The sequence below is a fragment of the Vicugna pacos genome, chromosome 35 (assembly GCF_048564905.1).
Source record: "Vicugna pacos chromosome 35, VicPac4, whole genome shotgun sequence".
Classification (NCBI taxonomy): domain Eukaryota; kingdom Metazoa; phylum Chordata; class Mammalia; order Artiodactyla; family Camelidae; genus Vicugna; species Vicugna pacos.
In genome coordinates this window covers 5,648,762-5,720,850 of record NC_133021.1, presented here as the reverse complement: position 1 = coordinate 5,720,850, position 72,089 = coordinate 5,648,762, and the positions used below count along the sequence as shown (strand labels likewise).

Here is a 72,089-nt window from a genome sequence, read left to right as displayed (position 1 = left end):
GAAAAACAATGCCACGTGTAATTGGCTGATGAGAGCGTAAGGACAGCCTGAAATAAAGATATAAATCAAAGACTATTAAAAAGGTTTTCATTTATCCAGGTCACCCTTCATGGGACTCCACATTTTTGTCACTAGCCTCTCTCTTTCGTATTAGATAAGGTCTGCTAATTATGGACCATGGTCCAAATCTAGCCCACCGCCTGTTTTTAATAGCCTGCAATTTAAGCATGTTATTCAAAAGGTTGGAAAGAAACTAAAAGACTAATATTATGTGACACATAAATTTTCATAAAATCCAAACTTCAGCATCTATAACGTTTTTGAAACGTACTGGCCACAACAGCAGATTTGGTAGCCGTAATAGAAATTTTATGACTCACATAATAGAAAATAATTTCTATCTGACCCTTTGCAGAAGATGTATGTGGGCCTCCAGGCTGGAGGATTGGTTTGGGGAGGTCACAGCAGAAGTGCTGACTGGACAGGTACCAAGACAGAGGGGTGAGGACCACACTGGACCATGCAAGCGGCTTCCCGGATCAGGCGGGAGGGGAGTACAAGCCCTCTCCCCAGCTCTCTTTAGCCCTGCTTGTCATGCAGGTTCAAAGTCAAAGGTATTGGAACCAATTTCTGATCAGATCAAAATCCCCATTCTCTTTCCACTGTTTTAGGGCTGAGCCCTGACAAACCTCATCTGGTCAAAAGTCTTCCAACTTCCTAGATTTCTTCTGGGACCTCCCTTGACTGTTGCCCCTTTTTGGAAAATTTCCCTCTCCTCCAACTTTCTGTGCTCTGAATATGCTGAGAAAGGTTAAAACATGAAAACCGCAGACCAGAGTTTCTCAGCATCTGGTCCATGGGCCCCTGGGCATCTCTGTGAACCTTGCAAGAGGTTCATGATATGGTGATATTGTGATGTTAACATGAAAGTCCTCAGGTTCTGTGTCTTTCCCTCTGTGCATCTTTGCCGTCACAGTGACCATGCAACGGCGGGAAGACTGCAGGCGGCTGAATCAGCCGAGCGGCACTTTGGGCTACCAGCCTCTGCTTGTCTCCACCACACACCCTCAGCAGGAAAAAAATGCAGCTCCTCTTGAGAATTTCCTGGGTGAAGCAGTGCAAAGTCTTACTTTTACTAAGTCTCAGCCATTGAGCGGATGTGGCAATACTCTGTGGGCTGAGGTGGGCTGTCGACATAAAGCACTTCTGTGCCACCTCCAAGTGCAGGGGGTCTCCAGGGAAGCGCTGATGAGGTTGTCCGAATTGGGCAACTGTCCGCCCTTGGTGCTTGGACCACCTTCTTCCTTGAGAGAGTAAATACGGCTGTTTATACATGGATATGTGGCAGACGTTTTCTCAAAAATGAACAAATGAGGCTGTCGCTTCCAGGAAAACAACTGATGATGTTTGTTGCCTGTGATAAAATTTGAGCTTTTCAAGTGAAAATTGGAACTTTGAAACACTTACATCTGCTGCCACGATCTTGACAGCTTTCCAATACCTCAAGACTTTTCTAACATGATCCGTGAGGATATTAATGAACGTGATTTTTAATATTACATTATGAAATGTGTTAGCATTCAGAAGAGAGGCAGAGTTTAGTGAATTGATGTATTCCATATGACCAAGACTACAAATAATGCTGAGTCAACTATTCTTTTAAGACTCAAGACGAGTGGATTTTGGTGCAAGAGATACAAAAAATTCATCAACATGCTTTTGAATTACATATTGCAACTAACCTTTAAGAAACTATTTGTCAAGATTTGCTGTGTTGCCATAATTACCTGAAAACTATTAAAATATTACTCACTTTCCAATTACATATCTCTGTGAGACCAGGTTTTTGTTTTTTTTTCTTTTTGAGGGGGAGGTAATTAGGTTGATTGATTTCTTTATTTACTGGAGGTATTGGGGATTGAACCCGGGACCTTGTGCATGCTAAGCACATGCTCTACCAGTGGGCTCCACCCTCCCCTGTGAGGTCATATCTCAATGTATTTCAACCAAAACTACATGTCACAACAGATGGGGTGCAGAAGAAGATGTGAGAATTCAGTTGTTTCCTATTAAGCCAGATAATAAAGAGCAAAAACATAAAACCATGCTACTTTTTAATTTCTCTCTTTTTTGTTTTTTTAGAAAATGTAGCTATTTTTAGAGTGTTACTTACACTAATATGTTTATTATTGGGAGTTTTTTATAGTTATTTCTAAACAAAGTAATAAATAAATAATAAAAACATTTTCTGTTTCAATTGTGACAACGTGATAAATACCGACAGACACAACCCACATCTACAAAAGCTCTTGGAGGTCCTCAGTCATATTTAAGATTGTAGAGAGGTCCCAAAGTTTGAGAACCACTGTCCAAGGGGCCGGAGAGGGGAACTGGAACAAGAGGAAATTACAGTCACCTTGTTTAGAGCCACGGTGGAGACAGCTCAGTGGAGGTGGCGCGGGCGGGCTCGGACTGGGCTCACCTTGCAGGACACAGAGCAACACGGGATGGAGGGGAGAGAGATTCGGGGAGCCTGCCAGAGGGCTGCAGACCAGGTCCAGGTAGGCCAGTCTCTGCATCCTTGTGCTGCTGGCTGTGGTCATTTTTTATTGAGATATAATTGACACACAACATTATATTACCTTCAGGTAGACCACAGATTGTTTCACAATTTATGTATGTGGAGAAATGATCACAATAGGTCTGGTTAATATTCACACCATAGTCATAAAATTTATTTTTCTGGTGATGAGAATTTTTAAGACCTACTTTCATAGCAATTTTCAAATGTATAATACAGTTTCATTAACTACGGTCACCATGCTGTACGTCACATCCCTACAACTTAATTTATTTTATAATCGGAAGTTCATGCCTCTTGACCCCCTTCACCCATTTCCCCCGCCCTCCAACCTCCCTCCCCTCCGGCCCCCACAGTGCATTCTCTGCATGTGTGAATCTGGGTTTGGATTGGTTTTGATTTGTCTTTTGTGTTTTAGATCCCACATATAAGTGAAGTCGTGTAGTATTTGTCTTTCTCTGACTTACTTCATGTGCACGATGCCCTCAGCCAGGGAAAGATGGACAAGCCAGGAGAGGAGCAAGGTTGTGCGAAACAGGACACAGAGGAGTGGGTGTGCGCGGTCCCGACCTTTTCCACGTGTCTCCCTCTCCCTGTGGGGCGAGGGGGCGAGTAGATGGTGTCCAGGTCCTGTGTGTGAGTGTTATGGGAAGTGGAAAAGCAGACCAGCCACTGAGGAAGTGGTTTTGTGTTCTTTCTAGGAAAAGGGTCAGAAGATCATAACAGATCCGCAAAGATGATTGCATGTGGGAATGTGGCTGCTCACTGTTCAGCATAACTGATTAAGCTTCAATATTGTACGTGGAAAGTGTCTTCTTTGCAAACAGATTTCTCCTGTTGTCAGGTCCATTTGTGATTGTTCTTTGCTGTTCGCAGCTGAAGCTTGTGAAATGAATCAGAGCCTGTGTGTGGGTGGTGGTTTGCACAGTTCAGCAGTCCACCCCGAGCCAGCCTTTCAGGAAACGTGGGGCTCTCTGAAACTACATGACTGTTCTCTTTTGCAGTAAAAACAGTTTGCAGCACTAGGTCAGTCATACACTTGTCACTTATACATGGTCTGTGTCTACATGATGCCAACACAACCATTAAGAAAGTGAAAAATTGGATCAAACCACTGATTTATTAGTAATTTTAGTGAATTTAGTTTTTTCCCCTCACATTTTCATTTACTTTCAATCCTTCCCTTACTCGGTGAAATAGGGTCAAATACCCAGCTTGTGTTTTTGTAATAAAACTTTTTTTTTTTAGATCACTTGTGACATGTTTTCCACTTTTAAAAAATTGAAGTGAATAATTCAGTTGACTTTAGTTTTGCACTTTATATGCTTTGAAAAACTTTTAATGGATGTACATTATGAGTTACAAGACTGACTGATGTATCTTCCTGAGGGTTTCTATACTGCCTGAATTTCTTCCTAAAATTCAAATGGAAGTATGGTTTCTGAACGTGCAGCAAACCCCTGGTATGTCACCTTCGCATCTACGTGAGCCTCCTGTTTGTGGACCAGGTCTTCTCCTGTGCAGGTGGGAGGTGAAGAATGTCCGCTCCATCACTAATGAGAGCCTGGCAACACCTTGTGAGGCAACAGAGAGAGAGATTGAAAACCTACTTTCACAACAGTTTAATCCATTATCATTTAAAAATATATTTATAGCTCTAAACAGTAGAAAAGTGGCCAGAATTGAATCTGAAATCTCCTGCCTCTATTCCAATTAAACTGTTTTGTTTCACTTATCCCAGTGGAATGTTATTCTAAATACTTGGTGGCCTTCTATGCTGTTAAGGTATTTGAAGACGACTTTTATGAAAACAATACAAATATCTGTCTTACATCATAAACACCCTTACTATGTCTCATGCAGAAGTTGAATAGTTAACAATTCAGTGACTTTAAACTGTCATAGTTGGCTATCTTAAAATAAACTTTAAAGTTTTCAATCTAAAAATACTCATAAATGCCAATGTCATTGTGAATACAGAATAGTTTGACCGTGAAGTCTAAATAAGACTTGTCGTTTGTACTTGACCAAGAGTTTGCTGGCACTGCTGAGTCTACGCACGTTGCTCTGATGTTATCTGGAGGCAGACGTGGCCGCTTTCAACCTCAGATGCTTCGAATGCATACAAGGCTCTGCTGTGAATGTAAAGGAAGGAGGACGCTTAGTTGACTTGGGTTAAAATGACAGAGAGTTACTTATACCTTTTGATTTTTAAAAGGTTTTTAAAATTCAAATACACATTCTGGGGAAAATGAATGATGTTCATGAGCAGAGTTTTACAAGAACTAAGGTCTAGTTGAGTGACTCTAAAACCTGAATTTTAAGTTCTGGCAGCTCAGGAATAACCTGGGCATGTCGGGAGCCACACTTGCAGTCGCCTTGATGTAAAGAGGGACCTGTGGCGGGGCCGGGGGGGCAGCTCAGTGTTGAAGCACGTGCTCAGCATGCACGAGGTCTGGGGTTCAATCCCCAGTACCGCCAGTAAAATAAATAAATAAAATAAATAAACCTAATTACCAGCCCCCAAATAAAATAAAATAAATAAATACTTTGGGGAAAAAAAAAAGAATGACCTAGTTGCCACACTGGTCAAGTCTTTCCAGGCACCAACGATCAGGAAGGAGGCAAACCCAAGAACTTAGAATAAAGTAACCAAATGAACGCATCAAACATGACCTGTAGCTCGCCCACATGTTCTGCAGCAGGCGAAATAACCCTGGCGTCTTGAACTCATCTGTCTTCTTGTAATGAAGACACTGTGACTGCCATTTAACTTCAACCTTGAACTAGTACCCTCCAACATAATGAAATATGTAATCAAAATTAACATTTTTTTAAAAAAAGTTTGCATGGTAAGTACCAATTAAAATTGAAAACAAATTCTTTATAGTTTTATAGCTGTTATGAGAAGCTGAGCTCCTAGCTGTGTGAAAGTCTCGGCCCATACTCCACTGGTAGTTCACAGACTTCGCTAAAGTGAAAGGCTTTCGTGGTGGCGCCTCAAGGTCAGCAACCCCGACATACTTTTTTGTGGTCGTTGGCTTAGTCCATTCATAATAAAAAATAATGAAGATATCTAGGTCCTAACTGCATATTATATATAAAAGCTAAAAAATTATAATCGATGGTGCCTTTAGTAGAGAAAGTGAGTAACAGAGCCTAAAGCCATTGCATCGAGGGAACGCACCAGCCGGCCCGCAAGTGTCCTTCTTTTCCTTGAGCTCCTGTAGTTTTCAAATGTGCTTTCTGTTTCCAGTCTGATTTGGTTAATATCTCAAACCTCTTTTAAAAAAAGATTTTTTTTACAGAATAAAATCAATGTGTAACACTCCAAATAGAACCATCCATTCTTTACAATAATTTAATAAAAGCATTTTTAGTTCAGAACCTGTTAGAATACTTAGACTTTATAGGAAGATATCTAGGAAAAGTTATGTTTTATCAATTTATTTAACTTTATGAAACAGAAAAATTAAATTTTGGCTAATAGTAAGATCAACTTTAACACAAAACTTTAGTGTGTATTGTGGCCTCAGATGCTATTGTAGCTTGAACCTGACTGTGCATTCTTTTATGCTCATTTTTGATTTGTTTTTATCTCAATCTTTGTTCCAGAGGTCAAAATGGAAAAGTTTTGCAAGAAGCATAAAACAGCAGCTACAAATCTGGTGTTAAATTCATAATAATCTGAAACATATGGAGAGAGCCCCTTAAGCACCAAAGTTCCCAACTCAGGCAGAAAGGTGAGGATGGGTGTTTGGAGGCTTGTCGCTGAGTCCATCACTTTTTGGAGATCGACAAGTTGCCAAAAATCCAACATGTCCATTTATCTCTTGACAGAATTTTATCACAGTTTCCAAACTGTGTTGATTATGTCTTGCAGGACAGTCAGCTACTTACATGTTCAATATTCGTCCCATTTCTGTTGTTCTCCTTCCTTAGTGTGTAATTGTTTATCAAGGTGCTTCAATGACATGTAAGGCTTGAAGCTGTTCCCACCTACTACTCGTCTGAGATTTTAGGAGTCTCAGCAACTAAGACCTCTTTCTCTGCCCCTTAATTAAAAATTTGGAGAGCTGGGGCGGGGCTGAGGGAAGAGCAAGGGAAAGAGAAAAAGGCAGCAAAGTTGGGTGGATGGAGTTTAAGTCTCCGACTGAAGAAAGCTGAGATTAAGGCACGACTGTGTGTTGCGACAATGGACTTCCCACTCCCTGCACACCGGACTGAAGCTGCCCATCTGCGAGAGGCTGCACTGATGGCCAGAGCCTCCCCTTTTACCACTTCCAGCACCAGGAGTACAGCCAGCTGCCAGCTCCTCACAGGCTCCACACAGGGGAGCAGATGAGCATCCACTCCCCCCTACCCCTGCCCGAGCCCGGTGCTCTGGTTGCCCACCATTTCCAGGGGATACCTGAGGGTGGAGAGAGGCCAGGGTACCCAGGAATCCCCCTCAACAACCAGAGATGTGGGAAAGAAATAATCCCAAGGGGCCACTTCAGTCATTCTCCTTATGTGGGCACCATGTTTCACCAAAGGAACTTCATTTATTAAGTATCATTTCCAATTTTAATCAATCAAAGCATAGAAAACTGACCAGCAATTAGGAAGGATGAGCAAAAGGTAACCAATGATCTCACAAGTGAGTTAATACTATTCCAAAAAAAAAAAAAAGCAAAGAAATTTGGTATAGTATTTAACTTTCAGTAAAGTGTCTTTAAAAAGCTGTGAAACATTTCATTTAGGTCTGTGATAATAATTACTACTCTGGGGGCTCTCCAGAGGTCAGGATATCACAGGCTGGGAACCATCGTTCTCCCTTCACCCTTCGCAAAAGTAAACCACTTATTCCTTTTATCCAGGCAATTAATTCAACATTAATGTAAAACAGCAGAATTTCCTGTTTTTCATCTTTCATAAAGCCACCCGCCTGGTAATAAGTAGTCATCAACCACACCACATGCTGAGTTCTTATTTTGAGAAGATGTTAAATTTCAAAATTGTAGAATAGATAAACAAGATTACACTGTATAGCACAGGGAAATATACACAAAATGTTATGATAAATCACAGAGAAAAAAATGTGACAATGAGTGTGTATATGTCCATGAATGACTGAAAAATTGTGCTGAACACTGGAATTTGACACAACACTGTAAAATGATTATGAATCAATAAAAAATGTAAAAAAAAAAATCAACCACAGAAAAACAAACAAGAAAAAAAATGACGGCATGGAGATTAAATAACATGCTACTAAAAAACAATGGGTTGACAATGAAATCAAAGAAGAAATTAAAAAATTTCATTGAGACAAATGACAATGAAAACACAACCACATGAAATCTATGGGATGCAGCTAAAGCAGTCCTAAGAGGGAAGTTCATAGCAGCACAGGCCTTCCTCAAAAACCAAGAACCATCTCAAATAAACAACCCAACCTACCACCTAAAAGAATTCAAAAAAGAAGAACAAATAGAACCTAAAGTCAGCAGAAGGAAAGAAATAATAAAAATAATAATAGCAATACTAATATTCATTGAGATACTACTGTGTAGAAAACATTATGCTGAACTCTGCAATTTACTTTAGCTAAATTTCAGAGAGCTTAAATAATTGCCCATGGACACACAGCTTATAAGTAACAGATCCAGGAATTAAACCCTAGTCTGTTTTATTCCAAACATGTGCTGCTTTCACTATACACTATAAGGTAAAAAGAGAGCTCTGCTGTTGAGTTTGTGTAGGGATGAAATTTCATGTTGGTTTATTGCCTATATAACAAAAAAAAGTAGAGGTCTATTTTCTGCTATTAAGAAGAAAGCAGATTAAGAATTTTAATTTACTGTCGGTATATTTCTTTCCAACATTTTTCTTTTGTTCACTCTTCCACCCAATTTTAATGCTATATTTTAACGTATCTATTAGTAATAACTTTTGCTATTTCAAATATTGCTTTTAAGCTTGTTTTTCCTGGCCTTTTGAATTTAGATAGTATTTCTTGGTGCCACGTTGTATTTGGGTCATGATTTCTTAGACAGATTTTTGTTTTCCCTGAGGTTTCCAACTGCCTTTCTTTTTTCTCAGTGATGAGTAAAGTCTATGACTTTACCATACCACTAAAATCATTCACATTTTTAATTACAGTGTTTACTAAGGTAATTCTTCTTGAAGACATTCTATTTGAGTTTGGGTTAACTGCCAACCTGAAATTAGTTTTCTTTGCAATCTTGCATTAAATCTGTTTCTTGAATACTCTGTCTTCTTTTTCCTCATTTTTCTAGAGAATATTATAATACAGGTTTTTTTTTCAGAAACAGTGTGTAAAAATAAGCTTTCTAAGTCCTAGTACTTACAAAAATATCTTTATTTTCTCTTTCATACATGATAGTTTCATGGGATACAGAATTTTAGTTTCAAAATTTTTGCCATCAGGACCCTGAAGGCATTTCTCCTTTATTTTAAACCTGTAGTGTTGCTGATGACAATTCAGTTTATTTCATTATTTTTAACTTGTTATTTCTTTCTACCAGGTTATGTAATTTTACTTATTTCTCTGTGTCCTCATAGTTGATAAAGAGTCTTGCAGTCAGTTTGCTTGTTTAACATCCTGATACATTTGGACTCCCTTGTTCACCGGAAGTCATCCTCTCCTAGGTGGTCCGTCTCTATGTCAGCATCTGAACACACTGTTCTCGAATCTCAGCCAAGCCACCCTTGATTTCATATCATCCAACAGGGACAACCCAAATCTCTCACTTGACTTTTATAGTCACTTTCTGGAAAGACCATTTCCTCATTTCTTTCCATGTATGTTATCATATATGTGTTTACTTTATGCTCATAACACACCAGGTAAGTATGGAAACCTACTGTACGTGAAGCTTCAGAGCGTGCTTTTCATTGAACAACACCACTGGGGGAATGTGAAATACATGTTCTTAACAGCTGCAGTGTATTCCATTCTGACTGTGATGTAATTTATCCAACCAGCTCCCTATTGTGCATCATTTGGGTTGTTTTCAGTCTCACACTATTACAGACATTAATGTGAAGAACGTCACTGGCCTTTGTCACTTTGTGTGCATGTGCTGATATAGGAAGCAAACTTCTGGAAAGGTCCGTTGGGTTGAAGGATGTTGACAGAACTGACAACTGTGTGGCCACAGAAACGATTCCAGGGTCCTTTCCCAGAGCCCGTCTCTCTCTCTTCTCACCGTGACTCCCTGCCTTCCCTCTTCTTCCTCTTTCTTTTCCTTCTCGATCTCCCCTGCAGCCCCTCCCTCTTTCATTAAATAGAGACGTTTCCCAGTGTCTTTCCTGGGCCTTATGTCCGCCTCCCTCCATGCCCGTTGCCTGTGTGCTGTCCCCTTTCCTCCCGGCTTCACTGCCAGTCTCTGTGAGGATGCCGAAGCCAGCCCCTGGCCAGCATGCACTCCTGCGCCGCGCCTCATTCCTCTCTCCAAGGGCTTCTCAGGTGTCTTTCTGGCGTCGCAAATGCACTGGGTCCGAAGCTCGGCTCCTTCCTCTGGAGCTGCTCAGCCCTCTGGATTTCCCAGCTCGGTGGAGGTTTCCTCCACACCCCGTGGAGGCTCCAGACCTGAGAGGGACTCTTGGAGCCTCTGCTCCCTCATCGGCCCTTTCTGTCACTTCCCCTCAAACGTACCCAATAAAGCTCCATGTTCTGCTGGTTCTATTTTCCAAACATCTGCCAAGTCACTGTCTCTCCTCACTCGCTGCCACTTCCTCCTCTGGACTGCCTTTAACTATGGTGAGATGACCTTCTAGCTAATCTCTGCCCCAGTGACCCCATCCAGTCTCCCAAGTACAATCAGAGTAATTTAAAAAAAAAAAACCAAAACATGTGAATCTAGTCATTTCACATTCTTGCCTAAAATCTCCCAATAACTGCCCAAACTCTTAGGATAAAGTGCTTCTCCCTGCTCAGGCTGCTTCGGCTTGAGAGCCATTTTCTTTCATTTTCACAGTTCGCTGTGCCTGCTCATCTCTGTCTGCACCACACTCTCCTCCAATACCAGATTGCACTGAAGTGTCACATCCTTGCTGAGAGAGTCCCTGAGTCCTATAAAATGACAGTCTCCCTGAACTTCCCCATCACATGACTTAACATTTGATTACCAACACTTGCTTTGTGTCTGTGCTCCGTTTCAGAGCATGTTTCATGCACCAAGGACTGTTTCTGTCTTGCTCACCAACATACTCCTAGGGCTTCCTTAGTACCACATCTCATACATAGCAGACAATCAATAAAGGCTTATTTAAATATGTAAATGAACAAGTGATTGAGCGCACAAGAGGGTAAAGCAAAAAGTAAGACAGAAACACTAAGCTGCTTCTCAGAAATGTGGATGCAGTCAGCTGATGTGTTGGTTTCAGTCTGCACATGATTCGCTGCACACATTTCCAGGGTGCCCGGTTGATGGCGTAGACGTCCAGTCTCTGGCCTCAGAAGTGAGGGCAGCAGGGCAGAAGCCAAGATTTTGCCCTCATCCACACATTGTGTAAGGAGACCGGTGTGAGCATACGGTTGTACATTTTTTAGCTTTAGTGAGGCATAATTGACATTTTCAACTGTAAACTTTTAACTAGTGCAGTTTATGCAAAATTTGGTGATCTCTATGCAGAAAATCATTGCTATGTGAGGGGTTAATAAGTGAGTTCTGACAATTACCATTGCTAGAGCAGATTGCCCAGCTTTTTATTTTCTTTTTATTGAAATGTAGTTGATTTATAATGTTATTTTCAGGTGTACAGCAAAATGATTCATTTATACATACTTACAGTGTACTACAAGAAACTGAATACAGTTCCCTGTGCTGTACAGTAGGCCCTTGTTGTTTAGCTCTTTTATATACAGTAGTGTGTGTCCGTTAATAGATTGCCAAGTTTTAATAAACTGCAAAGAAGGATTCGAGAATCCTTGCTATTACCCCAACTATTTTGGTAAGTTAGTGTTCTTTCTTCCCTATTCTACGGTGTCTGCCAAGAGCAGGAGTAAAAAATCTGGATTACTTGGCATTTACTAGGTAAACAGCATTTCATTTTTACACAAACGTTGACATTAATTAAGTCTTCTAGCATCTGGGATATAGGTAAGTGTTCTGCTAATTTTGCAGAGGAGGAAATGAAATCACAGCAGCCTGGCAGATTGCCAAGGTCACAGAACAAATCAGCATCGGGGCTGGGAGAGCTACCCAGGAATTCTTGGCTGTGACTCTTCTGCTCAGCTAAGCTGAACTCATGAGGGAAAAGCATGTTGGGGCTATATTCCTGTTTTTGTGTTTCCTACCTTCCTTGGAGTTCCCGTGGTCTCATGAGAATTTCTGCTTTCAATCTCAATTTTATGAGTAAGTGAACCACAGTAAGCATCACACAGGCATTTCCAATGTCATGCATACATTCATGTGTATCAGAATTTGAAAAATAATTTACTTTCGATTTTTTTACCTCTTCTTTTTCTCTACATTATTTTATTTCATTTCTTTATTTTTTATTCCTTAAAAATTTATTTCAACCCATAAAACCCAACCCTTTAAAGAAAAGCATTGTGATTAGAAAATGAAAGCTATCCAAATAAATGTCACGTATTTTTATTTCTAAAAGCATTTTGTGGTATGTGCTAATTTGGTCTGTTGAGTGAAATCAAAAATATTAAAAAAAAAAAAAAACTTCTCCATCTTCGAAAGAAAAGTTGCACATAATTGCTTAAAAATGTATCGTGTGAGCCCCAGATGATGTAAAGTGTGTCAATTCAAAAGTAAAACAGATCCACCCCCTTTGCTTCCCATTGTTTCTTTCTGATTTACTTAAGTTCACTGCGGACAGAGGGAACCTGCCAGGGACAGCAGTGGTGGGGCTGGGGGCGGCCTGGCCTCGGGTGCGCGGTCCCCGGCACACGGCCCCCGCCCTGGGCGCGCGACCGCCGCCCGCGCCGGTTCTGTGCGCGCTCCCGACGTGCTGCGCGACCCCGGCCAGCCTTTCCCTCTCACGCCTTGTGCTGTCACTTGCGCGTCTGCAAAGTGGGGGCCCCAACAGGGTCCGCCTCGCGGTTATCGTGAGGGTTAAACGAGTTAGCCCCTGGAAGGCACTTTCAGATCACTCCCACTTCACAAGCGGAGTGCATTCGCACAGATGTCTGGCACACACTGCGCCACATAAGTATCAGTTATTAATGTTGCTTGGGATGTAACTGCCGTATCTCGTATTTCTAAAATTAGTCCTGGAGAAATGTTCTCTATGCTGCAGAACACATTAAGTGCTGAAGAGGAAAAGAAACATTGTTAGAGCAGGAGAGACAGAGATGTAGTTTGGCAGAAGGCCAGGTTTCCATTCGTAGCTTATTTCTGTAACTTTTCCAGAAACTTCCCTTGAGGACAATGAGAAACTGTGTAAAGCGATACTCTTGGCTTTGAATGAAGCCCCAGCACCAGGGAATTCTCACAGTAAAATTGAAGAGACTGGATAAGAATATTCAGCTATGTTTCCCTCATAAGAACGAATACAGGAAAATGTAGGCTTATCATTTTTAGCATATTTTAAAATTGCTCTCAACCAGTAGGCAATGTTGATAAAATTTGCTAGGGGGTGGCAAGCCTGGCTTCATACTGTGCTCGTGAAAGCCGGACGCCTGGGCGGACGGGCCTTTGTCCTACAGCTTCGGAGGCAGCGGCGGCTGAGGGGGTGCTCGCTGACGGATGGGAAAAGGTCTGCAGGAGGCGTGCTTCCCACCACGGCTGGACGCTCCGGGGCGGAATTTAAGGACGAGGAAGCATCACTTGTAATTTAGTCATCATCTTTAGGGTTCCTAGTTACCAACACTGTCCCAAATGTGGGGCTGCTGTCTAATTTTAGACAGAGCATTCGAAACAAGGGTATGGAAAAAACTGGAAATCTGAGAGTATTCAACGTGCTTGTCTATGTCACAGGGTAGAGAATTGTCTAAAAAAACACCGGGCAACATTCTATAGTCTCTATGTAAAGGTACAACGTTGTACACTAGAGAAAATCTAAACTTGGAGACGTCATTCTGCTTTTAGTGTCAGAGACAGATTAGCTAGGGTCTGCTTGGATTTTTACATTGCCCCATGAGAGCTGTGACAACCACAGCTTCAGTGAGCTAGTACACTGTGTTTGGTGCAAAAAAAGGCATCATTTATCCAACTAAAATGAAATTGGCCTGTATGACACAGGGCTGTAGCTTGATTAGCTGGGCGGTTTTGCAACTCCCCCAACACTGGAAATAACTAGGCTGTACTCAGCGTTCATCTTAGGACGGTAAATCACCAACAAATTTGTCTCCAGGCCTAGAAAATCTTGATGAGGAATTAGCAATGTGTCAGACCATCCCATGCTATCTTCTCTGGGGTTTGGCTGGACCAACTCAGCTTCCAGATGGAAAATCCTTCCCATGAAACTTCTGGTAGGTGGGTCTGTGCTTTCCAAGAGCGGTTCAGGAAACGCAATAGTTTTTTTCAAATATGCCAATAGGAAACAAACAAACAAACAAACAAACAAACCTTTAACAACCGTATGCAGGTTTTAGAAAGCAGACACAGATTCAGTGATTCAAGCACCATTTAGATTGCAGTCAGCTGGCAACTGAAGTTGAATAAACACAATTGCATGAACAGAAGAAAGCAGATTTCATGGTTTCATTTCGTGCAAGACAAGGAGGCTTTTCTGGCTGCACTTTGTTAATAGACAATGATTCTCTGAAGCCTAAAGATGGGGCTCCTTTCAGACTTTTTCACTCATTAAGGCCACTCTTCTTTCCAATAATGACATTAAATTGGCTAAATATCTGTAGGGAATCCAAACTTCAGTTGGACAAACTCTTGTAGGGAGTTTGGCCCGCTCTCTTACGGACACTATCTGGAATTGGTCTCTGTGGAGCCACCTGCCCTTCCGTTCCTGACGCAGGTGGGGAGGTCTTAGAAGTGCAGGATCCGGGGCCACCCCTGATTTTCTGAATCAGAATCTGTTCCAACAGCAGCCCCAGGGCAGTCTGAGAAGCAGTCCTCTGGGTGATCAGCACCCAGACAGTGCCCAGCTCTGTAAGAGCGCTGAACCTTGAGTGCATGAGTAAACGATTTCATAGGAAACTGGCCAGCTTGAGGAGAAAAAGTGACAGCAACATACTTCAATGAAAACTTCCAATTGGTGCATAAAACTCGGAATTTTATCCTGAGGTAATTTAAAATAGTGTGCTGTTCATTTCCAAGGTTGATATTTTAAGCAGCCGCAGCATGAATGAAGCAGGAGCTCTCAACCAGCTGAGAGGGAAAACCACTGTCTGGTGCCCGGAGGCACCTGGGACGGGCTTTCAGAGCCCACGTGAATGGGACTCTCACCTTTGTGGTTGTCTGCGTGACACCCGCTGCCTCTGTAGCGTGCTCTTCTCTGCCAGGGTGGTGGTACATTCCGACCTCAGATTATTGGATGACGATCAGGGCAGTAAATGCGTATAAATGTATGATATTGACCTGTCATTTGAAAATGACCTTCCCAAACCTTCTTCAGTAGAGCACATACTTGGAGCAGCTCTTCCCAGGGGGAGACCCTGCAGGTACCAGGCAGACCTCCTCCCCAACTCTCCTGTGATGCGTAACCAAACTCAGGATGCCATCTGGCTGGGGACCAGCACACAGCCAGTTGGCTGTGGGGCTCGAAGCCAGGGCCCAGGTCTCTTAAGTGCAGGATGCCAAGGGGCCTCGGTCTCTGGCTGCCGTGTGCACCAAAAGAGAGGTTGGATGCAAACAGAGGACGTGAAACAGTGCACAGATCTAACTCCGCTGTGAGCACCTCTGTCCTTTCAGGCTGACTTGTGTCTGGAGACAGTCAGAGCTTCTCAAGGAAAGTCATCAATTCACTGGGCGGTGGCACACGGCCTGATAAACGCTTGCTGGTTAAGAACCATAAGTTCGAGATTTGCAAATGTTAACCACTACATATAAAAACAGATAAAAACCAGATTTCTTCTGTATAGCCCAGGGAACTATATTCAATATCTTGTAATAACCTTTAATGAAAAAGAATGTGAAAACGAATATGTGTATAAATGTGCATGACTGGAACATGACACTGGACAGTAGAAATTGACATACTGTAACAGACTATAAATAATTAAAACACAATAAAATGAAACAAAGAACCTTGATCGAGTCTGTGACAAGACAAAGTCAGCTTCTTCATGGGGAGAGTTTTTTCACAGTTTTCCTTTATCATACTAATCTTTTGTCATCTTAGAGTAATTGCCTTGTTTAAAAATACAGGCTGTGGTGAGAATCAGATAAAATAAGTATATGATTGTGCTATGTCTTCTTAAACTGGTTAGCCGAAACCTAGTAAAATATTTACCAAGAAGAACCTAAAGATCCCTCTTTTGGATATTAAATAAAACCAAACCAAACCAAACACACACACAACAGAGAGCCCAGATGTGCTCGGTGTACAGCTGCTAAGTAAGCAAGCACCTACGTGAGGCGAAGCATTCGACTTGGGATTTGGTTCCCCAGTAAGAGGCTTGGGAACAGCCTCGCCTTAAACAGAGTCAGTGCAGCCCCGCGTCACATGCCTTGTCCGGCGAATTCTTCCTCACCCCTGCCTCAGTAAATGGCTGCTGGGGAGGGAGGGGTAGAATTTAGGGGACCTGAGGAAGGGGATCTTGCTGAATTCACTTCCCCCACGTGACTTCATAAATCCTCAGTTTAAGTAAAAGTGATGCCAACAATTAAACACCGACATCTGTAGGAAGCCGGCCGTGTCCTTGCCCAGCCTTCGACTGCACCATTGTGTTTCGTTCTGTTAGCAGCCCCGTCACAGAGGGACTAGGCTCTCTCCCCTTGCCCAGGAGACTGGGAGGTTCAGAACCGTGCCCAGGTCGTGCAGAGCTGAGATCTGAGCTCCAGCCTGACCGGGCGTCCAGGGCAGATAGCAGCTCCAGGGAGCTGACTCTCCTACTGCCTCCAGTGACCTGGGAGCAGGGTAACAATTACTTCGTCCAATTAAATGAACATTAAACATCTCTGTTAACTTTTGGATGACCCTGAACTTGTTTTACAAAGTCATCACTTTTGCAGAGTTTTGCCCACTGAGCGTGGCTGAGCAGACAGAGCTCACATACACTGAAGGGAACACTGGCCACAGCGACGATTTATGACTTTGTCCAGGTTTCTGCAGTTTACAAACTGGAAGCAGCCCTGTGCTCACTCAGAACCCTTTCAGTGTTTGAAAAGAGGTCTATAAAGTGCCATCACTCAAATCCCTCCGGCTGTCTAATCACAGGTGAAAATAGCCAGGGCGAGCCATGGTGGGCAGCCTGGTTCAGGAGTGGGGGGGGGGCGGGGACGTGGGGGCACGTGGGGGCACGGAGTTAACCCTGTGGACGCCTGGTTCTCCCAGAGTCCCCTGGGCACTTGTTGCCTTGAATGTAGAACAGTCGTGCGAGGCTCGTCGGTTCCCAGCACTAGGCTTCTGAGGGCTAATTGGGATAAACCAAGAACATTCTCATGTGTCTCAGCAGGTGAGAGTTAGGCGTTACCACTTAAATGCCTTTCACATTTATATTTGTTTTAAGTTATTTTCCCATTAAATTTTTTTCTTACATGTCTCTGATATTTCCCCACATTTTCTCACAGTTATTTGATCAAAATTTAGCAGAATTTATGATGCAAAATATTTTGAAGCAGAAGGCATACACATTGGAACAGAGTCTTCAGATTTTTGTTTCTTTTCATTGGCATATGCTATTTGATTAAAGAAAAAAAATCTACAGCAGTAGTAAAAGAAAAAAATGTCACGTAAACCTGGACTTTATGAACATCTATGGAAAATGTTCAGGGAAGGCAACCTGCTCCTTTAACTGCAAGGATGTAGCTCTCAGATTATACGAACTTTAAGGATCACTTTGCATGCAAGACTTGAAGAAAGTTTCCCAGTCTCTGACACTGCGGGTCACTTGGCCTGTAGGACTAGTAGGAGTGTATGTTTGCAAAGCAGCCTCAGAATGATTTGAACTGATCTGGCCTGAGGGAAAACCAACCCTTCCACACAGCCTGTCTGATGCGTTTCATTATTAAAACCGAACTTTAGTCTACCTGTTTATATGGACTAAAAATATATTTATATGTCCATTGAGAAATTAAACTTCAGGGTTTATCTTGCCACAAGCTAAGACCATGGTCTGGGAGAGAAACTCAGCTTCCTCCAGTTACTGTGGCCCCGTGCATAACCTTCCGTTCCCTGAACTGATGGTACTCAGCCCTGCGAAGGGGGCCCCGTTGTCGCAGAGACGTCTCTTGGGTGTTTACTTACCTTTAAATCCACCCGGCACTTTTTTTTTAAAATAATACCTTCATTGTGATCTGGTTCCTGTATAGTAAACTGCACATATTCCAGACGCACACTTTGATGAACTGTGATAGATGTCTACACCCGTGAAACCACCACCACTACAAGACAGCTAACATTTCCATCGCTCCCCGAGAGGTGCAAATTTTGAATTCCCAATTTATCCCTTCCCACCCCCTTCCCTCCTGGTAACCATAAGTTTGTTCTCTGTACTTTAATTGGATTCTCCTTTGGAAACTTGCTTTAAAAACTAGACATTTGAACAATGCATGGAAGGTGCTGAATATCTGCTTTGATGGGTCGGATAGAATCCTTTATATTTGAACAAAAGGACACTCAACAGCTCAGTTAATCTGGGGTTCGTTCTCTAGTCCTGAATCTACAAACCCTGCCAATTTTGAGTATCATAAGTAAATAAAGGATGGAAGACATTCTAACTCTCAAGCCATCTGAAGCCGAGAAAAACCACAAAGAGAAAAGGAACCAAAGCAGACATAACTATTCACCAGGCTTCTCTGTGTGCATCTGTTGGCAATAGGCCACTTTCTGCTTAACTGGGAGGGGCATGAGGTTCCTAGCAACTCAGCTTCACGCCATGGCCCTCATCTACCAGCCAGCAGTGGACAGCAGTGACAAGAATCTCTTCCCCCATCTACATTTTTATCCAGGCCCTTTGAGAATAACGCTGCCACATTTAGATTTTCAGGAGCAGTGAGACACACGACCTGGGTCTCTCTCTCTGACCTGTCCATTCAGCCTCTAGATAATTGAGATCAAACCGTCTGAAATCAGACACTGATGCAAAGAGACCACCTGCTTTACACTCAGAATTTAGGTAAATAAAACACTCTCTATGTAGCGTTCATGAACGTAGGCATTCAGATTGGGCAGAGGTGGAGGAGCTGTGTGTGACTTAGCAAAGCAAGAGAAGTTCCAGAAATCATCACTTGAGTCTGCAGAGGTCACCTTGCTCCACAGACCCCCTGAAAGAAGCATCGTTTCAAGGTGCAGATCCCACAGGAGGCAGCTGTGAACAGGGCCTTGACTGACATCTGTCTCCAAGTCTCTCCTCCTGCCCAGGGAGGGTATCAAATGATATACAATGATAACAAATGTAAATGATATACATCTATTTTTTAATTTATTATTCATTTTATTTATTGTATATTTATATATTATATACATAATATAATGTATATGCATAACACATAATAAATGTATATATTATATACATTGATTTATCATATATATTTATAGATACATTTAAAAATATAAATGGTATACAATGATAACAAATGTTACACCATGACAACCTTGATATCAAAACCTGACAAAGACACTAGAAGAAAAAACATTCTCTTTTAAACACACAATACTTTTCATGAACGTGGATGCAGAAGTCCTTAACAAAATGTTAACAAACCAAAGGCAAAAATATATAAAAATAAAAACACCATGACCTTGTGGAGTGTATACAAGGGATGCAAGCTTGGTTTGACATTTGAAAATAAATCAGGATAATTCATTATATTAATAGACAAAAGGAAAAATAGTTTCAATAGATCTAGAGACAAACATTTGACAAAACAACATTTATTAGTAATTTTTACAAATTACAAAACTAGGCATAGCAGGGTGCTTTGTCACTGTTACAAACCAAAAGAAACATCTATAAACAAAATTAAATGGCGAAAGTCTGAGCATTGTCCCTGTTAGACTGGGAGTAGGCTTAAATATTGAAGTGAAGGTCCTAGCCAGTGCAAGAAAGCAAAGGATAAAATAAAATAATGCAGATTAGAAAGGTTTCTGAGAGACCTAATTGCTTACATTAAAAACCTAGAGGAATCTGCACAGTGGCCACCAGAACTAGCAAGTAAATCCAGCAACACAGCAGGCAGAGTCAGTGAATGAGCACAGATCAACTGTGTTTCCAAATACTGGACCACTATGAGTAGAAAAAAATGTTAATTCCATTTTCAATATCCTTAGAAAGCATAGAATACTTAAGAATAAACTTAACGAAAGCAGGGCAAGACCTCTACAATAAAAAGTATAAAACCTTGATAAGAGAAAATAAAAATACTAATAAAATGGAGAGATGTACCATATTCATGGACTGGAAGATTCAACATTGTTAACATGTGAATTCATCTCAAATTTACTTGTAGATTAACTCATGTTTGGTGTTATTGACAAAAATGCTCGATGGTAGCAGGTATTTGCAAAACTTGACTGTGTAGCACATTGCGTAAGCAGTTTACTTGTATTATCTCATTTAACCTTTGAAATGACCTTCTGAGGAGAGGGTTAATGCCATTTTACAATGAAAAACCAGATGTTTACGTAACGGGTCCAGAGTCACACAGGGAGAAGGTGACGGAGCTGTGGCCTGGAGGCCTCTTGGCAAACCTCAAGGCCCGAGGCAGGAGCGGTGCCAGGCCAGTCCCTGAAGGAGAGAGTTCAGTGCACAGAGATGGTCCGGGCTGATGGCCCTTGTGGGAGATTGGAGAATGAAGCCCTAAACTGAAGGAAAAAGTTTGTTTTGCTTAAAAACAAGGAATATTTCGAGGAGTTAATGGAGAGACCATGAAAGTATAGTTTGGAATCAAGAAACAAGCAAGAGTAACAACAGAAATAAAGAGAGGGAGAAGGAGAGAAAGGAAGAAGGGAGGGAGGGAGAGGGGAGAGGAAGGAAGGAGAGAGAGTGAGAAAAAAGGAAGAAAGAGGAAACAAGAGAAGTGAAGGCAGGCCTGTGTCAGGTCCAGGAGCTTGCGCAGACGTGAAGCCAGGACTAGAAACTAAACTCACTATCAGGGCCTGGGGGCCACACCTCTTTCTTTCTTCCTCCAGCATCTAATAAAATGCTTCAAAAGGTTTGAGTGAATGTAAGACTCAATCATCAGAGTTGAATTTTGGAACAATTGACTGACACCGGCTCTGTAGCTGGACACTGGGAAGCAGTTTTTAGAGACAATTATATATACTCTGTGCACTACTTTCATTTTCTTAAAATTTTTCCAGGTCAGTAAAGCACAATAAACTGTTCCGATGGTGGTCTGTTGTCAGAAGGGGCCCAGGTGCGCGTGCTCTTCCCTCGTAGAGCTGGCCCCCCAGGTCTCCATCAGCACTCCTGACCTTGTAAGGTCTGCTTTGTCCTGAGTCGGCCTTGCTTCTGTGTTGTTCAGCCATGAGATACTTTTCATACAAAGGGTAATGGGTGCCCTGTTACGCGCAGGCCTGGGGTGTCAGCGTGTGATTCTGAGGGTCCGCTGTCGCTTCTGGTACCTGCTTCCCAGCCCCTGAGCTACATCCCAGGCTGCATTAGGCAAATGATGTCTGGGAAACTCAACACATTTTAAAAATGAGCTTTTCCATTTCTGTATTTCCCACAAGCTGCTGGGAGAATTGTTCCTGCGTGTCTGCGTCCCCTCGCCCTCGGCCTTGCCTGGCTGCAATTGAGGGGCAGCCTGTCAGGATTCCTGACTCCCCCATGAGCTCAGCTGTTCCAAAGAGGTCTAAAACGTCTGTGCCTCCAGATAAACCTGGAAGTGGCCGTGGTTCCTGCCCTCTGGTCACGACGGCTTAGAGCGACGTGGCAAAGCAGCTTTGCGAGGGTGGCCTGTCTTCTTCAGGCTGCGTTCTCCAATTGCAGGCTATTTTGAACTCAAAGTATTAATCAGCATTATAATTGGAGTTTGCTGGAAATTCTGACTTTATAATTTGTTCAACTAATTATATTATTTTTAGTATAATTACAACTAGAGTTTGTCTTCTTCCAAATGCATTTGAAATAAATCAAATTAAATATAAAGAAAAATGGGGCAATTAGGAATGAAAGTAGGCTGAAGCAATCTGAAGGAAGCAGATAGAAGGTATACAAACAGACGCTCAGGCTCCTGGCTGCCACGCGGGAGGGAGGACACACGGCACTGCGTAGATGCCGCTGCCTGGCAGGTGAACGTGTGTGCGTTTGTCCGTGGAAACATTTTTCCTTAAGTTGAACACAAATAGAAATTTTCTATTTTTGAGTGAAATAGTAAATGTTTTCTACTAAAATTTAATAAAATTTTATGAATAATCCTCTCTTTATTGACAGTTCAAATAGCTTGCATTATCTATTTTTTCTAAACTTTTATCCAGATAATAAAAATAACTCAGAGGAATAACGTGGAGGGTGATTTCTTCAGTCTGACCTACACTTTTTGGTGTTCTGCTCAGGGCACAAACAAGAGGGATCAGAATCAGATCTGCTAAGTGATGCAGAGAGACTGGCTGCCAAAGTGGGGGTTTCCAGCCCCTCAGTGTGGGCTCAGCCACAGCCACTGAGAAGAGATTACACATCAAATTTGGAAACTGGAGTATAGCTCATACAGTCAGTAAAATCCAAAGTGCAACTTGGCTTGACGTTAACATGATGTATGTCCTTTATAAGCTTCTCACATTAAAAGTTCATGATGGGGGGTGGGTTATAGCTCAGCAGTAGAGCATGTGCTTAGCATGCACAAGGTCTTGGGTTCTATCCCCAGTCCCACCATTAAAAATAAAGGTCATGAGGAACCTTGGGAACAATCTTCATGTAATAGCTTTTCAATAAAGGTGATTTAAATAGTATATAACCACAGATGATTTACTCTTACATAGGTCTGTAACACTTACCCCACAAGTCAGGGGAAAAAGTGACATATCAAACCATGTGCCTAACTCAGATTTAGTGGTCACCCTCATGACCCAGATATCAGGTTGGGTGACACCTTCTCCCAGACAGTGAGAACGTGTGCCCAGCAGGGTGCCATTGCTCCTACCGCGCCCAGCTTCAACCTGTCAGAGGCGTGATGGAGACATTTCAGCGTGAGGTGTGAAGGGTCCCTTGCTGGTTCCCCTTTTCCTTTCATGCTCACCCCACCCCCACTCCACGCACTTTCCCTGCGAAGTCCGACCCCTGCAGAAGAAGCCCGTGAAACACCCCCTCTTCACGACCGCACCGCGCCGACTGACCACGGGAAACCAGCGCGTTCCGACGCCAGGACCCACGGCCGTGTCTAGCGCATCGCGTCTGCTGGGGGTCTAGCAATCCCCGTCCCTCACAAGGACGCATGTGGGGGTTACCTGTTCAGTGGGAAGCGTGACACCGAGCAGCTGGCCCACGAGAGCCCCCAGAGAGCCAGTGCTGCCTGCCAGCCGGCGTTTCTTCCTTCCTCTCTGCCCTGCTCTCGGCTTGCCAGTGAGCAGGTGCCGGCGGGTTACCGAAGCCACTGTCCAGAGGGAGTATTAACATTCTCTCGGGCCAAATTTTCAAAACAAAACAGAACAGAACAAATGGGTTTCATGAAGGTATGTTCATCTGTTTGGCTTGAGGTAAAGAAAGCCCAGGACCCTGGTGGGAGCCCTGCGGCCGGGGAAGCCGCGCCCCGCCCCCGGGAGTGCAGCCGCCGCCGAGGGGCTGGAACGGGTCTCGTGTCTGGCTGCTTCATGGGAGGTTTTTTTTTTATTAAAAATTCTTTTTATTCTTTTTTTGGGGGGTGGGTAATTAGGGTTATTTTGAATGGAGGCACTGGGGGTTGAACCCAGGGCCTAGCGCCTGCTGAGCACCTGCTCTAGGGCTGGCCATACCCTCCCCCAATGGGAGGCCTTTGGGGTGCAGAAGAGCAGATCCACGTTAGGGACCTTTCAGTTTGGGAACGACAGCAGAGTTCCGGTCTGCGTGCGTCCCAAAAGGCAGGAGTGGACACCCTGGGCTTGCCTGAATTTGGGGACCCAGTCTTCCCTAGGGCAAAATTTTAGGTAATGGCTCAGCCCGGGGTGCTGAGTGACAATGAGACTACGGGGTGGATGCGTCCTTGGTCCCCCTTGCTGAGGGCTTGCTGGGCGCCTGGTCACCACCACACACGTCAGGGCAGGGCTGGCCCTTGGCCCCTGAGCTCAGACTTAGGGTCTGTTCCACTGGGTTCTCTGCAGAGTCAGCCCAGCCTCTGGCTCTTGGAGTAAAGTCGAGTTGGGACCCTGTCAACGGCTCATTTACCAAAGCAGAGGATGTCCAATGCGTATGTGTTTCTGTGTCTGGAGAAGAGAGCCTTGTACTGCTCTTGTGGAGAGAGTGCCGTGAGGGGCGTCTCTCGAGGCTGCCATACTGGAGTGCAAACTAGTGTGGTCAGTGACGACCCCACCCCCAGTGCACGTCAGCCATCCATCCCTGGAGCTCGCTTTGGGTTGTCTAGACTCCCTGAGAAGGCAGGGGCACGGGGGGTTCTGCTGACAGGGGAGTCTTGACAGCTGTGTTCAGGCCCCACCTCTGCCCCAGCCCAGCCAGCTGGGGACCTTGAGCGATGGACTCAACTCCCAGGGAGAGAACCCCGACCTGTCCTGACCATGTCCCAAGGCTGCCCCTTTACAGTGAATAGAAAACCAGATCTAAATTCATTTGCGAATATTAGAGCTGTAGGAACGTAAAGAATTGATTATGCACTAAGTACAATGGAATAATTCTGAATACTTTAAAAAAAAACCCAAAATAGAAAAAGAGTATGTTAGAGACTAAACCGATTTATAATGAAGTGGATATAAATGGAAAAAAAATTATAGTATGTCTATGATTTAGCCCAATAAGAATATTTTTAAAATAAGGGGGAGGGTATAGCTAAGTGGTTAGAGCACATGCTTAGCATGCTGGAGGTCCTGGGTTCAGTTCCCACAACCTCCATTCAAATAAACCAATAAACAAATAATTAAATATATATATTTATATATTATATATATATATATAAATATATATAATTATCTCCCCCAAAATTAAAAATAAAATAAACACAAATTTATAAAAGAATATTTTAAAAATAGGTTTATTTTTGCTGACTTGAAACACAAAAAGATGAACTTTTCAGTAAAATGTTGTAATTCTTATCTGTTTCCCCAATTTTACCATGTCTAAGTTCTCATGGATCTTACAGCTGGTTTACACAGGAATTCCTGGTTCGCTGCATCCTCGCTGTCTCCTGGTTTATGTACCATGTCTGCGGTCCATGCACCCGGGGCAGTGGGACCCGGGGCTGATAAGACACATACATTTGAGGCTGGGTATAAATCACACTGGTCTTTCCCTAGGACCACCTCTAACAGCGAATCAGCTTTTAACCTTGTGGATGGTGACTGGATCCAGGTCACTGCACTTCCCTGCAAATTAATCCACAATGATCTGCAGGCCCTCAACTCAGAGACTTTCCACCGAGGCCTCTTCCCAGTTGCTTGCGCTGGAATTAAACCAAACCTCTTTCCCTTAGGGCATGTTCCATCGGGAAGGTGCAGAGGCAGGACCACACACTGAGTGATTACACGAGGGAGACGCGTGCTTCAGTCCCTCTTGCCCTGCCCGCCGAGCGGGCTGTGGACTCCGTCATGTTGCTAAGGGCTGACTTCACACCCCATTTGCAAACGGAAATGTGCCAAATGTATCTTTGCTGATGCTTCTGGAATTGTTGCTACAGGTTTAAATATTTAGGGTCAAATGTGATTTTTTTCAAGTGTAACCTGGATGGCCTGTGTCATTTTGTTCGCTATTATTAGTAGTGGAAGCTGTGACAGACGCCTGGCTGTCAGGACACTGGGGTGGGAGTGGCAGCTGCCACCTGCCAGATGCCAGACTCTGTGCCGGGAGCTCGACGCGAGTGACTGAGAACATCAGGACAGTGGCACAGCTTTACCATCACCTCATCTTACTGACGAGTAAACCAGCCGGCCTGAGCCCGCCTGTCAGCCGACTCCAAACCCCAGACGGCTCCCAACTCTGTATGCCGCTAGAGGCTCCGTCCACGTCGGACACTCCAGGAGCGGACGCATCTGAGGTCTGGTCTATTCCAGTGTGCCCTGCACGTGTCACGGTCTGGCCCAGGCTCCTCTGGCCACACGTGTCACTTGGGTCCCTGAGGTTCTTTCTAAACCCTCACCACTCGTCTTTTGAGTTTGACCCCCTTTCTCATCTGTCACATTTTGATCACTGGGAAGATAAAAAGTCAAATGAATATTTTTTTACCTTTTAAAATATTTTGGTTTAAAAATTGAAGAGTTAAGATATTAACTGAAGAGCTGAAGGATACATGTCATTAATTATATCCAGTCAGTTCTTAACTGTATCCATCCTCTGCCCTCACAGATACTTGAGACAGAGTAGAAAGAGTCGCTCAGGTTCTGACATGACCCTGGGAGGCAGGCTATGGAACAAGGTGATAACTGAGCTAAGTGCACCCGGGGGCGCAGGGAGCGCTGGGGGGTGCTGGCCTCCACACTGCCTGCTTTGGGCACTAATGGCCACTGACTGTTCGCTGATCTGGACTCAGCTCTCACTAGGAATAGTTTTTCCTTGTACTTGACATGCATGTTAATCAGCAGCAGCTTTGAAAACGTGCCGGCCCAAGTCCAGTCTCAACATCTGTATGATATTTACTTAATTTGCACTCAACATAAATTTTAAAACGTCCAGGCAGGTGCAGAAGGCAGAAGGCACATGTACAGGTTTTACGAAAGGATGCTCATCAGCTTCGCTGTCCTACACCTTGCGATTTTACTGTAACACTGTATCTTTGAAATCTTTTTGTCAGAACATTTAGAACTACCTGATTCTTTCTACTTTCTTAAATTAAAAAAATTTTAACACATTTATTGTGATCTGGTTCCTGCACAGTAAACTACACTTATTTCAGATGCACACTTTGATCAATTCTGATAGATGTAGACACCCCTGGAACCACCTCCACAATCAAGACAGCTAACATTCCCATCACTCCCCATGAGGTGCAAGTTTCAAATTCCCAGTTGATCCCTTCCCACACCCTTTACCCCCTGGTATCCATAAGTTTTTTCTCTGCGTCTGTGAGTCTGCTTCTGTTTTGTGGATACGTTCTTTTGTGTCTTTTTTAAAGATCCCACATATAAATGATATCATATTTTCCCATTTTCATGGCAACATTGATTATTAATCTCACTTTGAGGTGTCCCACCTTCTTGGCTGCTTTCTGTCACTTTCATCCCCCATTGTCACCAGTGTAAGGACATCCCAGACTCATCTCCGAGCTGAGCTGCCAAAAAAGGATCTGGAAGCAGGGGCTCCGAGTCTCTCCCCTTGCTGGCGCCGGCTTCCCGCCGAGCAGAGGGGGTCTCCGCACTTTGCTTCCCTGCTCTAAGTGCGTCCTCGCGTCACTTCTCTCTTTAGTGACTGTTCACAGTTTTTGCAGAAAGCAAACTCCAACCCGAGGAAGGCTTATTATGAGGCTTGGATGTTGATGGAGATGGATTCAAGGACAATAACCTAGACATTTGGTCTAAAATCCTTGTTTCTGAGCTTAATCGTAACTAGCCTCATTTATCCTTTCCAAAGTGGAGTAGTGGAAATCATACCTTTCCTAAATCTACACCCACAGACCCTCTGAGCAGTCTACAGTCTCCCGTCAAGCTTCCTTTAAGTGAAAGTGTCCTCCCCTAAGGGGTTCAAACATCCACAGATACTGTAGAAGGAACTTTGATCGGTCACCGTGAGAGAGGTGCTGGCCAACTGTCCTGCTCTCCGAGCCATCGTCCCTCCTGTTCAACTGCAAACAAAATAAATGTTCTGTTAGCTTAGCCCAATTCTGTGTGAGAAATTAAAGAACTAAAAACTGTCCTCGTCGGAAAGTCTTTGGCTCACAGATCCAGGATGCTTTACTAAACACGCCTCTCCTCGGAGGTTTAAGATTAGGTTGGGGACGCCTGGCTGCTGTCCGGGGGCTGGTGTCATACACGACCATGTTACTTAGGGATGTATAAATTACAGCTGGCATAGTATTTAAATGTTTTAAAATACCATGTTAGCATCACCAGAGTACCGAGGAGCATGATTTCCATTGCTAAGCAATGCCAAAGGCTCATACAATTGTATGTTTAAAAAGCTATTTATTCACTTTAGATAGTAATTTTGGATTTTACTGAGTTTATTATAAATAAAAACCAAAGGATGCTACCATCTCTAGAATTCCACCTGCTATAACAGAACCTACCTGATGGCTACGTTTACACAAGGAAACACGTTTCATACGGGGGTAAACTCTAAATGAAGAAACTAAGGTACATGTGATGAGCATGCAGTTATGACCAAAACTGGAAGTCATACAAGAGTGAGTAACTACCCTGTGATGATTTTTTAGCTCCTGTATCCTAGGGGCATCTCAGAGAGTGCTGCCTGAAAATCTTACATAGTTCAGATGGCTGTTGATAAAATGCAACTTAAACTATGAAAATGTGAAGTTTGTTGCTGTCAGCAGTTAGTTATTTAGACAACCTTTGTGCTGAGATTATGTGGACTGCAGAATTTCTAGGAATTGAAAAAGACAGTTTCATAAGTAACTTAAGAAACCAGCATACCGTATCTGGGGATAAGAATATTACATGGAAACTGATGTATCTGCATGGAAACAGGACAGATTTTTGTGGCGTCAGCCTCACTGCTTTAGTCAGATTCCAAAGTGTAAAACTCTTTCAGCCAAATGAAATGAAGTCACACTGGCTTTCAGCTGCGTGGTTAGTTGGAAGAATTCTTTGAAAGGAAGGGTCCAGATTATATATTCAGTGTTTTTCCTTTGCTGATCCATCATTACCCAGTGTCCCCTCTTGCACTGAAATGAATTTCTTTATTAGCACTTTACATGTGCATGGCTTTGGCAAAACCAAATTTCACTGTTTCCTTTAAGGAGAAAAATCAAAAGTCAAAAGGTGGCTTTACTGTCTTGCGGAGCCTAGTTTAATGGATATTGGCAAAACAGTCATGAAACTACATTACTTATGACACCACTCATAATTTGACACGAGGCAACAGTCTAGCTGGCTGCCAAAGGTTAGAAACTATAAAATCTACAGAAAATGTCCTGATTTTGTTGGATGATAAATTAATAAATTTTTCCAGTCTATTACTAGTCCCTTACTTGGTTTACTGAATATCAATCTCTGATAAGGAAAGAAGTAAAACATCTCTACGGAATTCCAGTTACGTCGACTGAATCAGCCGTCGCTTCTAAGTTAAATGTTTGTCATGGCTGACCCACCGCCCATTCACGTCGCCTGCCACCTACGACGTGTCCTACGTGGCAGCCTCTTTGTGCACAAAAGTAGGAAAGATTGAGTCTTTGCACTCAGGATGCTCTGCATTGTTGGGGGTGATGAGGAGTCTTCCTTCTTTCCCAGGACACTCATCCCTCGGTAACGACAGCAGGGTGACAACCTGCACGGTACACCAGCAGCAGCGGGCATGATGCTTTATTCTGATGCCTTCACTGTGGTCTGGTTCCTGTACAGTAGACTGCACACGTTTTGAATGCACACTTTGATGAATTTTGATAGATGTAGACACCTATGAAACCACCACCGCAATCAAGACAGCTAACATTTCCATCACTCCCTGAGAGGTGCAAATTTCGAATTCGCAATTTATCCCTTCCTGCCCTCCTTACCCCCTGGTAACCATGAGTTTATTCCCTATGTCTGTGAGTCTGCCTCTGTTTCTCTTTTATTTCAGTTCCCCTTTCATTGCTTGATGACAAAGATTTCTGCAGTGTATGTGTGCATGTGTGTGCACAAGGGTGTGAGTGTGTGTGTGTGTGTGATCCAGAGAACTGGACTTGTATTGTAATTCTCAAGATCTGGCTCCTAGGACCAGATCTGGAGCCAAACCCAGCAAATTCTGGATGATCTTGAGCAAGTGACTTGAGTTCCGTGTTTCTGTTTTTCACTTAATGAGGGTTTCTTTAACAGTTAATTCCCACAGAGCTTGTCCTCCAGGTCTGTTTGCCAACTGCATTCTGTTGATGGCTTAAGGTCAGCCTCTAAAAGGTCTTTCTTGCAAGAATTCAGAGAGAGAGAAGGCCTTCTGTGGGCTAAGTGGGGGAGCCACCCCGAGGACAGCACTTGGGTTTTCATCACTTTGCTTCGATATGAAACAGATCGTGTTTCCCCCACACCCCCAGCAGAAAATAACAACCCTTAGCAACTCTGGCCATGTCTTTCTTTCAAGAAACTCCTTGAAAGTCCCAGAGTAATTGTAAATTAAATTCATGAAGAGGGAAAACACAGCTCTGAGGCAGGCGTACATCAGCATGTGGCAGGATTTAGCTGAGCCCCTTTCTCCCGTTGAAGGCCTGATCAGACAGCCTGACAGCTGGAGTTTGCACGATTGTCACACAATAAAACAGGACCACTGCCACCTCTGGCTGCGCTCCGGACTCCAAGTGCAATTTTGAATGCTTCTTCTCCTTTATAAAAATACATTGTCTTTCTAAAAGGAGAGGATGGAGATGTCTTAGAAGTGAGTGTGTGCCTACAGAACCCAATATGCATAAAAAATTAAAGAGAAATTAAACCCATGACATATCATTAAAAAAGAAAGGGAAAACCTATTGAAGTTTAGCGGCCGGGGTGTTAGGGAAGCCACACACAACACAGTGGGCCCGTGAGGTCTGAGGTGAATGGATTGCAGGGTGTGTAGCTGAGTTCAGCTGTGAACTCTGTGATATTTGGAGAAAAAAGGATTGAATGCACATGGCTTTGTTGAAACTCCCTCAGAAATCCTAACAAATCTGACCATTCCGGGTGCCAAAGATGGCATTAAGAAGTGCAGAATACGAAATAAATGTAATATCCAAAATATATAATATAATTACATCACAACATTTCTTAGTTGTCTATTTTATTCTTTTTTTTTTTTTTTTTTTTTTACTGAAGGACAGTCAGTTACATTGTGTCAATTTCTGGTGTACAGCACAATGTCCCAGTCATGCATTTATATACATATTTTCCTTTTCATATTCATTTTCATCAAAGGTTATAACAAGATATTGAATATAGTTCCCCATGCTATACAGAAGAAATTTGTTTTTAATCTATTTTTATATATAGTGGTTAGGACTTACAAATCTCAAACTTCCAAATTTATCCCTTCCCACCCTCTTTTCCCTCAGTGACCAAAAAATTGTTTGCTATGTATGCAAGTCTGTTTCTATTTTGTAGATGAGCTCATTAGTGTCTTCTTTTTTCTTTTTTTAGATTCTGCATATGAGTGGTATCGTACGGTATTTTTCTTTCTCTTTCTGGCTTACTTCACTTAGAATGACGATATCCAGGTCCATTCTGTTCCTGCAGTGTTGCTGCAAATGGCATGATTTTATTCTTTTTTATGGCTGAGTAGTATTCCATTATATAAATATACTACAGCTTCTTTATCCAGTCATCTGTTGATGGGCATTTAGTTTGTTTCCACGTCTTGGCTATTGAAAATAGTGCTGCTATGAACATTGGGGTGCATGTATCTTTTCAAATTAGAATTCCTTCTGGATACATGCCCAGGAGTGGGATTACTGGGTCATAGGGTAAGTCTATTTTCAGTTTTCTGAGGAATCTTCATACCATTTTCTGTAGTGGCTTCACCAAACTACATTCCCACTAGCAGTGTAGGCAGGTTTACTCTTGTAAGTTAAACTCTTCCTTTTTGGGGGGAATGAAAAAAGAAACCCAGATGAATTTCCCCTATTTGTGTAGGGTGGTGATGACATGATTTGGAACTTGTATGAAATTGTGAGTAGGATAAATACATATTTTTAGTTCAAAACCTACTAGAGCTTAAGACTGAGTTTGTGTTTTTCCTGGGCTCTTAACTACTCCAGTGTACATTAGAACTTCTTTATAGTTATGACATATTGAATTCAGGAATATAGTAATAAGTAACCTAATTTTGTCAGCCCCTTTAATATCACGAGTATTCTCAAATTCATTTATCTATTAAATCAATCTTTTCTGTAGCACCTGCTGTATACCAAACACTCTTTTAGGTGCTAAGGATATTGTAGTAAATAAAAATATGCATATCTTGATTACATTCTATAAGGAGAAGAAGATTTTTAAAGGGGGTGGGAAATAATGAATAAATAATATTAAGGGGAAAATAAAGCAGAGGGAAGGCATGAAATGTTAAGAGTGGGAGTTAAAAGTTTAGATTTCATGGCTATTCACTGAGAAGATAAATTCTGAGGAAAGATCTGAGGGCATGGGAGCTAGCCACATGGATATATGTTGGTAGGGCATCTCAGGCAGCGGGACAGCATGTGCCAAGGCCCTGAGGTAGAGGTGTGCCTGGAGTTCGAGGAACAAGATTACCTGTGTGGTCAGGTGTGATCAGAGCCAAATGGAGGACAATAAGGAAGATGGCCAGAAACATAACATAAACCAGGTTTCAGAGGACTTGTAATGAGTGGTAAAGACTTTGGCTTTGACTTTGGAAGGGATGGGAATCTACATTATTCTGCAAGTATTGCAAGCTTCCTCCATGAAGAGCTGCATTTAGGCTTGGAAGGACAGACAGTCTTTCTCACAACTCCCAACTCTGTGACTGTAATACAAAAAAACAGCCAGATGTAATGCAAAAATGAATGAATATGGTTATATTACAATAAAAATGTATTTACAAAAATGAGTGGTAGAGGAGATGACATCAATAAGACGGCAGAACAGGAAGCTCCAAGCTCTCCGTTAATGACAATATATGAACCAGGATACCTCTGTGACAGCTCTGGAGACAGGCTGAGAGGCTACCGCATGCAGGCCATTATAACATCAAGAGGGGTTCCAGCAAAGGGGGCGGGAAACCGTGCATCACTGTTGCACATGCCTGTGCCCCTCCCCCCTGCAGCCTAATGCAGAGCAACTTAGAGGCAACCTCTTACAAGGGACTGCTTCCTTGGGATGCAAACAGAAGAGTGAACCATGCAGCAAACATTCTGCTTTTCTGGGGGCTGCCTGAGGGTCTGGTTTCTGTCTCACCTGACTCAGAGCGCTGATGGACCCAGTGCCAGAGTTTGGGAGCTGCTGAAAGCAGAGGTAAGCATTCAGCACTTTAGATTGCTCTTTCTCAAGCAGATACAGGGGGAAAAGATGTGAGAAAAGGTTTGAGAGGTCCTAGAACCTCCTGGGCTGATGGGTGAAAATTTCTTTCCCTGCACAAAAAAATGTTTAATTCCCAAATCTTGATGAAAGATTACAAGGCATAGAAAGAAATAGGTTAGCCTGGTCTAATCAAAGGAACAAAATAAAACTCCACGAACTGACTCTAAAAAAGACAGATACTTGAAGGACCTGGCAAAGAATTTAAAATAAGGATGTTCATAAAGATGTTCAGTGAGCTAAAAGAGAACACAGACAATAAACAAAATCAGGAAACAATGACTGAATAAATGTGAGGATTGACAAAGAGACAAAAACTCTACGGAAGAATCAGACAGAAATTCTGCACTGAAAAATAAAATGAATGAATGGAAAACTCATTAGAGGGGTTCAGTAACAGACTTGATGGGCAGAAGAAAAAATTAGTGAACTTGAAGACAACTCATTTGAAATCATCAAGAGAGGAAGCAAAAAGGAAAAAATAAGAAAAGGAAACAGACTTACGAGACTTATGGGCCACTACCAAGTGGACCCCACACATGTTACGGGAATTCCAGGAGATGAGAGAGAAGGGGAAGGAGAGCTTATTTAAAGAAATAATGACCCTAAACTTCCCAAATCTGCGGAATGAAATGAACACAGAGATTCAATAAGCTCAAAGAAACAAACAGGGAGAAGTCCAAAGAAGAGCACACCGAGACTGACCAATCAAGCTGCGTAAGGTCGAGGATGAAGAGAGAGCCCTGAAAGGAGCAAGAGAAAAACGGCTCGTCACATCCAAGGGGCCCCTGCAAGACTCTTGGGGGATTTCTCAGCAGAAACCTTGCGGGCCAGAAGGGAATGGAATGATATATTCAAAATGCTGAAAGAAAAAAAATACTGTCAACTAGGAAAACTGTATCTGGCAAAACTGTCCTTAAAAATAAAAAACAAGTTAAGACTTTCCCAGATAAACCAAACCTGAGAGTTCTTTACCACTAGACCTGTCCTACAGAAGGTACTAAAGAGACTCCTTTGAGTTGAAATGCAGTGCGGTGGACAGCAGCACAGAGCTGTAAGGCAATGTACGGTTTTCTGGTAAAGGACATCTCACTTTGGAACAGCCACATCTCCCCTGTTCAGCAGCCACGAGTGAGCAGTGGCTGCCATGTACCATACTGGACAGCATAACTCTGGAGGTTAGAATGTCTAACTTATTCCTTTCCTCCTCCTTCCTTTCCTCCCCCTGCCTCCCTCCCTTTCTTTTGCAATTGTCTAGTGTGGAAGTATGCACTTACGTTTGTAAACTACATTGTACTGACAATCACGAGAGCTCACAATAAATCCATATTAACACAGTGCCTCTGAGCCTGCATTTTTAAAAGCTGTAGAAGGGTTTTGGTCCATGGAAAATAGTTTGCAAACACTTCTATCAGATACATTTTTGTCTTCATTCACAGATGAAATAACTAAGTCCCAGAACATTTAAGAAACATCCCCCAAATAACCTAACTAGTCAGAAAAGCTACTGGGATGCAGACGCAGGTCTTTATGATTCCAAACCCCTTCCACCACACTAGTCTCCTTCACAAAGACCTTTCTGTTTTTGTAGACCAGTGGTTCTTAAAGTGTGACCTGCGAAATTCTTTCAGTGGTTTTGTGAGGTCAAAACTACCCTCATAATAGCACAAAATCTGTGTCTTCCTCACTGAGTTGACGTTTGCAACGACGATGCAAAGGCGATGAGGGGCAGGGAGGTGGGAGCCTGCTGGCACCCTCACAGCCAGCGCAGCAGCTCCCAGCGGTGCTGGTTCCGCTGCAGGTGTCGCCAAGCAAACTCACAGGGCCGTGAAGAGCCCGTGGGCCTGAGCACGCCTGAGGCGACGCAGTGGTAGCTGTGCAGGAAGTCTCAGCCCTCGAGGACCCGCCTTCATAATGTTCCACATGACCAAACGGAAAGTCCTCGTAAAGCACAAGCACTGCCGAACACAGAATGCGGCTTTTTCTCAGGAAAAGCACTTGAGTGGCTGAGCTGTGAGCTGAACTAGCCTTTTTTTCTTTCATGAAGCATCTTGCTTGAAGGAATGACTGACAAACTATAGTTATTTTTTTTTGAGGTAGAATTTTTTCAGCTTTTTGAAGTATAATTGACAAACACGATGGCAAGACATTTAAAGTGTAAAATGTGATGATCTGACATATGTATATATTGTGAAAGGACCCCCAAGTCAGTGAAGACATCCATCACCTCACATTTACTGTGGACATCTGGCTGACATCTTGGGGGCAGGAAAAGGAAGAGAGGCTGTTACCTCAGGAAAACAGCTGACAGGACTTGTGGCCAATGACGAAATCAGAGCTTCCAAGAGAAAATTAGAATTTTGAAAAATTCATGTCTGCCACTGTGAACTTGATAGCTTCCCAACATTCAAAGACTATTCTGATGAGATCAGTGGTAAATTTAACAACTGTCATTTCTAAGTATTAAATAGTGAACTATGTCAACATTTGGAAGATCTATATAACTTGGCCATCAAATATTTTCCAAATCACCAGTGCATGATGTTACAAAGTTGTGTGTGAGTTTAAAGATTCCTTCAGAGTGTGAGACAGAACACTGGATTTTAACTTAAGCAAGGGTGGAAGCTGACTGAAAGGGTTTCAGATCTACTTTGCAATTAACATCTAAGAAACTACCATTTGTCAAGTTTTAATGCAACATCTAAGAAAAATGTCCATAAAGATTTTTAGTAGGTGATTAAATGTGCCTCTCTTTCAAAATTACACACACACATATATGAAACTGGATTTTTCATATGCTTTAAACGAAACAATGTATTACAACAGATGGAATGCAGAACTAGATCGGAAAAATGTGGTGTCTTCTGTTAAGCCAGACACCACAAAAATATAAAACAATGTCATTCTTTTCCCTAATTCTTTTCGTTTGAAAAATAGTTATTTTTCATAAAAGATGTTGTTCCTATAGTGTATTATCTTTTAAGTGCATTAATATACTTTTTAAAAAGTATCCATTTAAATTTCTAGTATTAATATTGCTTCATATAACACACATAAACACAAGCTTATTATGATCCTCAAGAATCCTTTAAGGGTTGTAGGAAGAACTGAGATGACAAAGTTTGAGGATTACTATTGTAACCAGTTATAGAGTGCGTGTGTGTTACACAGTAAACTCTCAGGTAACTGGAGGAAGGTGTGAAGATTGTATATTATCTGCCCTGTGATTTCTTGTATCAAATCTAAGAGGAAAATGGAAATAATAAAAGACACCAATGTTAAACATCTTCTCAGTATTAAATCAAACACAAGTGCTGTGTGTATGACTGTATGTGACTAATTCTGACACAGTATAGGACAGCAAAACTTTTCCTTCCTGCTTACAGGGCTTGTTATAAGAATAAACAACGACACAGAAAAAAATGAGACATTAGACATACAGTCCTTTTCTCGCACAGGAAAACACAAGTCTCAGTCGACATGCTGAAACATCTCACAAGGGCTGATCGTCAGGAACGTTTAATTACTTAACTCTATAAGCACCTACGATTTGCCAGCGCTGAATAAACTCCACATATACACAGACGGTTAAGACATAAACTCACTGTGTTGTTCCTATTTATGAAGGGTTTTCAAGCATGATTTAAGCAAAGCAAAGGTCTAGATCCAGCCCCCGTCACTCAGGCAGCGCGAGCCTGCGTCTCAGTGAACGCTTCTCTGCACCGCACACTGAGGAGTCGTCATGGTCTGAACACGTTCTTTAAATTTCTAACCATCTGAAAGCGCACACTCAGTGTCACAGCCCAAGTCATACACATTGGCCCCTCTGGAATCGTGGGTACGTCTGACGTTTCTCTTGGCGAGAAAGAAACAGCTCCCAAGCAGGGAACCAGCGGTTGAAGTAAACGCCCCAAGCGACTGGCAGCAGGGAAGCCGCAAATCGCCGTCGTGGCCCCGCCATCCTCGCACCGAGGCCGAGGGTGCTCCTCGCGTCGTCCACGGGGCCGCGCTCCTCTCTGCCTCGGTCCCGGGCGGGAAGCGTTCGTCTGGACTGGGGACTGAAGGTGCATCTTCAGCCCAAAGGAACGGGTGTTCTTCGCAGGCTCCATCTCCCCCGCCCCACCCCGCTCCCTGAGCCTCGAAGTCGGGTCTGGGTCTGTGCTTCGTTGTTTCGAGAAGGACGCAGGGCAGCGTTTTCTTCGCCTAATTTTTCAACATACACAAAGCAGAGGCCCTGGCAGATACAAACGCTAGAAAGTGGAACTCGTGGGAGAGATGTCGTTTTGAAAAGCTGGTTTTAACATCTTGAGTTTCAGGGGTTTTCAGAACGCTGAAAGACTTATTTAAAAGTTGGAAAGATCATCTCTCAGTTCAACCCATGGCCCCAGAGCAATCAAATGAGTGAAACTTGCATCGCCCACTGTAAGAAATTCGTCTGTTAGAGGCTTCAGAGCAGGACTCCTGTTAGAAGTCTCTAATTTTATTAGCACCTTCCAAAGCATCGGGACCCAGTCCACACTTACTCATTTATTTTAATTACAGGCTTGATAGCAAATAAATACTTTGCAGACAGGAGAGAAGTCTTACTAAGGACCAGCATAGAACCAACAGAAAAACGCTTATTACAGCCTAGAAAACAAAAACCACGCGGTTCCTGACTGAGTGTGTGTGTCCCGAGCAGTTTCTGTCCTTTCTGTGAGGAGAGCTCCTTCGACAGACGCATTTTCCCCACGGTTACAGTGCCCACAAAGGAGCCAAAGCACAGGGAAAACCCACCTTTGCTTGGTATCAAATTAATCTGCAACCTTTTGGGCCTCGGCAGGTGCCCGAGGCACGTTCTCACCCACGTTATTTTTAGTCTAACGCTGTTCCTTTGCTGCAGGGCAGCGAGACTGAAACTGTCCTGACTCCGAGCCAGCCTGGCTGTTTCAGAACACAGGCTCTCACAGCGTTTCCCTCTAATGGCCCAGGTTAGAAAAGAAAGGTTGTTTATCCGTTTAAAAGGCCAAGGTCTCCTGAGCCATCAAAGCAGCGGCTCGTGGTTTCAGAGCGACACCGATTCCTGCTGAGGGCAGCGGGCGAGAGCCTGCGGGCGCGGCCGGGCTGGCGGCTCCGGGCTGCGGCGCTAATTGGCCTCCGCAAGGCGGGCGGGCGGGCGGGGGTGGCGCGCGCTTCCTCCGTGGGCAGAAAAGCACAAGCGCCTTCTCCCCGCGCGTCCTCCCCCGTGGACTGGCCGCAGTCACACACGGCCTGTCGCCTCCCGTCTCCGTCCCTCAGCTCTTCGTCGTGCCTAAGGAATAATAGTAATAATAATAATAACAATAATAATAATAATAACAACAACAACAAAACAATAATAAAATAACAACAACAACAACAATAATAATAACAAAACAATAATATAATAATAATAATAATAATAATAATAATAATAATAATAATAATAATAATAATAATAAAAGATAATGCTTTTTGCAACTTGAATGTCACTCTCTAGAAGTGAGGCGGGAAACTCCATAAAAAGACCGCCAAGACCCCCAGGCAGGGCCGCTGCTGTCGTCGTAGCACCGTTCAGTTCCCTGGCCCAGAAACTCTCACTTTTTGCCTCTAAAGCAGATAACTTACACCTAGAATTCTATTGGTTCCCTGAGCTCACTTCTGATTGGTTATTTCCTTCACTCCTGATTGGTTATTACTCTCACTTCTGATTGGTTCACTTCCCTAACTTCTGATTGGTCCATTTGTAGTACTTCATTTGCATGGAGCTCATTCCTGATTGGTCTATTTCTGCAAGACTTGTTTCTGGTTGGTCAACTTCTGTTGTACCTTATTTGCATATGACGTTGCAAAGTATAAAACTGGCAGCCTATAAAAGGCCTGTGTAAGCCTACAACTGGGGTGCAGAGCTTGCAACGTTAGCTTTTGTCAGTCTGGTGAAGAAATGAGGCTGAGTTTTTCGACTGTCTGACTGTTGCCAGGTTTCTCGCTCGGATGCGGGTTGCTGTTATAACTGACCTCTAAACACCGAGCCATTTACACCCAACTGTGACAAGAGTGGATATGCCGAGAGGCTGTTACTAACCGGCTTTTGTTTTCAGAGCCTGTGAGCAGGGATCGGAGCCTGTGAGCAGGGAGTCCGCTCCTGGCCTAGCGCCCCCCGGGCTTGGCAGCCCCTCTGCCGTCTGGGTGCTGTGGCCTGGCTCGCGCTGGCTGCGCCCTCGCTGTTCGCGTTCTCCGTGCTTTGTCAGTGGCGGGTGAGGCCACGCACTTCGGCTTAGTAATTTAGGCTTTGTTTACTGCCCGAAACTCGTCTCTGTCGTAAGGACCTTACAAATCCCAGATGAAACGAGGGTGCCTTCCGGCTGCGTCCGACGGGCACGGGTTCTGCGGCAGCCGCAGCGCGCGCGTCTGGAGACGGGAGGTAGAGCCGCGTTGGGAACGGCGCCGTCCCGAGAGCCAGTCACCCAGAAATTCGGGGGGCTCTTTCTGAGCAAGGTAAGGACAACCAAAAACCTCTGGGAGTGAAGTTGGGCTCTAAATACAGTCTCGTCGGGGAGATGATCAACCAGTAATGACACTGAAATGTTTGCCGTTGTCTATTTCACATTTAGCACTAATAATTGATGATCTTCCTGAGAAGTATGTGTGACTGGGTAACTTTTTTTCCAGAAAGTGTTACTCTTTCTGGGTTTCAGTGTCTTTGTATGCAAAGGACAATTGTTTCAAAGGTCTCTTTCCCCATTGAAATTGTGATGGTTCTGAGATTTATGCAATATCAAAAATACTCCAATAGTGTTGGAGTTTTATTAAAGTCAATATTTAACCATGAATTTTGGGCCAGCGCAACAGTAAGTTGGAGTCGGCTTGTGTTCTCAAATGGGAAGATAAAGCCAGCTGATTCTTCCCTTTGAACCAAAGACGATGCTCGCACTGGAAAAGCTGTCGCCGCATCAGCTGTGTTTTCAAGAGCCGAGATGCTCACTGAATTACCTTAAATTCATGTTTTTTGTCTTTTATTTTTATTTTAAAATCTTACTCTATTTTAAAAACTTGGTTACGGAGGAGGTTAATTGGGTTTATTTCAGTGGAGGTTTCGGGGGTTGAATCCAGTACCTCGTGCATGCTAGGCATGTGCTACCCCAAATTTGTATGTTTTTTAAAATTACTCACCACATTTTAGGAAAAGGAACAAGAATGTTATAAAATTAAAAGCATTTTTGCTGGTACAGTGAAATGTACAATGTTCGTAAAGTTGGCATAATTACAAAAAGAGTAAGTTTACCTCACGTTCCATCCCGGCCTCTTATCCAGGAGTTTAGAAACCTGATCCACTGAATTCCCTGCACATGTTTGTGGGGCCTGGGAAGTGTGACTTCAGTTGGGGTCTCCAACGCCGCTGGCTGCCTTTGTAAGAGATGCGTTTTCAGCAAAATTCCCTTCTGTGTACGCTGTGCCGTCTACAGTGAACGATTTTAAAGTAATGTAGATTTTCTAATGGAAATGATCCTTATGGTAGAGTTTGTTCCCAGCCAAGGATCGAAATCCTCTTGGAAACTGACAAAAGCCACGTCTCTACCTAGTCTTCATTTCTCTCCTGAATTTCAGTGCCTTTGTGCAAGTGCTCACCAATCCAAGCTTTAGCCATCCAAGGGGCAACTCCGACGGCTGCGTGGAAGAGGGGAATGTGGGGTAAGCCATGGTGGGGGTGGGCAGTAGCGGAGTTGGAAGGTGGAAGTCCAAAATACAAATAAAGCAGTCACATGTTTGGCAGCTTGACTTTTGAACCAACAGTTTTATGGAACCACTTCTGTTCATCTGCAAAATAGTAATGTAAATCCTGCTTCATGGGATGGTTCTGAGGCCTGCGTTCACAAGTGAAATATGTAAAATGCTGAGAATAATGGCTGGTTTATATAATTTTTCACGTTGAAGTGCTGAGAGGGTGTTTTGGCATTACCTAGTCTAAGCCTTTACTTCTACCATGAAAACGAGGTCAAAAAAAACGTGCAAAGTTGACAGCTCTCTGGTGGGCAGACCAGCTAGCACTTAGCTTTCCCAGTGTTCTGCTCACCCACGTTCCTGGGATATCATGTTGCCATTTTTTACAAGCACCAGAAAAATCTAAAAGCAGAGATGCAGACCACCGTCAACTAGACAAAGTAGGTTTTCTTCTGGTTGTATTCCAGTGTTTGAATTTGACACGATTCCTAAGTGCTGTCCCACAGAGTCACGTGCAGGAGGCAGTCTACTGAGGCCAGGATCTTGTGGCAGGATTTGGTCTATCGGTTTAATTTGGAAAGTTGCACGTAACTTTCTGGTATCCCACAAATTAGAGCAGTTACTATAATTCAGTTTCTAAGTGTACTATGTAAAATCAAATTATATTACATTACAATTGCTGTAGCTAACCTTAAAAACATTCTAATTTTTTTAAAAAAACCAATATATGGGAAAACTCCGAACTAGTCAAATGCAGCCAGAACTTGTCATAAACAAGAGAAGAATGCCATGAATGTAATATGTTGTTGGGCAAGTCTGTTTTTGTCTGCTGTGACCAACTGTCCATTATATCCTGTCCCTTGTGGACAGCATATAATTTAAGAGCAGTGGTTTGTGAAGAATGAGGCAAATGCCAAGGGTGGGAGGGAAACCGAGTTACTCTGTGAACCAAATACATCTTAAAATACTTACAATTTTTCAAGAACCTACTAATCTCTGCATACTTGGTTTTTCAGTGTTACAAAATCAAAGTAGTTTATTCAACTAAAATATATACTTCCTAGGGGAAAAAGGTTAGTTCAGGAATTCTGTGTTCAGAAGATTTCAAAGAAATGTTACTGGGACCCAAGGCCAAGAATATAGATGTGATACATTAATTGAAGACTGTAAACGAAACTATGAGAATACAGAAGGAAAATACATTCAGATACTAGTGTTTACTTTCTGTTCATCCTCACAGCACTAAGAATAAAAGCTGTTTGTGCTTTTCGCCTGTATAGTTTGACTTCCATTCCAAGCAATCTTTTAAGCCCTTGTATGCCTTTGCCTGTCACAGGACATAAAGGGCTTATCAGAGACCATCTATCTGTGGGAAAGCCTGAAGAGTGTACAAAGGACACGGCGTGGAAAAGAGGGCTGGGAGCTGAGGACCGGAGGGAGAAGTGACGTGGCTCAAGATGTCTGCAGAGTCCTCCAGGACTGGGGCCTGTTCCCGTGCTGGTCCACCCTCACATGCAAGTCCTCAGGGGAGCGACTGCCTGAGCATTTGGAAGGATGGCCCCAACGCACCTGGACTCCCAGCCTCAGCCAAAATCCCAGCATTGTTGGAGTCCAAATTACAAATACATAGTTCAGGCTTTTTGTGTCCTTTTGGACATCTTTGCCTGACCCAAGGTCACAAAGATGTTTTCCTGTTTCCTTACACAACTCTCACTCTTCCATTGAGGTTCATAGCACATGTTAATTTTCATATAGGATGTAAGGTAATTGAGGTTCTTTTTGTATCATGGGCCTGTCCTGTTTCAGCATTATTTATTGAAAAACTGCTTTTGAAGTGCTTTAATGCTTGTGTCAGAAATCAGTTAACTATGTCAGAGTGGGTCTATTTCTGGACCCTCTTGCTGCATTGATTTGTTCTTACATTAGTAACACACTGTCCTGATTACTGTGGCTTTATGGTTCAGTCTTGAAAGCAGGTATGGAAGTCCTCCAAATCTGCTTTCTCAATTTTTTTTCTGGCTACTTTGGATTCAATGAATTTCCATAAAGACTTAAATCAGCTTGTCATACGTTCTATTGCTATTATGATTGTGGTTGTGTTGAATCTTTGGATCATAAGCATTTCATTTTTGTTGTAATTGTAAATAATGTGTGTGAACTCCATTTATGGTATATGGAAATTAGTTGATTTTTGTATGCTGTGACTTTGGTAAACTCATTTTAAGAGCTGGTTTATAGGTTACTTACGCTTTTCTAGATAGGCACGGCACGTTGTTTCCAAATACAGAAGCTTCACTTCTTTGTCTATCCACCTGCTTTTGGTGTTTTTCCATTGCCTTATCACTCTGACCGAGCTCGCGCTCTCACTGCAGAGCTGGGGTAGACTCTCACCTGGTTCTCAGCCTTAGGGATCAAAGAAGTCAGTATCTCACTCTTAAGTAAGATGCTAACTGCAGATTTTATGGCTCTTTTATCAGTTTGAAGAAGTTCACTTCTATTCATATATTGCCATATCTTGCCAAGAATTTTTGATGAACATGTGTTGGAATTTTCCCAAATGCTTAGGTGCACCTAATGAGATGATCGTATGCTATTTCTTTGTCCCATTGATATATTTATGCTACTTTTATTTTTGAATATCAAATATTGCATTGTCTGGTAGAATCTCCCACTGTTAGTCATGCTATATGTTTTCTATATTGCTGTGTTTTGTTAATACTCTGCTACAACTTTTTGTATTTATTTTTATTCTCTTTATTCTGTTTGTTTAGAATTGGTTTTCCTAGTGAAGTAATGCTGCCTGATTAAACAGATCGGGAGGTACTCCCCCCAGTGCTGCTTTTTCAAAGAGTGTCTACAGACCTGGTATACTTCCTCTTAAACATTTCTTACTCCTTGCTGATGAAGCGACCTGAGACCGGTGCTTTCTTTGCAGAGCATTTTCCACTAGTTCAACTTCTTTCACAGCAGTTGGGCTGTACTGCCAGAGCTTGGGGTCTGCTTGTCTGCTGTTGTAGCCATTACTGAGGGAGAAGCATTTGAAGTAGCTGTGATTTGACTGTCAATTCCCCCTATGCATTCTATTGGATTTTGAATTTTTCATCTCTGAAATTTCCATTGGAGTTACTTTTATTACATTTCCTTCCTCATGTTTATACTTTCCTTTATATCAAGCGTATTGATACTTCAAATGGCTGTTTTAGATCATTGTCTCTACCCTTCCCATCTGTTCTTATTAATTTTCCTCCTCTTATAAGTATATTTCTGCTGCTTTGTGTGTGCCTGGTAAGTTCCTACTGGTTACCAGACATGGTGAATTTATGTGTTGAGCACCGAATTTGCTTTCATCCTATTGTACTGACATGAAGTTGCTTACAGATTGGTTGGACCCTGTAAGGATGCTTTTTGGTTACTGCACATGCACAGCTGTCTCTAGTCTTGGCCTAACTGTGCACACTGCAGCGGACACGCCCTTGTGAGCTCTCTTCCTAACATTTTGGGTCTTATGAGGTCTCTTCTCTGACTGAAAAAAAAAAGATTATTTCCATCTCTGTGTTGACTGAGAATTGTTTGGTAGACTGCTTTCTGGATGTTCCTTCTGACCTTACAGAGAATCCCTCATGTCTACTGAGGTCCTACTCAGCCTGAAAGCTGCTCCTTTTTCTCTGTGCTATGTGGTGGTTGGTGTCTGACCAGAGCCTTCTCGTCCACTGATGGACTCCATTACTCACGACGTCTGCCCAGCGACGTCTGCCCTGCTGGTTCACCCGCTTGCTGAGACACCTGCGGCCACAGCATCAGTGTGAGCAGGGCTGTCACATCATGTGCAGTGTGCACGTTGCCCAGCCACGCTCTCCCAGCTCTGGCTCAGCAAGGGGACACTTTGCCCTCTTGTTTCAGCCCTCATGCAGTAAGCGCATGCTCTATTTTTAGTGGGTTTTTGTTTTTTTTTGCATTTATTTGGTTGATGGTGATTTCACTGTTGAAAAAGGCCTTCAAGCGTAGTACTGAAACCTTATCCAACGGTCCTAAAAACAGGAAGGTTGTGATGAGTCCTAAAGAGAAAATACGTGTATTTTTATTCATTCTGGCTTGGGTTATACTCTTTTGGCCATGAGTTCAAGGTTAATGAATCAACATACATGAAATAAGGTATCTTGAAAACAAAGACATGAAACAAGGTTCCGTATGGATGGGTTGATACAAATGTGACAACAAACTATTTGAACAGAATATTCTGATTTTCAGGGAGAGCTCTGTTTTATTTCAGTATTTGTTGCAGAAAATAAGGGGCCCCAACAGCAGTGCAAAGACCCTAGAGAGTTTCCACAGCCACTTCCCTTCAAGTGAAAAATGCAGTTGGATACGCTGAGAAGACGGAAGCCAGAGACCAAGGATGAACAGCTGGAGTGGCTTGTGAGAAGGAGGTCCTGTGAGGACCACGGATTCAGCAGGCAGTGCATACTGGGCAAGAGCAGCTACAGGGACCTCTTGGTTTCCAGGTCTGAATGCTCCTGAAATCTACAATTGTGTTTTTAAATACTGGCTATTTGATCCTGGAAATCTCATAGGCATTTTTTTCTTGTTGTTGTTCTAAATTGTAAAAATACTTAACAGGTGATTCCCCCCCAAAATCTTAAATCCCAGAGGTATCTTCAACTGATGTCGTCCAAAGCTCAGCTCTTGTTCTCCCACCAGGTCTGCCCTCTCTCTATCTGGATTACCCGTTCATTTGATGAGTCTCTTCAGATGGAAACTTCAAACTTCATTTGAGAAACCCTCCTTCACTCAACCAACCATCACATTCTCTCGGTTCTACCCATTAGTCTTGGTTCAGTTCTCCTTTCTATGATTTTGAATTTTCTTATTTTGCATTTATCTCGCTATTCATCTCAGCTCTTCGAAGGCAGGACCATTGGGTGCTCAGACCCACCCTGTATACAAGTGTAAACTCAGCAGTGGTGGGTGCTTCGCACGTACCTGGAGGCAGAACTTGTTGGCACTCGAGCTTTCTGTGTGACTCACCAGCTTCTGTAGAAGTCTCTATTGTGGGACATGAAACAAACACTGCGAGCTCCTCTTGGACCCAGCCTTGTTCCTACCGCAGAGGGGTGGTCTAGCAACGTTATGAATGATAAAGGACTTTGGAATCTCCTAACCAGAGTGTTAAATTTATTCCTAAGTAAAATGTGTAAGAATATTTTTGAAGCAGTGAACTGTGGGATTCCATCACCAATAATAGCCAAAAATCAACTTTTAAAACGAATACCATAAAGAAACACAAAATTGTCAGCTAAAACCCTTACAGTGCAACAACCATATTACAATCCTGTAAGATTGAAGGCATGTTTCTAAGTATATGTATAGAGGTATTAATATGACTAATTTTGAAGTATTAGTGGTGCTTATCCCTTTGTGATGTAATTTTATTTTATAGCTTTTGGGGGGTACATTTTGTTAATTAAAAATTTCTTACAATGAGTACTTTTTGTTTTTCCACAACTAGTAATGCTTTAAAAAAATATATTGTATCCCTTTAATTGGTAAGGTACTTGCCAAACCCCTGAAAGGTCTCTTTGTCATGTAAAAGAGGCAGAGTTGATGATTGTCCAATACTTTAAGCAGCTCCTTTCATCAGGAGTGTGAATGGGTTGTAGCTTAACAGTTAGCAGAGTAAAGGATGAAGTTGGAAATTGAGTGTTACAAGTGAGTGGCAGGAAGGTAGGTGTGCTGGCTTTGTTCTGATGGGATGGGTGCGTTTGCAATGCATAAAAGAGAATGAAAGAAAGCAAAAGTGTTGACAAGTGTTTTTGCCTTTTTCTGAAATTCCAGTGTCACTGACACCCTTGTCTGAGCAAATAACGCTCATACTAAAATCAGAAAAGAACTGAAGAACAGAAAAAATTTGGCTAAAATAAATCCGCTTATAGGATATGTTAGCGATCTATCAAGTATCATGGAATTTCTTTTCCCTTCTCTACACTTCTACAAACACTGGTTTAATGAAAGACATAAAATATTGCCCTACAGGGACAGGTAAATCTAAAGAAACACAAACACACAGTTAAAATGAAGATTTTTGAATACTGGCTTCTCTATCTAGTAAGGATAAAAATTGGACTTCAAACATGTCCAGTATTTCAGTGTATATATGTATACATACAGGCAGAGAGCGAGCGCGAGCGAGTTGTAAACCGCTGCAACGTTTCCTGACAGTTACCAAAGGCAGGAGTAGCGAGCACTCGGTCTCTGTATAGATTAGTTTCTCGGGGTGTTTAGACTTTTTAACTGTCTTGAATAGTGTGAAGTAAAAAAAATAAACACTTTTTGTGCTCTTTCGTGAAAAACAAGTATTGCCTGGCTCCCTTTATCGCTGGTGGCACGATGGGCAATTTCACAGTGCGATGTTAGAGCCGCACTACTCACAGATGAGTGTTTTTGTTTAATTTGGTGGGAGACCAGGACATTGGTGACAGTTTCCCATGACCTCATGTAGTACTTTTCTTTGTGAGAACCCCAAGCTAGAAGTACCTATGCTTAGTAACAAGAAAGTTACACATTCTGCTTACAAATTAGATAAACATCATCCTGTTGACTTTGAACTGTGGAACAAACAAAATCTCCCATTTCTTTGGTTCTCTCGAGCGTGCAGGCAGGTGGTCAGCCCGTCCGGGGTGTGGGCAAGGGTTTCACAACTAGATTACTGGGGAAAAAGAAGCTCTGATTTGTGGTATTTCCCAATTTTCAGGTATAAATTCTTCGACTGAAACTGGTTTTAAGCTAAGATACTGTCTTACCAGGTGGAGCTGGGAAGACAAGGGCACAGCTGGGTTTGTGACAAGGTGCGTGGCTAAACCCAGCCACTGCAGCCACGTTGTAGTCATCACTTCCTGCATCTTCCCGGCTTGGCTTTTTCCTACCCTTCTTTGTTTCTCTGATTTTTGCTCACCACATTTTTATCACGTTACTTTGTACGGCTTCTCGATGTTGAAACCACTTGAAATTCTTTCTCCAATACAATATGATGAAATAAACATGAAATACATTCTCTAATTGATAGGGGAAGATACTGGTCTGAATCTAACTTTCAGCTTTGGTTTCCTCAGCCATGACCACTGGAAAGCATTACTTCCCTGGAAGGATTCTCTAGTCTGTTTTTTCAGAAAAGGATGTGAACTCGGTTCATAGCTTACAGTGGGCAATAGCTCACTTTGCTTCCCACCGAAGTCCTGTTACGTCAGAAAGGGAAGAAGCTAGTGTCCTCGTTTCGTGGACGAAGACCCCACAAACGTCAAGGCTTTGCCTAGAATCGTAGAACCTTGAAGCAGCAGAAGCAGCAGCACTCCTTTTGGGCCGTCAGGACCCCACAGGACACGTCCCAGTCCCTGGCGCGCCCTCCTGGGAGACCTGGGTGCACGGGGTGCTGTTTGGGGGGTGGTCATTCTCACAGGAGATGAGTGGTCACTGCTGCTAAGTTTTCAGCATTGCTGGGATTGGGAACCCTGAAGACAATGACGTGCCTAGTCTGTAAATTCCAACATACACTGGCTTTTAAATTATAAGATAATCTGAGGAGAATCTGCGAGTCTGCTGCAGGCTGATCTTTTGAGGCTACGATTGCCAACCTAGTTAACACTGTGTAGTGGGGAAGCGGGTCTGATCAGTGTCTTCCAAAGGGCTGGTGAATTCTGCAAACCACCTTTAAGTTGTGGAATTGGAGATGAACTGTAGTGGATGAAGGCACGAGAGCGTTCAGATAGAATGTCCTGAGTTAGTTACATCTTAAACCGAATCTTGGTTCTTTCTGGGGGGCTGCGTGCCCTGTTCCAGGCCACTCCAGCTTCGTGGCCCCCAGACTGCTCCCATGTGGGCTGTGGAACTGCGTTTTCAAGGGTGTTTACAGCTCCAGTATTGATTGCTCCGGCCTGCCCCACTACCCCCACAGCAAACAACCGGCTGCAGCCTGCACTGTCGGGAAGCAGTGATGCATTATTTACCAGGAGCTAATCAATACAAAACAAGCCTCCTCTTTGTTACAGCTGTGCTATTGATAGCCTGCTTCTCCATTTTAATTTTTTATTATTTTGCATTGATTTCTGAAACTCAATTCTGTATCTTGCTTTTTATTCCCCATCAGTAACTGTGAGCTGAGTCCTACCTGACTAGAAATCTAACATCCTTTTTGAATCACAAATTACCCAACTTAATTAAGAAACAATTAGCTGAGAGTTTTTAAAAATCATTCAACTTTGCTCTAATCAAATTTAATGAGCGTGACACTTTAAATACAGGATTTGGGGGAGGATACATACAGAAAAACGTGAAAAGACAGATTCCTGCTGCTGTGTGTGCTCTAAGGAAAGGGGCTGTCAGATTTTCCCATTGAGCCCCAGTGAACGTGGGGGAGACTCGGACATGGACCCACCATTCATGCTACTGGGAATCTGACTGCTGGTCCTGCTTTACCAATGGAAGAATAGGGTCTTTGGGGTTTTTTTCTTTCTTCATTTTTTTTTTCTTTCCTTTCTAAATTCTGAGTTGTCTCAAATAAAACATCAATGGCGGCTCTGCTGGGCACTGCTGCACCTGAGTGAACCCCTGATGAGCCAAACAATGAGATCTTACCGTCCATTTACATACACAGGAGGGCAGGGGCGGGCAGATGCAGCGGTGTGGAGACCATGCAGCTGGGGGAAGTGGGTGGGAAGGACACAGGTGCCACCAGTCCACTCGTCTCCTTCAGTGTTTTACAGAGAGAAGACCCTTGGGGAAGTTCGTTGACTGAAAAAAATAATCATAACGTACGGAAATCTCAAAGGACAGGCCTTAGGTTTTAACAAATATCTGGACCTGAGGATGGAAATGCTTATTCTAAAGAGGTTCTAGGGCTGTTCCTACACTAGTCGCTCCACCAAAGCTTGATGAAACCCTAACAAAAACCAAGAGTAATTACTATTTTTATTCTTTTAAAGATGCAGCTGTGAAAGAGAACCGGGTGCGGTTCTCCAGACAAAGCACCAACCCTTTAAGCACGATGCGCTACGGCTGCGTTGAGGCGTGTTCCAGGCAGGAGCGGAGCTGAGATGTGGTCCCGCGGGTGGTTAGAGTCCACGCATACAGAATTGGGGGAAGGGGTTCTGGCACAGCTGAGGGCAGAGGAGGGAAGCAGGTGTCCCAGGACGTGGTTTAGTCCACCTCAGCAGGATGGAGGATGCGGCTGAGAGAGGCAGGAGGTCGTGGTGGTGACGCACATACTCTACTGTCTGACTGGGCTTGCCTCTCAGTTCATGTAACTGCCTCATGGGTCTTCTGTGAGGATTAATATGCACACACATTAATATTGTTAACAAGCACTGATAACGTATGAGGATTAACACATACAGGGCAGAGGACCGCGTCTGGCGTGCGGTTAGCACGACTTCAGTCTGGCCATTTTAGTAGTAGTAGCATCAGTATTTATAAAGATGGCACTCACTCAAATGTACAGGTTTTGATGGAGTCATCAAAACACTTGTTTTTGTATTTGCCCTTATTTTGCCAAGTCTGTCTGGCTTAGAGTAAATGAATTCTATATTTGAAAAACCCTGAAGTCTGTAACTCTTAAGATCATCTATTTAAATGTTCTTACTGCAGGGTGAGAAAATCAGGCAAACCAGGTGGGTGATGTGTCTGCAGCCACATCGTGATGTGGGTCTGCGCCCGGGTTCAGTGTGTGACGCGGGGAGGGAGGCAGTACTGAAAGTACATCACAGACAGCAAACCCACACTTCGGCAGTGACAGATGCTTCAATTTCTCACAAAGGGCTGATTTCAAATATCTGTTCAGTTGTAAGCCTGGCTGGCATGTTCTCTGAATATCCAGCTTGTCGCAGCATCTTTAAAACTAATTTTAGAAGTTGCTATTTTTTATTCTATTTCAAATATTTTTTAAATTGACAAATAGGTTACAATGTTTTGTCAGTTTTCGTTTCACCTCCTCTGGCACCATCACTCATGGCCTCCAGTAGAGCTGTTTTCATGAGCATCCTTGTCGCATTCATCCGAGTGAAATAACTTGATCCAGTCAGTTAAGGTTTGAACAGGTTTGTGTCAGTTAAGGTTTGAACAGGTTTGTGTGTAGAGCCAGGGTTCATTTCCAGGGACTTCATTTACGTGGTTTCCGTCCCTGGTAGGAAACCTCCCTGGTGCCCTTTTCCCAAGTTTTCACCCTGAAAGGCCGTCGCTTTGTCTTTGTGTATGTAGACGCATGTCTGTAAGCTGTGTGGAGCTCCACACGTGTGTAAGCATAGAAATACACCCTTATAGAGTCGGTTTCCAAGGGGCTCGACTTTCTTCCTCCTGGGTCTTAAAGATTAAATCATATTCACCAACAGCCATTAGGTTTTTTGAAGCCTCAGTGTTCTTCCCCGTTAACACATCATAACCTAGCTCGTGGGGTGTGTGTTATGTCACCTACTTTAAAAACACCCGGGGTCTGTGCCATGCATGTTGCCTCATTTTCATGATCCAGACTGAAGAGTACTTTGGAAAAATGCCCACTCTGATTAAAGTCTGCTTTTTGCCTAGCCTAAGTGTGCAATCCTTAAGTAATAGCAGAAAAGAGGGAAAATGAAATAGAAAATCTGAAACCACTCTGATGAAAAATCCCCACTTAATAGAGATTGCATTACGTGCAATTCATGAGAAGAGCGAGAACATGTGAGATACTTTTTTTTTCCCCTTAAAGCACGTATTTACTTTTTTAAAAATTGAAGTATAATCAATTACAATGTGTCAGTGTCTGGTGTACAGCATTACGTCCCATTCCTGCATATACATAGATATATTCATTTTCATGTTCTTTTTCATTAAAGGTTATTACAAGATATTGAATGAAGTTCCCTGTGCTGTACAGAAGAAATTTGTTTGTTTATTTTTACATATAGTGGTTAACATTTGCAGATCTAATGAACTCACCTACAAAAGAAACAGACTTGCAGACATAGTAAACAATTTTATGGTAATCGGGGGAAAGGGGTTGGGAAGGGATACATTTGGAAATACTCTTTTTGAGACAACTTTCTGGTATGTTATCACATATCGTCATATTACCACATTGCTTCCTAATTCTAAGCAAAATACATTTCAGTGTTTCTACTCTGTGTCCTGGGGATGAGGAAACTCAGAGAGCTTCAGGTTGCACGTTTTACTTCAAGCGTGAGCTGTGTGTCAGTTTATCAGAATTTTAATGTGAACTATGAGATAATAGAAGTACATCAAATATTTTATGAATTAGAAGTGCAGTGTATCTTTCAGAGGGTTTTCTGCATAACTTTCTGGCCCATTTTACCTTAGTCTTACTTACCTTTGGTTTTTATGAGGTTTCATATTGTTTCAAATGTTAATACTTTCCATCAAAATAAGATTGCTGTTACACAGACAGAACTTGTTTAAAATGATCTCCACACTTGATTTCATTTTTCCTCCAAACTCCTCCTCTAGAAGCTATAAAGTATTTCTAAAAATTCATGTATTACCAATGAAAGCCATTCATCAATTACTAAACCAGTTCATTCAGTAAGCAAATGCTTCACTGATGTATTCCATTAAGAGGTCTGACCAGATGACACAGGTAAATGTTCACTAAAATGCTCAGCCAGGACGTGAGAGGCACTAGCAGATGTGTATTGTGGAGGGCCTGGATTTATTGCTTAGCAACCTCGAAGTGCTTCCTAGACCCGTGGCCCTGCAGTGTGAAAGGGTAGGCGAAAACCCAGGTTGTCAGGTTTCCTTTCGGCGCTCTTCGTCTCCTTTCTCTGGGGACAGGGTGGCACAGGCCTGCGTGCCACGCTGGCTGCACCCTGTCCTCACTGGTGTGGTCAGGGTGCCTTGTTGCGGTAGGAAGACTGAGGTCAAGGAGGCCAGGAAGCAAGGCAGCAACTCTTCAGTGTCTGCACACCTGTACCTGTTTCCTGCCAAGAATAGAAAAAGCTAATTAATATCCCTGCCCTTCGCACAAAAACTTAACTTTAAAATGAAAAGGTCTCTCCTCAAGGCTGCCTGTTTGTTGGCTTTTCTTGGCCAATGGAGGCCGTGGTCCCTTTAAGGGTGTGGACTTAGGACATTGTTCTGGCCTAGTGCTATTGGCAGGTATCATCGTAATTAAGGCCACAAGGGTCAAGTTACCGAATATTCGATGAAGAGAAAAAACGTTCTCCCCAAATGTTATTTCCTTGCCCTGGTTGTAATCTGAAGCCTACACAATCATATTTTGGGCACAATTAGAGTTGATTGTAATGTGTTCTATCTGTCAGGATAATATACCCCGACAGAACTTCAGAAAATGGAATGTTTTATGCGATGGAGCACATCAAGATTTACACGCACAGCTAATTGGCTGGTAAATACGCACAAGGCCCAGTGTTTAGGGTTCCTTGGAAGAAATAAATCTGCTTGCACATGCCCTTAAATCCATTCTAAACTTCCTTTGGGGAGCTTGTGTATGTCAGAGGCATTTTTAATTTTCTTTCCTAATTCTGTTCTGAAAGTGTTTTTACAGAGTCAGCAGTGTTTCATGTCCCCATGAAACACAAAGGGACAGTGAGACACATGCCCCATCCAAGGTCACCAAGTGAACCGCAGATAAGAGTGAGGGCAGAACCAGATCACTGAGGGCAGAGCTCAACACTGGTCTGCTTCTCTTACCCCAAAAGAAAGTGCTTCATTGGATTTATTTATTTTTAATTTAATTTTTTATTTTTTTGTTTTCATTTTCTTTTTCATGAAAGGTTATTACAAGATACTGAATTTAGTTCCCTGTATTCTACAGAATAAATTTTTTAAAATCTATTTTTATATTTAGTGGGTAACATTTGCAAATCTCAAACTCTCAAATTTATCCCTACCCAATAGATTGAATAATACAATTTGACCTAAGAGCACTATATAGTTATCCACAGCCAGGGAATAGCCCCTTGAACATGAAATTGGCCTGTAACAAGCTAATCAGGCCAGCTCAATTTCCCTTTCTTTGCTAATCTAATGGAGGAGTGATTCATAAACAGTAAAATTACAAAAGGGAACCAGAAATACAGAACTGAAGTCCTTGCAAATAACCATCTGAATAATCAAAAGTTGGCTGTGATTTGAAGAAAAGACAGTGTAATCTTTACCAAGCAAACATTTAAAGGCAAGAAACCTCAAACTCTGTTCCAACGCTCTCTCCTTACTTGCAGAGGTTGAATGTGAACAAATTAACTCCTTCTAACTTACATCCTCTCAAGAGCCAGTTGGCATTCGCTGTCTGCGTGTGCTGGGGACCCTGTGAATTTGAGCACTATGGTTCTCCTCCAGGTTTGCAGGCTGATGGTTCCAAACAAGGTTTCAGTCTTCGCTTTGCTCTGAAAACTTCCTTTTCCCACCAGCGTTCCTGCGCTTGCCAAGAGTGACATAACCTTGAAATTATTTGTTACATTCTCCAATGAACAAGCCTGGCTTGTTAGGGAAGCGGACAGCCTGCATCATTAGCACAGAGCACAGTGGTGGACTCAGAATTCCGCCGAGACGGGTGGGCCCCATGTACCGTTTGCTTCTGGGAAATGGCTCTGATTTTAGAAACAGTTTGGTGCTTTAACTGGGCTGGTGGGGGTGGGCTGGCCTCTGGAGTTTGTTAGGGAAGTGTGTCACCTCCTGCGCCGCCTGAGAGCTGAGGTTCACAGGCTTGCCAATGCACCCCCGTCCAAGTAACATTTCCATGCGTCTTAATTGCACTTGCCCTGTATTAGGGGTCTCCCTTTGAACTGGGTTTGTGGCAGTGAAATAAAATCTTGACAGCAACTGTTATTTTTTCCCAATGATAAAATGAACACTCTCCTAGTGTAGGCAACTTAAAAGTGCCCCAAAGAATCACACAGAAAAGCAAACCATTTCCTTACCAGCCACAGACCCACCAGTGATATACACGCATGTAGTCAGCCAGCTAGAAGGAATGACTACACGCCATCTGTGGTTCATTCAGGAGAAGAGGCAGAATCATAAAATCACACACCATCTCTTGGCTTCACAATATTTACAGGTTTAAACAGAAGATCCAGTCTGTTAATACTCTCTCTGTGTATGTGGATCGTGTGACACGCGGCAAACAGACTCATCTGGAAAAAGACGCAAGGGAGAACCTTGATTTCCAGAAGAACTGATGTTGGAATTAACTGATGATGGAATTAACCTACAGGATGTAAGTACTTTTTGTTTCCTTTAAGATGTATATTATGCTGAGCTTTGGATGTTAGTTTTATTTTTGAGCGGGTGATACTTGCAGGTCGCAGTGTAGAAAGCTACGCGGGAAGATGTGGTTCGGCGTCTCTCCTTCCAGTCTTATCTGCCCATCTCATCACGCCTCCCACCCGAATAAGAAATGACCTTTCCTGTGTCGCATGTACATTTTTGGTTTCTCTTTATGCAACACTATTTACTTCTTTTTCCTTTGTGTGGAAGTTCTGTAGTCTCGGTGATTTCCGATGGAAAGACAATTCCTTTACAATATGTTGTGACTACAAATAACACGGCCATGATAACCTGGTGCAAATGTGACCTTGTACATTCGCAGTTGTATATTCAAAGGTAAATTCCCTGAGCAGGACTGCTGGCTCAAGGAGTAAATTCAATTGTGATTTGGAAAGACTTTTTTACCTTTCATAAGGATTTTAGCATTTTGCAGTATCACCAGGAACGGAAGTATTTGCTGTCCTTCAGCCAAACCAACACTCTGTGTTATCAGGCATTTGAACGCATGTGACTGATAGGTGAGAAATGGTGTCTCATGGCAGCATTAGCTGGTGTGAAGCTTTTAAAACAGATGACCGTCTGCTTTATGTGTTCACAAATGTATTCTTTCCCTGGAAACTTACTCCTTCTGATTGCTGCCTGTTTTTCTATTGGATTCTTCCTCTTCTCGGTTTTTAGAGAGACTAGCCGTTTACCATATGAGTTGCAAAAGTTTTTGTTGTTCTTTTTTTATTTACTTACAGTATTTGTTTTGAAGTGTGAGGTGGTTTTTTGGAGTTTTTTTTTTCTTTGTCCTTTGTTTTACTTTGTCTATGCACTTGCCTTGAGTTTTTATGTGGTCACATGTATCAGTCTATTTTCCCCACAGCCTGAGTTCAATCTTTCTTTACCAGAATTCTTCATTTTCTCTTCAGAAAGTATCCACTTAGAAAAGGCACTTTTGATGAAAGATAATGCTATCTCATCCTGAAGAGAGGCACTGCAAATCTCTAATTTATTTAAAGTTTACTATCTTATTTCTTCTTAAATGGAGGCAATAACACGACCGACCCTTGGGGTTTGACTATTTCAGTGTCTGATCCCACATACACGGTTCTAGGTTTTCCATGATCACGCATATTGATGAATGCATATGCTCTTGCACTGTGGAGATTGAGATCTCAGTGTCAATTCCAAACAGGCTAAAATAGCTCCCTGGGAAGAGGACTATAACTCAGAATCTCTGAGATTGACTTGACTGCAGAAAACCATCTGGGGCTATACATGGATGTATGTTTCGTGTAATCATAGCAGAGAGGCTAAAATACAAAAGCAACACTCATCTGTGTTAGTCGAGTCTTGCATCCCTTTGTGTTCAGGACACAACTGGTGACACCCTGAGTTCAGTGACCGCTCAGAACACCCTGGCGACTCGGGGCGGCTGGTCCAGTGGTGTGTGCTGGTGTCTGTGACGACAGGCTCCCAGTTCACATACTCAGCATCAGCTGCCTTGGATTAGAGCCTGAACACGTCCTCAGCCCTGCACATCAGGGGTGTTTGGGACAGCTCAATCATTCGTTTAGCTAGGACTGATACTGCTCCCGCGTGTGGATTCAGAGCTAAGCTGCAAGGCTCCAGCTCTAATTGGAGAAATCTCTGATAAATTCCCACAGCACTCCTCTTGGCTGCGTGTAGCTGCCCTGCTGTGAGTGTCCTCTGCCCCGGTCCCACAGCCATGGCCCCGCGGGTATCATCTTGTCCTGCAAGCCGCTGCGGTGGACGCTGTGTCTTTGGACTGATTTGACGGACTCAGATTTTTCTCTCTCTGTCTCGGAGGAGACATTCTGCCAGTTCAGTTTCCTATTCTGCAGGGATAATGGACCAGGCAAAGACGGGATGAATTCTGACAGTAAGCCCCATCCATTATACCAACAGGAGCTTATATTTTCTTGTTACGTGGAAAGAAAATACCATCCTGAAAGCGTTGCTTTCACTCTACATTTTCAGTTACTCGAAGGAGGCATGTCTACCCAGACGCTCCCCTGGGTCTCCTTTGTCACCTCAAGCAGCCAGCTCGTCCCTTCCCACAAAAGCCTCCTCATCACCTCTTCACGACGTGTGAAAGGTCTCCACCAACATAGAGCTGCCCTGCAAATGCTCCGTTCCTCCACGTTGTTGACATACCTAACTCCAACCTTTGCTTTTTCTATTTTTTGACTGCCTTGACAGACATCCATGCTCATTCATCAGTTTCTTCAGCAATGAAACATCTGCTTTGTACGGGTGGTTTGCCAGGCATCGGCCAGGCTCTGTGACTCCTTGGAAGAAAGGACACATTTCTCACTCAGTCACGGGAGAAAACGTCCCCACAAAGAGACAAGAATACAACCACAGGGCTGTTCAGAAAGGCGGATGCAAGTTTCTCAGTCACGTTGTATTATTGGATTGAAGTAATTTGCTCCAGGATAATTTGCTGGATTATGCTGCAGTCATTGGAAATTGACCAAAATACAATGTCAGCCTGTGGATGGGGACCTGGCGTGGATTCTGGCTCCTGGAGACACTCCGGGGTCCTCCCCCCTGATGGCTTGGTGGCTTGGGGAGTGACCCTGTCACAGACAAGCCCTGGGTTAATCACACATGGTTTCAGTCCTGGTTCCGTCCCTGGCCGTGCGACTCTGGGTAACATCAAAGGGTCTCTTCCTCATTGCACTGTTATTAATGTGTTAACACGAAAGATTAATAATCGTAACTGCAGCATTTTTTGTTACTGGGGCGATACTGTCCTTGTTAAAACACGCAGCACACCCTCTGCGCCTGACCACACCCAGGCCCAGGCACGCTGTCACTCTGGGAGTGTTTCTCGGCTGGTGCATGTGTAGTTTGCTCGAAGTTTTACTGGCATTTCAAACACGCCGTGCACACCTCTTGGATGCACACACCTTTGCACACTTGGGAATCTTGCTTCCAGCTTGTACTCCTGACAAGAGCTCATGAGTTGATATTTCCTCATAAGACCTAGCGTCATCAAATTTTAAAACTTTACCAAACTGGTGGTGAAGTAGTGTGTGTGTGTGTGTGTGTGTGTGTGTGTGTGTGTGTGTGTGAGAGTGTGTGAGAGCAGCTGTCTTGACTGTGGTCGGGGGAAGGTGAGCAGATCAGTTCTGGGTGATGAATTAATCACTTTAAATCTGTTTTCTGGTGAAGCCATTGTGTAAGTGGGGAGGGGTCCGCTAATGAGCTGCTTAACCCTGGCCCAGGGCTGGCCAAGCCTCTTCTTTGAGAGCTTGGAGGATGGAAAAGCATTAGAAATAGATGAACAGTGGGTTATTCCGAAGCCCTCCAGCCTAGCTGGGCTCACAGAGCACGCACCCTGTCATGGGGCGGCGTCTACTGAGCAGGTGGAGCGCCGGCGGCGCGCGGCTTTGTCGGACCTACACGTGCGCTCCGCCTGCAGCGGCCTTGCTCAGCCCACAGGGTCTGAGGTTTTGGTGTTGGGTTGGGTGTGTTTAAGTACATAACTGTTCACAAAATTGCCCAACCTGTGTCAGATAATTTTATGCTGTGTGGCCTTGTTTTAACTGAAGTTTTCTTCAAACTTGAACTCACTGCATGTTGATGCTAATGCTTTCTGATCGCTCGTAGGCTCATCCAGCAGGTCCCCGCTTCTCAGCCGCCACTGCCCTCCGTCTACTGAAACGCCTTGTCTTTTGTTATCACTAAAGAATTAAGTCCATCATTTTCAGATTGAAAGAATTATGTCAGTTTCGGTTTATCTTAAAACAGTTTCTAGTTTTTGAACCAGTAAATCCCGATGGCCCCGGTCAGAGCATTTCTGATCCCGGGGACTTCAGTACCCACGGTTACTGCCACCCTCACAATGTTAATACCGCTCCTGGCTGACCTTCTTTTCCTTCACTCTCTAGCTAACTGACCCCCTTTGAGATTGAAGAGGGGTTCAAGATGTAACCAAGCCGGACCCTGTGGGGCCGTCCAGGGACAGACCCCTCCCCCAGGTCCTCTGTGGCAGCTCCTCTCCAAAGGGCCCAGATAACAGAATCCCATGTGTATTTCCTGAGCTTTTCAGATGCTAAAAAAACCACCACCAAAGAAAAGAAATTACCTACTTGAAGATGGAGAGCATGTGGCCCCCTGGACCTTCTGGTGCCCAGGGCTTGAGAGTGTTGGCACCCTGTTCCCTCGACATCAACCAGAGAATTGTGCGCAGCTGATCACGTGCCCTGCAACGCCTCCCCACCTGCCTTTAAATGTGCTTTGCTGAAACCCTTTGGGGAGTCTGGGGTTTTCTTGGCACGAGCCACCCTGTCTTGCTTGCTCGGCCCTGCAATAAACCTTTCTGCTCCAAACTCCAACGTTTCGGTTTGTCTGGCTTCAGGGTGCAGTGGGTACCTGAACTTGTCTTTGGTAACGAAGGTGCTGTTCTGAACATTGAGTCATCTTTAGGGAACGTGAAATAGCGTGGTACGGAGAGTCACTGCGGGGTGCTACATGTCTTCTTATGACCTGTCTCCCCTCTTTGTCTTTCCTTCCCCTCCCCTCCGTGTTTTTGCGGCAGGCTCTGATTTCTGAACCACGTGTAGTGAGCGGGGGTGTGTGTGTGTGTGTGCGTGTGTGTGTGATTTTTTTCTGCCCTATGGCGGGGAGATCTGACAAACTCATCTGGTAAGGCCACCCCAGGGGGGCATGTAGGCTGTTTGAGAGCATGTCGCTCCCTCCGTCTCTGCTCTGTCTGCCAGCACTCTGCCTTGTGAGGAGGACGGGCGTTTTCTCCTCCTTGAGGACCAGGGTGATCCTACATTTGCAAGTACATTTGGACCAAGCCTGTGGCTAACACCTCATCCCTTCTCTCTTTTTCTCTGCCTCCCTTCTACAGCCTGACTGCCAGTTGGGAGTTCCATTTTCCCCCTGCTCGCACCAAACAAACAATCACTGCTTGGCCAACCCCTCGCACTGCCGTGTTGGTGGAGAGTTGCAGGTGAGGACAGCCCCGCTCCTGGCAGTGACCCAGGGCCATTTGAGGGGTCTGGCAGCTCAGTAACTGGAATGAGACCTAGAACTGAAGCCACCTCCCTCCATGGCTCCTCTTGGCTCCATGGTGTTTCTCTCATCTCTGGGAAGGAGGCAGCCACAGGAAGACTGAGGTGGTCCTAGCGGAGCTAAGCACGTCCGTCTCAGACCAACCTGTCACTGAGACTTCTGGGGTTCACTTGCACTTCTAGTCGCTCTCATTCTCCTCCGTGGCTTCTTGCTGTCCAGCTGCCCTGGGGACAGTGCTGGCGCACCTCGTGTTTACCTGCGGAGAGGACTCCTTGACTGTTCCCCTGACAAGATGAGCAGCTCCCCAAGGAAGGAAGGAAGGAGCTCTAGGGAGATGGTCTTCAGGCTAGGGTTGTCTAAATTGGACAATTAGGGCTCATTCCTTGAGTAGAAGTTGGAAGAGCTTTTCCTGGTTTCTTGATTTTTTTCCATCTCCTATTTGAAAGCCATTATTTTCTATGTGCCTATAATAACGATCTTTTGGGGGAGAAATTAAACATTGCTCACGAACATGGGAGCCAATTAAACATTGCTCACTCCTGGCAAAATCTCATCAACATTTTTGTTTCAGTTCTCTATGTTGGATACATTTAGAGTAAGTTTTATCCTAAAGATGCATCATTAACTACCCCTCTTACCCTTTTCCTTGCTGAGTTGTCAGTGTCAACAGCAAAGGGTGGGTAAAGTGGAAAACTTTACCCAGGTAATCACACCAGAACAGGCTGCTTCAGTGGTTCGTCTTACCTCCCTTTCCAACTTCTTGCCCTAATGTTTCAAACATGTTTCTTACGTGATTTGTGAACCGAGAACAAAGTGTTTTAAGTCAAGGCGTACAGTCCAGTAACTCCATCCAGGAGCCTTTTATTTTTTCTGAGACTTGGCCTTTGAGTTGTTAGTTTATCTTTGCATTTATAGTTACATGTAAAACATTTTATAGAAGAAAAGTCCATTGGCTACTTTGACATCACTGGCAGTCAGATACGGTGTTTAGTACAATGAAAACACAACATTTTGTGACTGCTTCTCTATGCCAGGCACTGTTTTAAGCACTTTGCATCCATTAAATCACGTAATTATCACAATCTTTGAGGTGGGAAGTGACACCAAACCAAGGCACAGAGAGAGAACTTACTTGCCTTGGGTTACACACCTAGTAAGTGGCGAAGTCAGAATCATAACACAGGCAATCCAACGGAGAGAAGAGGTTTGTGATTTTTCCTCCCCCAAAGTGTGCTTTAAATGCTGTTGGTAAAGTTGCATCTTTCCTCTTTACCACCCCCTCCATCACACTTGTCCTCATGTCAGTCTGCGTTGAAGTGACCCTCGACATTTCAGCAATCCATCGAAGGAGAAGTCGAATCGGAGATACGTTTAACTAGGGGTTTCATGGCATATTCACATGGCTCACAGTTACTGTCGGGTATAGTTACATTACTACTAGCTCTCCTGGTGTAGAAATAACTTTACTGTCCTCTCTGCCAGTTCACTTATCACTGTAGCACAAAGGGTTTACGGCGGCACACAAGAGGACCTGCCTACGAGTGCCCAGTGTGCACGGCCCTGAGGTAGGTCACACGCACGAGGAACAGGTTTGAAAGGTCCACTGAAAGAAGCTTGTCTTCCAAACCTTGCAGCTCATAAATTAAATACACTTAGTAGAATTTTTCCTAAACTTGACAGCAATCCTAAAAATTACCTTTATGTGACCATTAACAAGCTGTGAAGCTAAAATAAATTTTTTCTAAACCGTGAGAAACAAGAAACATTTTTCGATCAACCATGCTAGGAGGAAGACTAATTTATCTTCCTGTTTATCTGTAGACAGGTTGATAGATACACAAATATCCAAAGATACATAGCTATATCTACAGATACATCTCTGCCTCTCATAGAAAATGCCATGGAAATAATAGAAATCACCAATCAAAGGGTATCCAGCAAAAAACATGGAGGGAAAAGTGTTATGGAAAAGGATTATGAAAGTGTTTAATTAGAAAAAAAACTTTATAAGCTGTAAATTTGCAACTTGTGATTTTTTTTTATATTTTGAGTATTGACTTTCACACCCACTTTTGTAGTCTTAATTCTGTGTTTTCTGAAAGAGCCCCCCAAATCTGTGGTGATACCAGGTTGGCGGGGTTAAAGGCAAGTCTGCTGGAAGGACCGCCATGTACCCATGTGCGCTGTCCCATGCGCTGGCGACCCCTCCGTGCGCAGTCACACGTGGCGTCCTCTGCCCTGGAGCTTATGTTCCCCAGAAGAGGAGGGGCAATCAGGATTTCTTACCTGGGGATCAGGGACAGGACCCTGGGGATCAGGGACAGGACCCTGGCCCCATGCACTCCGAGATCCTCTGGCACAGCCTACTTAAAACACTCACATAACAGCAAGAAGCCACACCTGAAGGGCGTTTGCATGAGAACGCGCCCGGCTTGCCCTCAGTGTCAGTGCGGCAAACACCAAGTCTTGCCTGGGTTGCTGAGGGGTGTCGTGCTGTGAGCTTGACGCCTTTGCTTCACCTACCCCCTCCCAGGAGCCGTCCACCTTTGAAGCTGCCTGTGGATTCCTGCTGCTACGGCAAAGACACGTCAGAGTTTACACAAAATTTCAGTGTTACTCCTCCAATTCAAAAACAAATGAGACTCAGTCCCTGTCTCTCTCTCATCCTGTCATTTGTCTCCAACTTATCTAACAGGAAAACCGAGGGAGCCCAGCATCCATCTGAAGATGGAGATCAGCTACAAAGGGAAGATTCCAACATCTGAAATACTGAGGTAATCCCATTACAAACGGCGATTACACAGCATTGTCTGAGCCCTGCCTCCAGTCCTGCTTGAGGGGTCCTGACCGGTTGCACAGAATATGCTCCGTGCTGTGGCTCCTCTGGGTAAACTCAGAAAGGACAGAGTCACGTGAACATGTCCTGGCATCGTGGATGGTGGAACAAAGTGAGAGTGTTTACTGGAGCTGCGTGTATGTATCCTCTTGTTGCCTGTGTGTCCACTGACAGTATTAGTAGTAGAAGTGCACGTGTGGCATCAGTGAGGATGTTAAAACGTGATCCTTTCCAAGAGTTCAGTCCTTGGTGACAAAGTAATTCTTGAAAGTAACACAAGTGGCAAGAATGAGTGAGAAAAAAAAAGAGAAGGAGGGAGAGAGGGAGGGAGGGCCGAAACAGAGAGAAAGGAAAGAAAGAGAAAGGAAGAAGAAGGAAGGAAGGAAGAAAGAAAGGAAAGAAGAAGGAAGAAGGGAAGGAAGGAAGGAAGGAAGCTAGCCTAACAGGCAATTAAGAAAATGCAATTTAAACAATAATGACATACTATGTTGTGTCTTTCAAATTGTTGAAGAATTTTCGCACACACACAATGCTCTAGTTGGCTATTGCTTATAAAAATCTGCCCCAAATTTAGAGGCACAAAGGAGCCATTGTTTTATTAAGCTCATGGATTCTGAAGGTCAAGAATTCAGAGAAAGCAACAATGGGCTTAAAGCGTTTCTGACCCGTGGGGTCTGGGAGCTCAGTGGGGAGACTCAGCCTTCACAGTTGGGTGGTCGGCCTCAGACTGGGTGTCACCGAGTATCCAGAGATGGCCTCTCCGTGTGACCGGTTTCCTCACAACTGGGCACCTAAGTTCCAAAAGCAAGCGTGTCAAGAGGAGTGAGATGGAAATTGTGTTTCACGACCTGGCCTTGGAGCTTGCATTTCGTCACTTTCGCCAGTCAAGGTCCCACCACCTCCAGTGGGGGAGCAGTGTTGGGGGCATGCGGTGAGGGGGTCATGGGGGACAGGAGACGTTTGCTGGTGTTTCTGGAAAACACGACTGGCAGCACACACTGATGGCCAGTGCTTCTGAGGCTTAGAAAAATGAGAATAGAGCGGCCCTTTACTATCACGGGGGGTTGGTTCCAGGATTCCTCCCTCCCCCAGATCAAAATCTGGGGTTCAAGTTCTTTCTATAAAGCGGCCCAGTATTTGCATACAACCTCCGCACACTGGCGCACGTCGCGTCAGCTCCTCATGACTCACAACACCTGATACAATGCAGGTGCTGCACAGAGAGGTGCTGGCAAGGGGCCAAGTCAAGTTTTGCTTTTTGGAACTTTCTGGAATTTTTTTTCTTTTTTCTCAAATATTTTTGATCTGCAGTTGGTTTAATCCACGGATGCAGAAACTGGGGATAAGGAGGGCCACCGGTCTGGCCAAAAGAATTAAACTAACCCTATCCCTCAATAATCTAATTTCAGGTTTCCAAGCACCAAACCCTAAGGGAGAAATACCGTTGTTTCCGTAGTGCACAGGCACCATGGCGCACCTGGCTGTGAAGAGCTTACCCTCCCAGATCAGGTCTGACCGACTGCAGCACAAGGTTTCAAGCTGCCGGGTGCAGTGGGGAGTTAGGGCCCTTCTCGCGCCCCTGCCCCCACCCAGACTTTTCAGAGGCTCCCAAAGGCATGGGCGGCGGTGTAGTGATTTTCACCACGGTTTTCTAAATGTTCTAAATTTCCCATAACAAATTCACTATTTATCAGAGAAAAAGGCTATTAAAAGAAAACCAAAAATTTTCAGTTCTTATGCTAATTTGTTGGGGCATAGGGTGTTTTGGTCCCATACCTTACAATGGTCTTGCCAGCAGAAGCTGAGAGAGAGAGAGAGAGAGAGAGAGAGAGAGAGAGGAGAGGAGAGAGGATAGAAAGATTTGTTTACAATCACAGATGGAGGCATGTGACTGACATGTCACTCATAACCTTTAGGTATATATGTAATACATACATACATATCTTAAATGCTGCAGCAGGTTCCTAACCGATCCGCTGACAACAATTTTGCCCACTTTAATCCATGCTTCACACTATCTCCAACCAGAAAGAACTTCTGAAGATGCAGGTTTGATCACATCTTCTGTTTGGAATCCCTCATGACTCTTAGGATATGGTATGCATTTTGTCACATAGCTGATATGCTCTGGTGGAACTGGGTGTCTCCTATCTCGTCTAGTCACTGAGTCCAAGTTTGTGCTGCTCGCCACACAACAGGCCAGTAAATCGAGAGACGGGGTGTTGGGGCAAGGAATAGTGACTCTATTCAGAAAGCCAGCAGACTGAGAAGACGGTGGACCAGTGTCCCAAAGAACCATCTTGGCCGGGTTTGGATGCTAGCTTCTTTTGTAGAACAAAGATGGGGAGGTGAGGAGATAAAAAGGCAATAAATTGTTGCAAATATTTCATTGTTCGGCCAGATTCTATAGGGGATTGTTAATTTCATCTTTCCTGCAGCTGTTCCCAGGTGGGCCTGGTCTGGATGTCTCCTGTGAGCTTAAAGCAGGGTGTTTCAGCTTAATGCCCAGGAGGCTGGGTTTCTGGAGATGGACATTATGTACACTTCAAGCTACTGGCAACATCCCTTTAGTGACTAACTTTCAGCAAAAGCAACAGAATACAAAGTTTAAAGTAAAAGAAACAGATTCAACATGGACTCAGATTTGTTCTTCCCAGTTACATTCCCTCTCCCCTGCCCCCACACATAAATAAGCCATGCTTTAAATAACGCTGGTTTCCTTCAGCCTGTAGCTGTATTTTACTTGGCCCATAGTACATTTCAAAAAATAACTTCTATGTGTTGCTAATGTTTACAAATCGGGTGATTTTACAGTAAAAATATCTGGGTTTTCTGATTTCCCTTGGACACGACACAGGGTGCCGACATTGTGTTTGCAAACCCAATACCTCCATGGAAGCACAGGGGACTCGGAGGTTGCAACGGTGACTGTCCCGCAACAGCTTCCGTCGTGACACACACTGCATTCCTAGCCCCAGTACACACTGATGTTTGTGACTCCTGCCAGAAGTCACACGCTTAGCAAAACCTAGACAATATACAAATCATCGTACTTTTTCTCCTGACTGTTCTGATGTAATTTAGAAGAAACGAGCATCATGTCTCCTGGTTAAGAAAGCAGATTTCAACCAGCTCCTCTGGTCTGAGGAACCGCAATGTTTACAGGCAGGATGTGGTGTTTCTGTAGCCGTTCTCCTCTGTGCTGCTTAGAGCCTTTTAAGCTCTGACTTCCAACCGAGCAATTTATTCTGCTCTTTCTCGCATTGCTTGTTAATTGTTTTATGAGCCTTAATCTTGATCCTTCTACCAGACTCTCAACTCATCGACAGTGGGAGCCATGTCAGGAGACTTGGAAAAGCTCTCAACATGTTCTTGCTGATGATTTGATAAAATCCACTGGATAGGTATTCTGGGAGAATGTCATTCTGGGCCTTGACAAGGCTGATTTAGGACAAGTCAGCCAGTCCTTTGCAACTCTTTGGGAAAGGTAAATTTCTAATCCCCAAAAGAAAGAAAGAAGAAAAAAGTCTTTCTGTATGTTATAATCCAAACCTGCCTTCCTGCACGCGCTTTCCAGCCTGAGAGCTTCTCAAGATAAAAGCAGCACCAGGGATTCCTTCCTCCCGTTGGGGATAGCCCAAGCGGAAAGCTCTCAGAGGCTCCAGCCCTGCCTCTCTCTGATGTCACCGTCATTTGCGTGCCCAAGGGAAGCCGGCAGAGTGGCCCTCCCTGGGCTGGGTGCAGCCCGGAGCTGAGACTCACAACTCCTGGCCAGGGGCAGAGAGAGGCCGGCTGGACCCGCGTCCCTGCATGCTTGGCACTGTCACCAGGATCCTCGGAAGAGGCTAGATCCCGGGGGCAAGCGAAGAGTTGGAGGTCAGGGAGGTTGTCAGGTGCGAAGTTGAATGAAAGGCAGAGCTAGTTTCTGCTTTAGGAAAATTAACTTGTTGAGGTGCTGATAGTCAGAATCACCCCCAGCACCTTTCTGACTGACACAGGGTATGGTAATGTTAGAATCATTTTCTCCTCTCAAGATGCTTTAAGAGCCTGGTGACAATTTTCAAATGGATGAACCTTTCCATAGACAGTGCTAGAGGACTCTTGGTAACTATCATGTATTAAAAAAGAGATTCGTCAAAGTTACAGGCCACTCAGTTGACGGAGAGGCACCTGGCCTCACAAGGAAGTGCAGATGACAGTCCTCCTCGCTAGAGCAGTGGCGTCTTCCTTTCACACCGACTCGAATGCACGCCTGGCCTGTAACAGCACAGCGTTCTTGGTGTGGGAGCAGAGCTCTGCCAAAATTCAGGACAAGCAGGTGGGGAAAACGACAGGACGACGGCCAGACATTTTAGTGATCTCAGCCACGGGTGATAGGATGTATGTGATTTCAATAAGCAATCCAAGCATTAAACAACAGGTAAACTTTTTCAGTCACCACACTTTTTGTGCAAAAATACGTATGATGCAATGATGAAATAATCTCGATTAAATCTTCTTCAAAATAACCTCTCAAAATAGATGAAACAGACCTATGTAGACACTGTGCTTGTCCTCTTTGAACGCTCACACATGCACACCACACGTGTGCATGCACTCACACACCATACACATACACACCACACACAAGCACACCTGTGCACATACACCACAATATGTGCACACACCACATGCACACGTGCACATTTACACACGCACACATGCGCGCACACCACACACGTGCACACCCCCCCACACATCTGCCCCTGGGGGCGTCCTGAGAGACGAGAGATCTGGCTGGCAGGTAGGTGGCAGCAGGGGGGGTGGGGGGAAGGGGCCTGGGTCAGGTGGTCAGTGTTGGCAGTCTGACTTTTCATTTTATTGAGATACGATGGTCATAAGCCCCCCCAAAAAATTTATTTTTATTTTTTTAGTTTCAAAACATCATTGTTTTCTTGATGCTACTGTAAATAATTTTTTACAAAATAATAAAGGCCATATATTTTAGCTCATGGCTGAAATCATATTCAAAGTTACCATACTCACTAAAGGCTTTCTCTCTGAGATCAGGAATAGGACAAGGGTCCAGCGCTCAGCACGCTCCTCCAGCGCAATACTAGAGGTCCTCCCTGGAGCAATCAGGAGAGAAAATAAATAAAAGATACCCAAACTGGAAAGGAAGAACTAAGTATTTTTCTGCTTACAGATGATATGATGTATATACTATCCTAAAGATTCCACCAAAAACCAGTTAAAACTAATCGATGAATCAGAAAAGTCACACAATCAGGATACAGAATCCACGTACAAAGTCAGTTGTGTTTCTATACACTAACAAAGAAATACCTGGAAAAGAATGTTTTAAAAATGAAATACACTTAGTGGAGTTTCTCCTACACTTGACAGCAATCCTAAGACTTTCCTTTACGTTACCATTAACAAGCTGTGAAGCTGAAGTAAATTTTTTCTAAACTGTGAGAAACAAGAAACGCGTTTTGATCAACCATGCTAGGAGGAAGACTAATTTATCTTTCTGTTAGATCTGTAGACAGATAGGGAACAGAATCAACGCCTCAGAAATAGACCCTTACATGTGCAGTTGACTAACGTTTGACAAGCGAGCCAGGAATACTCAGTGGGGAAAGGACACTTTCCTCAATAAATGGTGTTGGAAGAGGAGGGCACAGCTCAGGGGCAGAGCCCGTGCTCAGCATGAACAAGTTCCTGGGTTCAATCCCCAGTCCCTCCACTTAAGAAAAAAAAAGTCTAATCACCTCTCCCCAAACAAACAAAATAAATGGTTTGGGAAAACTGGGTAATCACACAAAAAGAATTAAAGCAGACCCCCGTCTTAACGCCACTCACAAAGGTTAGCCCAAAATTGGCTAAAGACTCAAACGGAAGGGCTGAGATGGAAAGGGCCCTAGGAGAGGCCTGGAGGCTGAAACTCCCTGACGCGAGTCAGCCACGCATGTCCGGATGTGACACCAAACGCCCAAGGAGGGAAAGCAAAAATAAACAAGGGAGACCACATCAAACTCAGAGCTTACTCACAGCCAGAGAAGCAGTCGCCAAAATGTGAAGGCAACCTCCGCAATGGGAGAAGATGCTTGCAAGTCATGTGTTTGGTAAGGGCTTTGTCAGCTAGCTCCATGTGGCTGCCAGCAGCTGTGCTGGTCTTCTGTCCCCTGGAGTCAGCGAACACCCCTGGAGTCACCTCCAGAGACACCGCCGGAGGCAGAGACGCCGGTTGGTCTCCAGCCCACCTCTGAAGGCTGCTTCCCCGGTGCAGGGGCCGGAGTGGTGGCTTCTCCACCGGGTCCTGACCATTCTCTGGATCCCTCAAGCAGAGGATTTACGGTCTCTATCTTTCCTACCGTTTCTCAGTGGGAGCACTGGCCTGCTCTGGTCAGCACACTTGCCAGTGGAGGTGCAGGCCAGGGTATTTAACTGGAGTAAATTGAATAGATTTCTGGGGAGAAATTTTGATGCACAGAGACAACTTACCTGGGTAGATGCTCAAGGCACCTTTCCTGTTGTTATTAATACAGACTGATATTAGGGAAATTGAAAAAACAACAATAAAAGTGTCCATACAGCTGAAAATAATCTTACTGACTCATAATTTAAGAGTCAGAAACCTCAGAAAGCAAGCTCAAACTTGTGGAGGAGAATAGGACATGTGTGTCATATCGTGTGATTTACGGAGGAAGAGCTATTTTAACTTGGATATTTAACTGAGAAGGAAATAACAGTGTGTGTGGAAAACAACTGAAAAAGGAATGAGTTGAGGGAGAAAATGTTTGGTTAATTCCTCTTTTATCAGTGTCTTGGGCATGAGAGATAAATGCCTGGGCTGCCCATTGTTCAGGTCCAGTTTCCTTTCCGAGCATCCTGGAAACTCTCTGTGAAACAGTCACAATTGATGGAAGTTAAGAAAGCAAGCAACTTCGTTTTTGGATTCAGAAACAAGAATCCCACGCTGTTTGAACAACATTATTCACTGGGTTTCCTCTTTGCATCTTTAGCTCATATCCTGCACGTGGCTCCAGCTGGGGCTGGGGTCATGTCGTGGCTGGTTGATGGCTGCTTGTTCAGGCTGATTCCAGACCCTCGGTGGCATGTGCCTGAATCCCAGGATCTGGGGGCTGAGGAGCCACACTGTAGAATCTTCACTTTTAAGGTCCCCCTCTTTCTCACAAAGGAAGCAAACATCAGTTTCACCCATGAGCTGGAGGCCGAAAACCTGAACCAGTGACCTTTCCAAAAGGGTCCCAACCTCTGAAGAAGAAAGTCTGCAGGACCTGCACCTGCGGGAGGACGGCGGGCAGCACTGGGGCTCGGAGCCGAGAGTCAGGAGATCAGTGTGAGTCCCGAGCGTGTGGGCCTCCACGTGCTCCACAGCCCCTTACAGTCTGCTTCCTCAGCTGTAGATCATGAAGTTGTGGTTGAGGCACAATAATACAGACAAAAATGTGCCGTAGTACAGTGGCCTCTCAGGGGCAAACCTGCTGAATGTAAATTAAAACACAAAAATATTAGTTGAGCCCAGGTCTTCAGTGCCAATGACACAAACTGGGTTGAAAACAATACTTAATCTGCATCAGCAGAACCAACCACGAGCCTGACTAGCTCACTGGTCAGACTGCGCTGGGGCTTGGGGACGTTTGGGAGAGCAGGTGGGAAAAGTTCACGTGGCCTTGTCAGTGCAGGCTAACTACAGAGTATTTTAGGTAACGTACATCACCAGATAGGAGTTTTACTTTGACCGCTTTTTAGAAATTAATTTCTGGATACTCCTTTGGAAGAAGATAGCTTCGGAAATAAACGAAGGTGAACGCCTGATCCCGTGTGGCAAAGGCAGCCGGGTGGCTCGTGGAGGCCCCCTGTTTCTGGAGACACGTGAGTTACTGAGTGTCTGAGAGGCCAACCCTCAGAACAAACAGGAGCACAGGCATTCCTGCAGAACTGTGGAATCTGACGTGTCTTAAAGCACCATGCTCGCTTGTGACTGTGAAACATGAGTACATTAGGTTGGAAGCCTGCAGGCAGTGGGTGAGTGCTTTAAAATATTAAATGTTGAGTTTCCACAAATGAACCATCTATGAAAAGTGACTCAGGATGCAAGTGGAGCTTAAATGCATAATGACAGTTTTCGCTGCACGTATGACCACAGCTCCCCATCAACCACACATTTGTTTTCCAGGACCTGGAGAAGTAATGAAAAGGACCGTGACCCTGATACATAAGAGTTCATGGTCTCATGTGAGAAGTGAACACAGAGGTAGAAACTGTCGATGAATGTGACTGGGAGAAGTTAAGTCCACAGAGACTCCTGTGCCACGGAAGGCGTGGAGCAGGCGTGAATGTGTAACCACAGACGTCAAGGGTGAAAGGTGCCTGGGTTGGACAGAGTAAGAAGGGTTTGGCCTGTCTCGGGGTAAGGGAAGAAGTTCTGAATTTGCACAGCTGTAGTGTCTTAGGAAGAGAAGAATAAAAGATGGTAATAAACAGGCAGAGACCAAAATATAAAGGTTTATGTCTACATAAACTGTTCAGAAACTCGTACATGAAAGTTGATAGATACTTTGTAACAGCCCCAGCCTGGGAACAGCCCTCATGTCCATCAGCAGGTGAATGGTGAGTCTGTGCGATGGGTCGTGGGCAGCACCGAAGAGCGTTCTCTTGCAACAGCCTGAACAAGTCTCAAAATAGTTTGCGTGACATGGCAGCCAAACACAAGTGATGACACCCCACATGATTCCAGACACACAAGATTGTAGAGAACAGATCTAAACTTTGAGAAAGCAGATCCCTGGTTGCCCGTGGATGGGCAGATGGCAGGTGTCGGGTTCGGGGAGGGGGGACCCCATGGGGCACATGGAAGCCTCTGATGGCCATGGGTCTGCTCCTCATCTTGGCTGTGGTGGTGGTTCCTTGGCTGCACACGTGTCAGAACTCATCGATTTTCACCCCGTAAGTGTGTACAGGTTATTGTGCATCAGTTACACCTCAGAAGAGTGGAGAACTTCCCAGGCAACAGAGATCCTTCAAATGTTTTAGGCAGAAAGATGGCATGGCCAATTTATATCTCAGGGGATTGGGGTAGAGCCTCATTTCTGAGTTGAACCACAGAAGCTGGGCCAGTGCTGATGACTGTAAAGCTATTCTGTTGCTTTCTACAGCTTTTTCAGAAAAGGGGCTTACTCAGTGCAGGGCTACCTGATTTTTATAACAGGGATTAATTCTCAATTTGGGCATAAGTAGGCAACCACTGATGAAAAGTTTGATTAAGTTTCGGACTGACTGAAATGCTTCACAAAGCTGCGGTTGAGTGGTTTACATGTACGGAAGTTGCCCTGGTGG

The 72,089-nt window shown here is 43.9% G+C and overlaps 1 long non-coding RNA gene across 1 annotated transcript; it reads left to right on the top strand.

The window, feature by feature from the left end:
- The first annotated feature begins 39,029 nt into the window (after window positions 1-39,029).
- On the top strand, window positions 39,030-65,375 carry LOC107034864 (uncharacterized). Its single transcript, XR_012067126.1, has 4 exons — window positions 39,030-39,385; window positions 54,663-54,821; window positions 62,604-62,682; window positions 64,154-65,375. It is a non-coding gene; the product is annotated as an uncharacterized lncRNA (long non-coding RNA).
- The last annotated feature ends 6,714 nt before the right edge of the window (window positions 65,376-72,089 follow it).